Source organism: Heloderma suspectum, chromosome 15 (assembly GCF_057233095.1).
Source record: "Heloderma suspectum isolate Gila_16-S chromosome 15, 16-S_ref, whole genome shotgun sequence".
Taxonomy (NCBI): Eukaryota; Metazoa; Chordata; class Lepidosauria; order Squamata; family Helodermatidae; genus Heloderma; species Heloderma suspectum.
Window position 1 is genome coordinate 1,316,840 of NC_139472.1, and position 70,298 is coordinate 1,387,137.

The following is a 70,298-nucleotide window of genomic DNA, read 5'->3' on the forward strand; positions in this document are numbered from 1 at the left end:
GCCAGGACTTTCCAGGGGGAGGAGAGAAGGGCGGGGGGAGAGAGGGGGAAAGAAAGGAGGAGGGAGGAAGAAAGAGGAGAGGGGGAAAGGGAGAAAAGGGGAGGGCGAACGGGAGCCCACGCGCTCCTCGCCCGGGGCGGACGGCGCGTCTCCGGCTGCGGCGGGAGCGCGGCCTTCTCGGTGGTGGCCGGCAGAGGGCAGCGGCGTCCGTCCCGCCTGGCGAGGGAGCCCGCGGCCTCGACGCCGCTTTCCCGGCGGGGGGCTGCCCGCCGGCCGGGTCCCTCCTCCCCGCCTCCGCCTCCTTCTTTAAAAAGCCCCGCGGGCCGCTCCGGCCATGCCCGCTGTGGACCGATGGTGCGCAGGAGCGCGAGCGGGGGCGAGAGCCGGAGCGCGCCGGGGCAGCAACTCCGCGGCGGCGAAGGTGAGGCTCCGGCACGGCAAGCGGGGACCCCCCGGGGTCTCCCCCTCCTCCTTTTTCACTTCGGCAGCTGCTACAAAGGGGCTGCTGCCGCTCTTCCCGAGGGGGGCTTCTCCCCCCCTTGCAACTCCCCCCCTTCCTCTCTGCGAGCCAAGTCCGGCGCTTCTTGGTGCGGAGCCCTTCTCCCTCTCTCTCTCTCTCCCTCCCTCTCTCTCTCTCTCTCTTTCTATCTAATTTTCTTTCTTTTCCCTTCCATTCTGTCTTTTCTTTCTTCTGTCTTTCCTTTTCCTTCTTTCTTTCTTTCTTTCTTTCTCTCTTAACTTTCTTTCTTTCTTAGTTTCTTCCTTTCTTCTCTCTCTTCCTTTCTTTTTCTCTTTCTTTCTTCAATTCTTTCTTTCTTGCAGTGGAATCCTATACATGTATAGTCAGAAGGTAGGGGTGCATGGGACTGCAGCCTAAATTAATTCCTTAATTTATTTCTTTCGTTCTTTCTTTTCCTATACTTCCCCCCCCTTTTACTGCCACCCTGCAGGGACCTTCCTGGGGTAGCCCCCATTGCAAAGTGCTGAATCCTAAGCTGCCCCTCCTTGCCTCCCCTGCCACCCACAAAGCCCCTGACCACATGCAGAGTGGCTTTGCTTGAGTAGCCACGCATTCCGTGTGCCTGCTGGCCTCCCCTCAAAGTGGGTCACCCCCATTAAGCCCTGGCACCTCTCTTGGGGGGGGAGCCCAAGCACAGCCCCTAATGTTGTTGGAGAGAGTGGCGCTCGGCGGAGATTCTTGGCCACGGAGTTAAAGCCCCCCATCCTGGGAGGAGGGTCCCCTTCGTCATCCACCCTGCCCAAGAGACCCCCCCCCCGAGCTGTGTGGGGCTGTAACATCATTGATTGATTGATCAAAACGTTTATATTACTGCGTTTTGGCTATAAAAAGGGGGGGGGGAGCCCAGGGAAGTGTGCCTTTGGACATGTGCAAAGGGCTAACTATTAACAAGCCTTTAAAAGATGCTTCCTCCCTCCCCCCTCCCCCCGGTGTGGCATTTTTGCCCCCTCAGCTGGTTTTTGGACAGCTCTCCCACATAGGAGGTGCCTTGGGTGGAGTTGACTCAGCCCAGCCTCCCCAGACAGGCAGGGGGACTCGAACCCAGGTCTTGCTGTGAGGCAATGTGAGGAGGAGGATGCCATAGAAGGGGAAGGGTAAATGATGGGCCACGGAAAGGGAAGTGTGCCTCTAAGCATATGCAGAGGGCTACTTGCAGCCACACTCTGCCTGAGGCTTGGGCAGAAGGTGACTGACCACACTCCGCATGCCCGACTGCTGAGGATGCGGCTCCACGCCAGGATGGCGCCCGTGCAGAAAGGGCGCCTGCGTGCAACCATGGGGAGGCTTTACTTCTGAGTAAACAGGCTAGGGTTGCACTGCAAGGGCTGCTTCTCTGTCCAAGCGGTCTGGCTCAAGGGATAACGTCTGGCCCATTTTGAGATCCCAGCTGTCTGTGTCCCTTTGCAGGCAGATCGACTGATCTTGCCACGGGGAGGGGGGCATAATGATTGGGAGGTGCATTATGGGCACTCAATCGATGCCACATAATTAAAAAGTCCAAGCCAGTACAGGCTGGGCTTGGGTGCAGAATGACCCCGGCTGACTCCTGTCATTGCTTCTTCACCCTCTGACAACAACAGGTGCCCTGCCTGCCTACACAGGTCTCTTCCAGTGATTATGGTTTGCATGTGAGTGTGGTTGTGGGGCTGTCAGCACAGGGCTCATGGGTGATGATTAGGTTGGTGCGTACAAAGGGGCTTTTCTATAGCAGCCCTAACCCTCCAGAACAGGCTGGGGTGTGTGTGTCAGGTCTAGCTGTGCTGTGGCTGATAGAAGTTGTAGTCCAACACCGCTGGAGGTGACGGGGAGGTGAGGGCTGCCTTCTTTGATGCAGAACGAAGCGAGCAGGCTGGATACGGAACTGATGTTTATATGCCCTGGTCACTCCCGTGTTACCTCTGGTCAAAAGCACTGTTTTTTGTGCAACACTCTTTAGCGTGTGATTTTATTTTATTTATTTGATTTGATTTAATAGATGTATGTACCACTTGCCACATTTTTACAAAAATCTTTAAGTGGTTGACAAGAGAATTAAAATGCATAAAAATACATTGTAATATATGTTAAAATACCATGAAAATATATAATCATTGCCAAAACAATGAAGGAACTGGAGAGGGGATCACTCCCTAAAATAAGCTTTGCCCCCAACCCCAGTGAGAGACCCACAGCACTCAGAGACCCTCCCCTGTTGGACACTGTAAGGTCATGTCTGGCCCAAGGGAGGCATGTGGCTCAACGCTTATTTTGCAAGGGGGGGGTGTCACGTAAACTCCAGTTCCTTATTGAGCTGCTCGCATCCGGCAGAGTCAAAGTACAAACTGGTGGCTGTGAATCAACTCCAGCCTCCTAGTCAAGCAGAGAGAATTTGGTCTCTCCGTTTCCTCTGTCCCTGGTTCAGTGTCTCCTTGGCAAACAAGAGATCTCTTTTTTTGTCCTTCAGGAGACAAAAGGAGCTAGTCACTTGGGGGGATAAATACAGTAGGACCGGGACAAGCTGTCAGCCTGTGGAACCCCCCTTGCAAGCTTGGTGTGAAATAAAGGAAGGGGAACCAGGTGCACTGCCCTGGGCTCCTTGGAAGCAGGAAGGGAAGAGAAAACTGTCAGTGAGCAAAAAATCTAGAGGAAAAGCCAAACATCTTTCGACTGTGGCCTCATTTCCCTACATTCCTCTCACGGCCCTGAAGCGGGTGGCTTTCATGGTCCCTCCGCTCCCTCGAGGGGCGTAGTTGCCAGGTGAGCTCAGCACTGCTCCGGGTATCAGAGGGTGGAACAGACTCTGAGCCTGCGGAAGGTCTTTGCTGCGTTCCTGTTTCTCTGATGGACTCTGTGCTCTCTGGAGCAATCAGCTGAGATGCCCTCAGTGTGGGCCAAAGCCAGAGCAAGAGGCATGGGGGGGCGGGGGGGCCAATAGAGAAGGCGGCTTGCACCTTCCTTGGCTGACTGCATGGACTAAAGTAGCAGTTACAGGAATAGCTGCTGTTAAAGTAGCAGTTACAGGAACTCTGGGGGAAAGCGACCATGTTGTACTTGAGTTCTTGGTTCTAAGGGAAGCAAAAGCCGAGTGTAGTCAAACGCGTACCCTGGATTTTAGGAAAGCTGATTTTAATAAACTCAGAACAATGATCAGTAAGGTCCCATGGCAAGCGACGCTAATGAGAAAAGGAGTCCAAGGTTGGTGGGAGCATTTAAAAAAGGAAATTCTCAAGGCACAATCACAAACAATTCCAACAACAAGAAAAGGTGGAAGACAACAGAAGAAGCCAATGTGGCTTCACAAAAAACTTAGCGATGACCTGAAAACAAAAAAGGACACATATAGGAAGTGGAAAGAAGGCCAAGCAACAAAGAATACAGGCAGGTAGCACAGAATTGCGGGGATGACGTCAGGAAGGCTAAAGCTGAGAAGGAGCTGAGGCTAGCGAGGGATGCTAAAAACAACAAAAAGGCTTTCTTCAGCTACGTGCATAGTAAAAGGCAGAGGAAAGAAATGGTGGTTCAGCTATTAAATAAGGATGGCAAAACGATAACGGATGACAAAGAAAAGGCAGAGGTGCTCAATTCCTACTTTGGCTCAGTCTTCTCCCAAAAGAGGGTCTATGACCCCCCTGGCAAAGGCGAAGTACAGGCTGAAGGGGCAGGATTGCAGCTTGAGATCGACAGGCATATGGTCAAGGAACACCTCATTACTTTGAATGAGTTCAAATCTCCAGGGCCAGATGAGCTGCATCCTAGAGTCATAAAGGAACTGGCAGAAGAACTCTCAGAACCGCTGTCTATTCTCTTTGAGAAATCATGGAGGACGGGAGAAGTGCCAGATGACTGGAGGAGGGCTAATGTTGTCCCTATCTTCAAAAGGGGTAAAAAGGAGGAACCTGGGAACTACAGACCAGTCAGTCTGACATCAATCCCTGGGAAAATTCTGGAGCGGATGATAAAGCAATCCATCTGGAAGCACCTTGACAACAATGCCGTGATTAGTTGAAGCCAACATGGATTTGTCAAGAACAAGTCCTGCCAGACGAATCTGATCTCATTTTTTGATCAAGTAACCTCCCTTGTAGACCATGGGAATGCTGTAGACATCATATACCTCGACTTTAGCAAAGCTTTCGACAAAGCGCCCCATGATCTCCTGATGAGCAAACTAGCTCAAAGTGGGCTAGATGAAACAACGATCCAGTGGATCCACAGTTGGCTACAGAATTGGACTCCAAGAGTGCTTATCAATGGGACCTTTTCAAACTGGGGAGAGGTAATGAGTGGGGTACCACAGGGCTCAGTACTGGGCCCAGTGCTCTTCAACATTGTTATGAATGACTTGGAGGAGGAGGTGCAGGGGATGCTGATCAAATTTGCAGATGACACAAAATTGGGAGGGATAGCTAATACTTTGGAAGACAGAAACAAAATTCAAAGTGATTTGGGTAGACTGGAGCGCTGGGCAGAAAACAACAGAATGACATTTAATAGGGATAAATGCCAAGTTCAGCACCTAGGAAAAAGAAACCAAATGCACAGTTACAAGATGGGGGATACGTGGCTCAACAACACTACAAGCAAGAAGGATCTTGGAATTGTTGTCGATCACAAGCTGAATATGAGCCAACAATGTGATGTGGCTGCAAAAAAGGCCAATGCTCTTTTGGGCTGCATTCATAGAAGCATCGCTTCCAAATCCCGGGAAGTACTAGTTCCCCTCTACTCAGCACTGGTTAGGCCTCATCTGGAGTACTGTGTCCAGTTCTGGGCACCACACTTTAAGAAGGATGCAGACAAACTGGAGAGGGTTCAGAGGAAGGCAAATAAGATGATCAGGGGACTGGAAACAAAGCCCTGTGAGGAGAGACTGAAAGAACTGGGCATGTTTAGCCTTGAGAAGAGAAGACTGAGGGGAGATAGGATAGCGCTCTTCAAGTACTTGAAAGGTTGTCACAGAGAGGAAGGCCAGCATCTCTTCTCGATCCTCCCAGAGTGCAGGACACGGAATCATGGGCTCAAGTGACAGGAAGCCAGATTCCGGCTGAACATCAGGAAAAACTTCCTGACTGGTAGAGCAATAGGACAATGGAATCAATGACCTAGGGAGGCGGTGGGCTCTCCCACGCTGGAGGCCTTCAAGACGAGGCTGGACAGCCATCTGTCAGGGATGCTCTGACTTGGATTCCTGCATTGAGCAGGGGGTTGGACTCGATGGCCTTGTAGGCCCCTTCCAACCCTACTATCCTATGATTCTATGACTTCCCACCCCGGCTGGGCCAAGATGGCTTGCTGCCTGGGGCAAAGCACAAGCCACCGCCTCTCCCCGGCCTTGTGCAAAAGCCAGTGGCTACTGAAGTGTTCTTCAGTACTGGTGACGGGACAGCGTCCTTTGGCACACCGAAGGCAGCAGGCTGGCTTTGGGGGGCGCACAGAGATCTCTCCTCCACCTCCTGGCTGCCACCTCACTCCGCTTTATGGGAAGGCTGGCCCCTGCTCCCCATTGATGCTGCAGGGGGGGAACCCAGGGCAGCGGAGGTCTCCTCTCTCACCACCAAGGGACATCTGTGTTGTGCTTCCTTGTGGAGGGGCTGCATATGGCGCCTCCTTACTTGAGGAGGGGCTGCATATGGCCCCTGCTTTGCAGGCAGGAGGTCCCCAGTCTGATCCCCAGCAGCGTCTCCAGGTAGGGCTAAGAAAAAACCCTGCCTGAAGCCCTGGAGAACTGCTGCTGCCAGTCAGCGTTGACAATACTGGGTAGATGGACCAGGATCCAACATGATAAGAGACAGCTTCCTAGCTTCCTATTTAAGTCAGCTCTTTATTCAGAACCATGAGGACTAGAAGCTTAGGGAACGCTCAGTAGTAGAGCCCCTGCTTTGCAGGAAGAAAGTCCCAGGTCGATCCCAGACATCTTCAGGTAGAGAAAGGAAAGAGCCCTGCCTGAAATCCTGGAGGGCCACTGCTGCCAGTCAGTGTCAGCACTACTGCACTAGATGGACCCAGGGTCTGACTCCGTATAAATGCAGCCTCCTACACACGTCTGGTGCATCATCCATGGCTCAGTGGTTTGTGTCTTTAGTGCAAACATCCCAAAGGGGTTGGGAGATGAGGTGGACTCATAATTAGACCCACAAGGAAGGAGGAAGGAGAAAAGGGGAGCCCCCAGAACAGCCTCACTTCCTCATAGGTGGAACTGCTGCAGTGCCTCCTGCCAACGGAACATGGGAGGCAGGGCTGGACAGGTGAGCAGGCAGAAGATGGATGTCCATTTGGCTCTCTGAGAGCAGGTGGGAGACGTGCCTTTTTGAAGAAACCCCAGCCCCTGCTGCAGGCCAAGACACAGCCAGGACCTCACTCCAGGGCGTGGATGCTGTGAAAAAGGCAAATTCCGTGCTGGGCATAATTAGGAAAGGAACCAAAACTAAAGCTGCCAAGATCATGCTGCCCTTGTACAAATCTATGGTGCAACCACACTTGGAAAACTGTGTACAGTTCTGGTCACGACACCTAAAAAAAGATATTGTAGAGTTGGAAAAAGTGCAGAGTAGGACAACTAAAATGATCAAGGGTAATGATCAGACTAGAATCCAGGGTCATCCCATGAAGCTGATTGGTGGGAGATTCGGGACAGATCAAAGGAAGGAAGGGCTTCTTCACACAGCGCAGAGTTAAACTATGGAATTCGCTGCCACAGGATGGAGTGATGGCCACCAGTTTGGATGGCTTTACGAGGGGGCTGGACAAATTCCTGGAGGAAAAGGCTATCAGTGGCTGCTAGTCCTGATGGCGCTGTGCTCCCTCCAGTACCAGAGGCAGTGAGCCTCTGTGCACCAGTTGCTGGAGAACACGGGCAGGAGGGTGCTGTTGTGCTCATGCCCTGCTTGTGGGTTTCCCATGCACAGCTGGTCAGCCACTGTGTGAAGAGAATGCTAGGCTAGATGGACCCTGGGTCTGATCCGGCAAGGCTGCTCTTATGTTCTGATATTTTCTTATCTTCTCTACCACTACATGATTTTAAAATTGCATGTCTTTGGCATCAGCCAAGGCATTTGGGGAATGGTGTGATATAAGCAGATTTCTTATTATTTGTTTATTATTCACCTTGATATGCTGCCTTATCTGCTAAAAAGCCATCAAGGTGGTGTGCAACAATTTAAAACAATAACGCCTTAAAACAATAAAAACGAGAGCATTAAAACTGTAAAGACAGTAAAATGAGACATTTTGAAAGGCCAAATTGAAAAAAGGAGTCTTTACGCTATGGACCAAAGAAATGGCTGATAAGTATTTAGAAATACATGAGAAAGAAAATGTGGCAAAATGAACTTTCCATCTCAGTTCTCTCAGTCAAGAGGCAGGAGTTTAGCCAAAGGCCAAATGGAGAGCGGCTGACCCCACCTAAGGCATCTCCAACGAGAGAGCGCAAGAGTGGTGTTTAGATTATGGGACCTGGGGGTTACCTCTCTGCCCACTTTCCAGTTACCCACGCAGCTCCAAAGCCAATAAAAGCAGTTTTAGAAGGCCAGTCAAGCCAGGAGGAGCCAAGGTGGGACGGGCCCTGGGCAAGGATGGATGCGGAGAAGGTGCCGGAGGGAGAATGTAATCCTCCACAAAATGAGAATTTGTTGCTCTCAAATCATGGAATTGTACCCCCAAATAGTCTGCCTTTTGCAAGAGCCAGTTATGCGGGTGTGTGTGTTTTAAAGAAGGGTTTCCAGCTGTGCATTTTGAGGAAAAGCCTCAAAGGAAGTCAGTTTGTAATTGCCAGCTCATAATTGCACTGGTCATTTTCACACCAAAGTGTAAGATGAACGCCTGAAGATTTCCTCCTTGCGCACCCGGTGGCTTCCGAGGAGGTAATACAGGATGCAGCAAAGGGAAAGGAACTCAGATGTTGCACCGGATGGGGGCCCTCCAATAGTCCTTGTGTTCTTTAGGTCCTTACGAAATTTGCAGAGGTTGGCACACAGCCTTGCCACAGAAAGGCCCAGAACTCTACAAGCATACAGGAGAGCTGGATTAGTTAACCGGCAGACACATTAAAACATCCCTTTCCTCCCCCCTTTTATTCTCTCGCAGCCACAATAAAGCTGTTTGTCTCTAAGGTGCCACAAGGTTTTTTTGTTGGCTTGAGGTCGGCAAACGTGCCAGTCAAAAAGTAACTGTGATTCCTTGAGGTCAGCTGTCTCCAATCCAGATGTGTTGGATGGCAACTTCCCTCCTTCTCATATCTGATACGGCAAGCCACCCAGGCAACACAGTTTAGGCGATGCCCAAAGGAGGAGACCTGTGTGTCTCAAAAGCTTGCACTTTGCATTTTAGTTGATCCAAGCCCAGGCAGATCCTCTCTTTCTGGTTCTGCACCTTTTGTTCCATGGAACTAAAGTGGAGGCTAAGATTTAAAGTAAACAAACTAGAAAAAACCCTCAGTGTTGGGGCCAGAAGTGGTTGGTCCCTTTTTCCTAAATTGCCCAATACCTGAGCAGTGAGATCCTGTCCTGCCCAAGAACAATGCTGGGTATGGAAACTTCCAAAACAGGTTCTGGGCACAGGATAGCCAAGCTTTCAGGGGAGGGACAATGCTGCCGCCACGAAGGAGCCAACAGTTTGTGGCACGGTGATGGAGGAGGGGGAACCCCTTGCCACCACATGCTTCCTCGTCTCCTAGACTGGCAGCTGCTGCTCCTTTGCATGTGCCAATGGGCTGGCAGGCTTCCTAAAGCACCTCAAGATTTGATTCCCGCCAGTGAGATTTCCGCTGCGGATGTTTTACTTGTAAGCCGCTTTGAGGCATTGTCAAAGGACCAGCAGCTTATAGGAAGGACGTAACATATGAACGTTATTTGAGAGTGTGTACCCTCCCTTATTTATGTATTTTATTTTATTTTTACATTTATACCCTGCTTTTTCCTTTAGGCACTGTACATGATCCTCCTCCTCTCCATTTTTTATCCTTGCAACAACCCTGTGTGGTAGGGTAGGGTGAGAGTCAGTGGCCGAGTGGAGGACTAGAACCCTGATTTTATTTATTTATTTATCTACTTATTGCACTTATATCCTGCCTTTCTTCCTCTTGCAAGGAACCCAAGGCAGCTTACATTTTCCTCCTCCTCTCCATTTTATCCTCACAACAACTTGTGATTTCTTGAGTCCCAGTCCAACACTCTAACCACTACACCATACTGCCTCTCAACCAGGGATATTTTTTTAGAAAATATGGTAAGCTGTATATACATCTATTAAATAAAAATAAAATAAAACCCTAATCAGCCTGCCCGGTCACTGACTTCATTAGATGAAGGCATTCCTGGTTGCTCCTCATGGAGCTGTGGTCCATTTAGGGCACAGTCCTATGTGTATTTATTTGATTTATTAGCTGCCTATCTGGCTGGCAACCCAACCACTCTAGGTGGCGTACAATACTAATAACAACATAAATTACAACAAATTTACATATTCAACTGAACAAAACAACACTGCTCTAAAAACCCTAACCCAAATGCCCGCCTGAACAACCAGGTTTTCAGAGTTAGGCAGAAGCTCATCAGAGAGGGGGCATGGCGGAGCTCCCTAGGAAGGGAGTTCCACAGAGTGGAGGCCACCACAGAAAAAGCCCTCTCCCTAGTCCTCACCAGCCTTGCTGTCCTGGCTGATGGGACAGACAAAAGGCCTACCAAGGCCGATCTCGTTGAGTGGTGTCCCTGGTGTTTTTGGAGGCACACCTTAAGATAGACTGGGCCAGAACCATATAGGGTTTTAAAGGTCAATGCCAACACCTTGAATTGGGCCCGGAAAACAACCGGTAACCAGTGCAACTCCTTCAGCACTGGAGTGGTGTGATCTCGCCGGCGGCTGCCTTTAATCAGGCGGGCCGCTGTGTTCTGCACCAGCTGCAGCTTCCGAACCGTCTTCAAGGGCAACCCCTGGCAGAGCGCATTACAGTAGTCTAGGCGAGAGGAGACCAGGGCATGAGGTACTGCTGGGAGCAGATGGTCAGGGAGGTGGGGGCGCAGCCGCCGTGGCAGATGGAGTTGGCGCAGCGCTGCCTGGCTCGGGGCTGACGCCTGAGCCTCCGTGGGCAGCCGGGAGTCCAAAATGACCCCCCGGCTGCGGACCTGGTCCCTCAGGGTGGCCGCGCCCCGTTCGACACCGGGTCGGCCTCCCCAGCCTGCCCTCGTCTCCCACAAGAAGCGCTCCGGTTTCGCCGGGGCTCAGCTTCAGCTGCAGGCGCTCGGACGGGGCGTCTGCGGCCGGCTTTGGCGAGGAGCGGGACGCCGGGACGGCAGCGCGCGGCGCCCCCCGGCCCGCCCGGCCCGCGCAGCTGGGGCTCCTCTGCCGCGACGCGCCGGGGCTCGCAGCCCGGCGCCCGTCCCAGGAGAGCGGCGGGGCCCTGCCCGGGCTCCCCGGCTGCTGCGGCCCGGCCGGCGCGGCGCCCCTTCTTCCCCGGCCGCGCGGGGCGCGGGGCTCGAGGCGGGCCTCTCCCGAAGGTCCGGCGCCGGTTTCGCCGGCGCCGCCTGGTCTCAGAGCTCTCCGCTGGGCGCAGCGCGACCGTCCCTCCCGTGACCGCCCGCCGCCCGGGGCCGCCCGAGACACCGGGCGGCGTGGGCCTCTCGCCGGTCCCTGCGAACGCGGGGGGCGCCGCGCGGGGTCGCCCCGAGGCCGCGCCGCCCGGCAAGCCCCAGCCCGGGGGCGGGGCGCGGGCCCCGCGCGGCCCCAGCCTCGGGGGCGCCGGGCCGGGCGGCTGTCTCGGGCGCGGGGGCGCGGGGCCGAAGCGCGCGCGCGCGCGGCCCGGAGCCTCTGCCGCAGGCGCTTCTCCGCGGGCGGGGCGCGCGCGCCTCCCTGGCGCTGGGCCCGCCAGCCGGGGCGGCGCCCCCCCGGCTCTCCCTTCCCTGGCCGGCCTCCTGGCCGGCGGCCCGCCGCACTCCGGCTCCCGCCCCCGCTGGAGGGCCCGCGCGGCGTAATGGCTGGGTGTTGGGCTGGCGCCGGGAGACCCGGGTTCTAGTCCAGACTGGGCCGCGGAGCTCCCTGGGGGGCTTTGGGCCAGCCCTGACTCTCACCCCGGCCCACCTCAGGGGGGTGTTATGTGGATAGAAAATGGCGAGGAGCGGGAGGAGGATCGTGGACGCGCCTTGGGCCTCCTTGGAGGAAAGGCAAGATATAAACGTAAAGACAAAGGACGAGCCGCGCTGGATCAGACCGAGGTCCAGCGGTCTGTTCAAACAGTGGCCAGCCAGATGCCCCAACGGGGACCCCACAAGGAGGACAGGAGCACAATTATAGCACCCTCCCAGGCGTGCTCCCTAGCGTGCTGCCTCTAATTCTGGGGGTGGCCTGTAGCCAACAAATAAACAAATCTTTACCCTAGCCGCTGTTTGCCCAGCAATAGACCAGGCCATGCACTGCAATCTAGGCTGCACAATATGACAGAATCAGAGAGCAGGGGAGGCGCAGGCTGAGGAAGCAGCTGCCAACGACCCTTGCAAGTGAGCCAAGCTGCACACGCCGCACTTCCGGACCATTCTCAGGAGTACATTTGGAGCAGACCTCTCTGCTAAAGCAAAGATGGCTGGCTGAGGGGACCCTGCCCCTCTGCCCCCATCCCGAGGCCTGCCGTGTTTAACCAGATTAAAAATGCTTTTGGCAGACTGGCACAGTGTCCGAATTAGCTGGGCAGTGCTTCTTTTTGTGAAAACTATTTTTGATACAAGTGCTTATGAACAGTTCCCCTCTACCCAGCACTTAAGTACTAGTTCCCCTCTACGCAGCACTGATTAGGCCTCATCTGGAGTACTGTGTCCAGTTCTGGGCACCACACTTTAAGAAGGATGCAGACAAGCTGGAGGGGGTTCGGAGGAGGGCAACAAAGATGATCAGGGGACTGGAAACAAAGCCCTATGAGGAGAGACGGAAAGAACTGGGCATGTTTAGCCTGGAGAAGAGAAGACTGAGGGGAGATAGGATAGCGCTGTGCAAGGACTTGAAAGGCTGTCCCAGGGAGGAAGGCCAGGATTTCTTCTCGATCCTCCCAGAGTGCAGGACACGGAATCATGGGCTCAAGTGACAGGAAGCCAGATTCCGGCTGAACATCAGGAAAAACTTCTTGACTGTTAGAGCAATACGACAATGGAACCAGTTACCTGGGGAGGCGGTGGGCTCTCCCACACTGGAGGCGTTCAAGACGAGGCTGGACAGCCATCTGTCGGGGATGCTCTGACTTGGATTCCTGCATTGAGCAGGGGGTTGGACTCGATGGCCTTGTAGGCCCCTTCCAACCCTACTGTTCTATGATTCTAACACATTGGCATCTCTGTCCTGACACATCTTGCAGAAGGCTCTGCTCCAGCCTCCCCCTCCAGATGTGTTGGTCTACAACTCCCATCAACCACAGCCAGCAGGCCAGTCTGCTCTGCCTTTGGCACCTCCCCCAACAGCAGGGGATTATGGGATCCGCAATCCAACACATCTGGAGGGCACCGAGTTGGGGAAGGCTGTTTACCCAGCCATTCTAAATGCCTCCTATATATTTCTGGAGACGCCATGGTGGGAGATGAACCTGGTGCCATGAGAGTGGGTCACACAAGCAGCCTCCTCGCCATGTCCCTCGCTAAGCAGGGGCTGGCCCTGCTTAGGGGCCTCTGGGCCATGTGCCTCTCTTGTGCCATGCTGAGGCAAAAGGAAGCCAGAGCTCGCACAAACTGCAGCAGGGCACAAAACAAGACAAGGATTCTCAGCTGGGGGCGGTGCATGCGTGTCTTCTGAGTTCACACCATGCAGTCATGGGGATTTTGATGCCTGGGCCCCAGAATTGGAGCCCTGAAAATCCCAGCTTTCTTTTTGGTCAGATGTACGTTCTGGCTCTGTGTGGCTGTAACGGAACTTGGAAATGGGCCTGGCGATGATCTCTCCAAGGGCTGCAAGTGGCTGTGGCAAGGCATCTCCGGGACGCAGGGCACGGGGAATTCGCTGCCTTCGACGGTGCCATCTCCTTCTCCCCCACTGTGGCTTGAGGTGAATCGCATGAGCCAGTTCTGCTTTGGGGAGGATGAGCCGGCCATCAGGGACTTCCCAAACACCCGATATACATTGTGAAGCCCCAGACTCGCAGAAGGAGTTGCGGGCGTGTCGTGCTGACCATTGCTGAACCTGGAGAAACAGATTTCAGGACTTTCCAGATAGCTTCTTGACATTGTAAAGCCATAGCCAGCAGTGGGGTAGTGGCGACAGGGCACTCAGGGACTTTTTGATGAGCAGGGACGCTGCCATCATCTGTCCCCCCCTCCCCGCCCCGACTTCCCTGTTCCAGTCCTCATAGGAGCTGGGCAGAAGTGGATTTCCTCAGCATCGGTCTATTGTTCCCTGCAAGGTCTTTGGGGTGGCTTGCTCTTGAATGGGCAATTAAGCTTTAAGACCCATTCGCTTTAAAGAAGGCCGGCTGCCCGTGAGAACTGGTTTGCTGATATGGCTCCACACAGCCATCTGCCTTTGGGGCTCTCTTTAGGACCGTGGCTGTGTGGACTATCAGGATGAGCATAGGGATGCATGGATTTTGTAGAATCCCTCTGCATTTTGCGGATTGTCTGGGGCCTTTCTTTCCGTCGTCCACTCCTTGGTGGAATCGGATTTCCCCCCCAAATTTGCACAAATCCACATTTGCACAAATTCACACTTGCAAAAATGTGCAAATCCCCCCCAAATGTGCATATCCTCCCAAAATGTGCATTTTCATGCTTTAGCCTATGGGGGAAATGCACATTTTTGGCCAGTGTTTCTTTATTTTACATATTTTTCTACGACTAAATTCGCACAACGTTTTGGAAAGTGAAAAAAACAGTCTGCAGGTCTGTGGAATCCGAGCAACTTGGGAAAAGCCGGTCTGCTGCAGAATCCATGGGTCGGATTCATAGGGATCCGAACTCCTTTGATTCTGTTGCAGATTTTCCCAACATCCCTACCTTCACATCAAAGTTTAAAGGTTTTAATTCTGCAAATTACTGTTGTTGCTGTTGTTGTTATTTCCCTTTAATTGTTCACCACCTGGATATTTTATTGATGTGGAGTGGTGAAGAAACATGTTGTGTAAATAAGCAAACAAACAAAGTTTGCCACTGCAGCACCAGTGGCAACTCCAGGCCACCGACCTTCCCTCTTGCTCCTCCACAGCACCGAGAGCTTCCTCTGACGTGGCCTTTTCGTGCCCCAGCTCTGCTGGGCGTGAGCCCCGTGCCAAGAAAACCGCTCCCTGAAGACGTCACGATGAAAGCCCTGCTGTTTGCCTTCCTGATCGAAGTGTGTCTCTCCTCCTTGGTTCCAGGTAAGCGGTTTGGACCGAAGCCAGTGGGTGACCCAGCAAGCACTGGAAACTGAACTTGCTGAGGCCCAAAACACATGGGCATGGATCCGAGAGGGAACAGCATAGAGCATATGGCGCAACCCTCCCTTCCCGTTAGCAGTGGCAACCACCACATTTATCCAAGTGGTTTGGGGGTCAAAAGTGCATGTGTCAGTGCTTTGTGGATTAGAAAAGCATTCCTCTACGTGGTTTGGGGGTCAGAAGTGGCTCGAAAGTGCATGCTGCCAGCCTGCAGCCCCAGTCATTGGCTGAGCAGTGAGTGATGTCACGGAATGTTCACAAACAAGCCCTCACTGGCAAGTGGGCAGATCCACTGTGGATTTGTTCATGTGCCAGGGCAAGTATGGCATGGAGCGGAGGACGATGGTATCTGGGCCTCATTCACCGTTCTCCCTCCTCTGTCATTCCCATTGCAGAAAAGGAGAAGAACCCCCAGTACTGGAGACATCAGGCCCAGGAGACGCTGAGGAGGGCGCTGAGCTTGCAGGAGCTCAACACCAACGTGGCCAAGAACGTCATCCTCTTCCTTGGGGACGGTGAGTGTCGGGAGCAGGGCCGGGGCCCTTCCCAAATGCAGCGGAGGCGGCAGGCCCCTCGTGCAGTGCAGCCTCCCCAAGCGCGGTGCTCTCCAGATGTGGTGGACTGCAGCTCCCCTCGCTGGCCATGCTGTCTGGGAACGATGGGGGTTGCAGTCCAACAGTGGTGTTCTGGCTGGGAATGATGGGGATTGCAGTCCAGCACACCTGGAAGGCACCAGGTTGGGCTGACCTGAAGGAGCAATTGCTGCATTTGACCTGCCTGTGTGGATATTGCAAAGGCAGAGGCGAGCTTGCTCAGTCAGAGGAGCTGAGCCTGCCTGATCGGAGCAGAGCACTTTGCCACATGCCTGAGCGCCTTTGCAAGCTTTGTGGCTGGCCTGTGCCCCTGAAGGTAGCCCCTAGACAGCACAGGTCCAGCATCTTGCAAGCAGACCTTTCAGGACTGGATCAGAGATGCCCAGCTTTAGTTTAGTAAAAAGGCAGCCAAGGGAGGACATCACAGGGACTCATGACATAATGCGCGGTGTGGAGAAAGTGGGGGGGGGGGAGAGAAGGTTTTTCTTCTTTTCTCAGAATACTAGAATTGAGAGTTGCCCAATGAAACAAATGGGCAGGTCAATGGGATGATGGAGGTTATAGTAGCTCTGCTCTGTCTTTTGCACCCTTCCCCAATGGCTGGGGATGATGGGATTTGCAGGCCAACATCTCTGGAGGGCGCCAGGTTGGGGAAAGAGCATTTACCCCGCCATTGCTCCTGTCATGCTGAATGTGCGCTGGTCTCGGAGGGCAGCCAGGCTGGGGGCCCGGGCCTCCCATTTCTAGCTGGACCGGGAAACAGGATGGCCCTTTTGCCTCCTCCACGTGCCCAAGGGCAGAGCTCCTTTGCTGCGCCTGGCTGACACCTCTGCCAAGTGTGCTCCCTCCGCTCGCCCTGCTCCCACCCCCTTGCTCTGGGCCTGGAGGCTGTGCCCCACAGCTGTCGGGGAGACATGCCCACTGAGTCAGGGATTGATTCCCCAGCTGTTTCTCCTTCTCACTATTTCCTCCGATGGGCTGGATGCCCCCCCCCCCACAACTTTCCGTCCCAAAGGTGAGAGAGCAAGTTGCAGAGGGAGGGGGCCGGATCCAGAAGCCTGGAAAATGGCAGGGGAAGGGAGTGAATCTTCCCTCTTCCTTTGTTGCTGCTCCCAGATCTCTTCCCTGGGGGAGGAGAACAGGAAACGGCACCTCAGGAGGAAGCAGGAAGGATCCCATTTTTCCCCAGGGTGGAAAAGTAGCCTTTCCCCTTTGTTTTGAGCAGAGCTACCTGGCGAGAGGTGGGCAGGGCAGTGGCGTTGACCGGGGCGGGGGGCGGGGGGCAGTGCTGTGCAGCAGTGTGTGGCTGGGATTTGTGCGCCTGGCCAGAGCTGTGGCTAAGTGGCAGGCCGCACACTTTCTGTGCGGGAGGTCCGTGGTTCAATCCCCACTGCCACCACTTGGGAGGGTTCCATCCGCTGGGAAAGCCCTTCTCTGAAGGAGACCTGGAGGGCCACAGCCGGTCAGAGGAGAGAACGCTGGGAAAACTGGACCAGGGTTCTGGCTCGGTGCAGGGCAGCCTCCTGTGCTTCTCCATAGGCCGCTCTTTGGTGCCAGACTGCATGTCATCGCCTGGCACTGAGTCAGTGGGAGCGCACTGCTTTGTGCAGGTAGGGCAGGGCCAGTCTGGACTGGACCCACATGCTTAAGTAAGAAGGGGAGAGTAAGAGAGCGAGAGAGAGACAGACCATAAGAGAGTGTAAAATTGTGTGCGTGCGTGCGTGTGCAAACGAGAGGTCACCTCTTGCTTTGCACTGATCTTGAAGGTACCTGCCTTACTTTCTCTTCTCTGTGCAATGGGGGTTGTTGCTGGAACAGAAAAATGTGGGTCCAGAGGAGTCTTCTGGGTTGCCGTGTGTATCCCCCCCACCCAGTCCTTTGCTTTCAAGGCATGACCTCAAAGTGAACTGTCCTCCGTTTCCCTTTTCTGGTCAATGGGTTGCTGCTGTGGATAACTGGGACCCCTTGGCTCTGCCCACCATGGGTTCCCCTGAATAGTCCTGCCCCACCAGTCCCAAGGAACAGCGGCCGCCACTGCACTGAGTGGAACTCGGACTGCACTGCTTGGATGGGTCGCATCCTGGCCTAGCTGTTGCTAGATGTGGCTCACAGGTGGCTCTCTTGGCTGCAGGCATGGGTGTCTCCACGGTGACTGCTGCTCGCATCCTCAAAGGGCAGCTGCAGAACCAGACCGGGGAGGAGACCATTCTGGAAATGGACCGCTTTCCTTATGTGGCGCTGTCCAAGGTAAGGGTGCTTTCCCCTGCCCTTTTTCAGGTGTGTGCTGGGAAGGCCTTGGGACCCTTGCACCTCTTCCTGGCCAGAGGCCAAGAGGAAGACAGCCCTCTGACAGATTAGAGACAACAACAGCCACATCTGTTTATATAAAACATTTTGTACCTTGCCCTTCGGTTCAAGGGACGTCCACGCAGAGGTGCAACTAAAAGATTAACGCATGTTTTAAACTGTGCGTATTTACTCAGAAGAACATTCCATCGCTCCTTCCGCTTGTGATGCTGACGTGGCGAGTGCCATTGCTGACCCAGCCAAAGTGGCACCGCCCGTGCCCAAGAGGGCAGTATTGGCAGGTTTGGGGAAACCCCGAGGTGTGTGGAAGTGGAAAACCCCCCGTAGAAACAAAAAGCTAAAGGAGGGACCCCCCACCCCACCCCCAAAGCCCAGTGGGGACTGAATATGTTCAGTGGTCATGGAATGTGAACAGACTGTTGGGGAGATGGAAAAATGGGGCAGGGGATAGAATGGAGAGGTTGGAATCCTGAACAAGGATCGCCCTGTACTGCAACCGTTTGCAGCAGGGCCTGCTTGCTACCTCTAATGGGGTGTACTCCCAAGGAAGTGTGCTTTATGACTGTGGCCCCTAAATATCAAAAATCTGTCAATAAAAGCAGGCACACAACACCTGGAAATGGCAGGGCAGCAACCCAGCTAAACATTTCAGTAGCAGCATTGGAGTTGGAGCAGAGAGATGTCAAGAATGCAAAGTGCCCCTGGGCAAGGAAACTGGCCTTGAGGGCCCCCAGAAGACGTGAGGTGTGGTGCCAGGCAAGCTTCTGGGGGGGGGTGTTCTGGGGAAAGGGGGCATCCCCACGGGTCACCCCCATGCGTCACCCCCCATGCTTCCAAATGGGCAGCCAGAGGAAGGGCTCAGAAGGCACTTTGACCCAGCCTTCGCCAGGCTGGTGCCTTCCAGAATGGTTGGACTGCAACTCCCAGCATTCCCAGCTGCCAGTCCAAATGACAGGGGCAGATTTATGTGGGGGAAGGGAATCCGCATCTGCATCGCTCCTAGGAAAAGTGCAGATGGGTATTGCAAACAAAGGACGCAGAGCAAGCCGGGTGCAGCCCAAAGGCCTGGCGAAACCTGCACCCAGGGCAGCTCCATCATGTGCAGGGAAAGACAGCGCAGGGCAGGGCCCCTCATTGAGCAATCATGCAGAACGGGGACAAACAGGCAGCTCTCAAGACATCTGGACGCCGGCCATTCCCAGCCCAGGGAGCCGCAACTCTTGACATGCCGCCCTGCAAGAGAGCCAGCCTGGGAAATTCCTCCCGGCGCGAGCTTACAATCCGACAAGGGGACCCTCCCATCTCTGGCAGTCTGGCTGCATCTGGGCGGGGGGGGGGGGCACAGTGACATCATGCCTCTTTGGCACCCTGCTGGGGACAGATTCACACATGCAAGATAGATCCCCCCCTGCCCCTGTGACTCTGGGGGTAGCTGATCTGTCCCTGCTTGGAATGCCTTCCCCTTGTTTTGTTTTGTTTTGTTTTTTAAAGGTGCAGGGCATCTCAGGTGTGTGCAATAAAAACACAGGATATTTCAGTTATGTGAAATAAGAAATGCTCAGGGTTTTGCCTTTGGTGCAATAAGAAATGCACAGGATATAGATTGTGCAATAGAAAATGCGCAGGGTATTTCAGGTTGTCCAATACGCTATTTCAGATGTGTGCAGTCAGGTATTCCACGGGGTATTTTAGACGTGTGCAGCTCTCTGTCCATGTTTTGTGCAAGGCTTTCAGGAATCTTGTGGAAATAAATAAAAGTGGGGAGAAAGAACCCCATGATTGGAGGTGACTTTCAGGAACGTTGGGATAAATTTTAGGAAACTGGAACAAGGGGAGGGGGGTATCTGCACCCCTCTTTTTGTGCAGTGTGATGCCACGTGGAGACCCCGCTTCCTGCTGTGCGGGTGCGTGGCAGCCATTGGGAAGAGGACCCCGCCCCGCCCTCCTTCCGCCTCACAAATCGGCCCTGGCCCCGTGCTGCGGGGCTGTGGTCATGCTGGCTGCTGACAGAAGCTCCAGCCGGGAGGGGCGTGGGGCTCCAGTGCCCCACAGGGAGGGGCCCGTCTGGCTGCCGGTGGCCAGTCTGCTGCCAGGCACTGGGTGGCGCGAGCACCCCCGGCCTGCAGCCTCGGGCCTGGGACTCGTCCTTTGTGGCTGGGAGAAACGCCCTGCGCAAGGGTCCAGTTGATGTGTCCCCAGACCACTCTGGGCTGAGTTCACAAGAGCAGCGTTTCCCTCTGGCCGGGGATCGTGAAGGGCAATCCCACGGTCTGGATTCAACCCTTCATCTCCCCACGTCCCCTCTGCGCTGACTATTTCAGGTTCCTACGCACCGGCGTGGCAAAGCTAGGGCTTGCCCTGGGCTCCCAGCACCTCTTTTGGCGCCTGCCACACTCCCTCCTGATTTCTGTTCCATTTTGAAGAGGCTTTAAATGAACTGCGAGGTTGCCGTGCTGCAAAGCAAGGTGCTGTGCTCCAACGTCATCTTTAGCTGGGCTCCAAAGAGAAGGTTTTGTGGTCTGGAGCTCTGCCCTGTTCTTGGCCGAGTTCCTTTCCCTTTTGCCTCACGCCTTTGCCTTCTGGGAAATGAGCATTTTGTGATCGGCCATGCCCATAGCAGCCATTTTATGAATGAGCAAGCCCTACCCCCCATGGCAGCCATTTTGTGAGAGTGCCCATGACACTCAACATTCCAGATGTGCCTGCCGACCCAAAAAGGTTGGGGAGCCTGGGGTCCAAGCGCTGGCACTTTTTTTTATTAGCGGGGACCCTGATGTCATCTGTCCCTCCCCTCAGATTTCCTGGTTCCCTCTGAGCTTAATTGCAATCTTCACTGCAGCTGGGGTTAAATGAATTTTCCCAGCAATCATATATTGTTCCCTGGTGTTACACAAAGTGTTTTGTGGTGGCTTAGTCTTGAACAGGCAATTTTAGAGGCAGCAAGGCCATTTGTTGAGGCCCAGTTGCACAACATGGGTTGAATTCTCTCATGCCTTTGGTGTTCTCTCTTTGCAGACATACAACACCAATGCGCAGGTCCCCGACAGTGCGGGCACCGCCACAGCCTACCTGTGTGGAGTGAAGGCTAATGAAGGGACGGTGGGCGTTAGCGCTGCCGTGACGCGGTCCCAGTGCAACACCACAGTGGGCCATGAAGTCACCTCCATCCTCAAGTGGGCCAAGACAGCAGGTGAGCAAATGCGTTGGAGTTGGGGTATGCCATGAACCCCCAAACCCCATGCATTTAGGTTGGTGGTAGGGATGTTGGAGAAATCTGCAATGGGTTCAAATGAGTTCTGATTTCTGTGAACTGACCTGTGGATTCTGCAACGGACAGGCTTTTTCTAAGTCACATGGATTCTGTGGACTTGTGGCCCAGTTTTTTACTTGGGGGGGATTTGCACAAATACGCAGTTACGGAAATACACATTAATGCTCTGATGTGCATTAGCACTGATGCGCCATTCCGCAAGTGCACATTGCCACAAATGTGTATTAGTGCTAATGCGAATTAGTGCAAATGCACAGTGGCGCAAGTGGAATTAAATTCTCGTGCATCCCTAAAAAAAATCCAATTCTGCCAACAAGTGGACAGGGGCATGAAAGACGTCTGACAATCTGTGAAAAACTGATGGAACAGATTTAACAAAATCCACATATGCGTACTTGGGGACTACATAGGAACTGACCAAAAGAAGAAGAGGATACCACTTTTCATGAAATGTGCCTGTGCTACTTGATATGCAAATTTAGAAATAATTATTTGTATTTAAATAAAAATACAGCAGATCTCGCCGTAGTGCAGAAGATTGTCACCGGCTGACCTTGCGCTTGCTGCTCAGTCTGCTGTCCTGGTGCTAAGCTGATGGACAACTTCTGTGTCCCTCCTCTCCCTTCTTATGGTTCGTTACCTTTAAACTGGACCTGGGTTGGAGAGTTCTTTGAATACAGGATGCCTGCAAAGAGAGGGCAGTCCTCTGGCAGCCCTTAAAATAGAGGACTGTGCTCTGTAATTAAAAAAAGGACACTTGGCCACCCTACAATTCCTAGTTTAACCCGGGGTGAGGAACTCTTTGAGCCTGAGAGCCAAATTCCATTGTGGAGAAGCTCTCGGGGGCTGCATTTCAGTGGTGGGCGGGGCCAGAGGGGAAGGGGTGGAGCAAACATGCTAGCCTATTTCAGCTTAAGGCTCTCCCTGGCAGTAAGTACGCCTTCAGAGGGGCATTTCAACCTTGCAGAATGGGGGGAAGAACTGCATGAAACTCAGGAAACTGCGGAATGATGGGGGGGAGTGGGGGGGCAGGAGAAGTGGGCGTGGCCTTCTGGGAAGCCGCCAAGGGCCTTGGTCTGACAAATGGTCTTGTGGTCACTGAGATGAACACACGGTTCATGCATTTATATCTATTTGTAATACTTATATACTTTTATTACAATAAAATCTCTAAGAGATTTACGTGCAAAATACTCTAAAAAGCCACAGTTGAAGTACATATGTAATACAATACAACGTGAGAAGCAGTTCGCTTGCAGCAAGAAGTAAAACAGTGGCAGTTTTGGAGCAGGGTGTTATTTAAATTCCTCTCCAGAACAAGGGTATTTTGAGTGGCTGGCCTTTCGGGGGTTCGAAGGCTTTATGAAGCTTAAACGTTCAGAGGCTAGCTGGCTGGCTGATCTTTTGTTTTGCTATAATAATAGTTCCTTATTTTTTGACCGCGCCTCAAAAGCCGATGGTCACATGTTGGCTTTGGAAATATATCCAAGTCTCAATTGCCCGAAGGCAGGGCTGGGCTTGAAGCCCTGTAGGACGTGGGGGAATTTATAATGGGGTTTTGCTCCCTTGCTCCTCACTCACTTCCAGCCTTTATGGGTTAAGTTAAAAGACCTGGGGATGGGAGACAGACAGACAACAGCCTCCCCAAACCTGGCGCTCTCCAGACATATTGGGCTTCAAGTGTCACGCCCCTTCCCCCGGCCGCCCAGCGTCCAGCCTTTTCCTGGTTTTGTTTCGTTTTCCCCCCATTCTAGAAGGTTGAAATGCCTCTCCGAAGGCTGAGTGGACAGCAGGAAGAGCTCTCAGCACGATAGGCCGGCATTCCTGGTGGGTTGGCCCCACCAGCCATCTCTGGCAGGCACTTGGCCCTGGGGCTGAATGGGCTTCAGCAGCCCTGCTGCACGGGGACAAAGGTCGCCGCTGCCATTCTGGTTCCAGGAGAGCCAGCTCCACAATGTGGTTTTGCTCGCGTTGTGGTGTGCGAAAATAGGTGGGATTCTGACACCAAGTGATGTCTGGCTGGGTCAGGTGATGGGAGGGAGGGGATACAGGGAGGGTGTGTGCTGAGGGCAGCCAAGGGCCACGTCGCCACGCCCTCGTTGCTGTTTGCAAAGCTTCCTCTTAAACGTCCCCTTAGCAACAGATCATGGACACCCTCAGCCTGCGCACAGGAGGCTGGCAAACTTTAACCACGCTAACTGCCTCCTCAGTTGGGGCCAAGACACAGATGGACTTGGGACCAGATGGTGCCACGCGCACCGGAAACGGAACCCTACTGCTGCCGTGTACACGCCGAGGGTCTGTCCCTGTTTATCCCTGTGACCTTTCCTGCATCATCTGACTTGGCAATGGTAATCTATGCCTTGGTGATATCACATTTAGACTGCTACAAGGCGCTGTATGTGGGGCTGCCCTGGGAGAGTGTCCGGAAGCTTCAGAGGGTGCAAACTGTGGCAGCTAGGCTGCCAACTGGTGGACAGCATTGGGACCCTATTGCACCCGTCCTGAGAGACCTGCCCTGCTTCCCAGTTGCTTTCCGGGCTCAATTCAAGGTGTCGGTCTTCACCTTTAAAGCCCTCAATGGCTTAGGACCTGGTTATCTAACAGACTGCCTGTCTCCTGCTGAACCTACCTGAGTGTCAAGACCTGCAGGAGGTCCTCGAAAGGGCCTGTTTGTTGGGCACGTGTGACAGGGCTTTCTCCTGTGTCGTCCCCAAACTGTGGCATGCTCTCCTCAAGGACGATGACTCACCCCCTCTCTCCTGGCCTTTAGAAAAGGGTTTGAAGATACATCTTACCTTTTAAATCATGTAGTATCAATGTTCAAATGTTTTACTGTATTTAATGTTCTTGCTTTTATCCTTGCCATTGCCAGATTTTAAATAGTTGTACGCTGCCTTGGTGGCTTTTTAGCAGATAATAAATGTTGATAATAAATGAGTCCCCAGCAGCATCTCCAGGTGGGGCTGGAAATACTCCTGCCTGAAACCCCAGAGAGCCGCTGCTGCCAGTCAGTGTCAGCAATACTGGGCTGGATGGACCTGGGGTCTGGCTCACTCACTATTGGGAAACTTCCCTATGGTTTCTGTAATTCTGCATTATTCTCACTACTGATTATATCCTGAAATTGAATAAATGGACCAATAATCTGGAAAAAAACAGAGATCCACACAGATATTGTAAAATGAAAAGTGAGCGATTGGGTTGCTCAGAGGAGCCGTTCTCTTCGTCGCCCTTGCTGAAATGTTTGCAGGAGTCCAAAACACAGATTTCTCCTGTTTGGTTGGTTTTTTAAAACTAATAAACAGATGGAAAAGGCCAAGGCTGCTTTTTTTAAAAGCAAACACTGCATTTTAAAATGCATTCTGTTGATGCTAAAACCCCATCAAGCTGGGGAGATGAAGATGGGAGGTGAAGCATATACATCCCTCGTTAAATCCCCCATAGGAGCCTTTTAAAAATTGTTGTGCTTTCACAGGCCCAGCTGACTTCAGCTGGCATCTGTGGCCACTCTGTGCTTTTTTAGGGGGCTGGGTAAAATCAGATCAAAGCCTGACATTTCCAGGTGCCCACACTTGGAACATCGCTGCCCACCTTTTCTTTAAAAAAGCAGTGCCAAAGACAGTGTCCCTTTCTGTGGATCCGTTGAACCAGGAGTAAAAATAAACCTTTGGATTTCCCCATGAAGGAACATGCCCCCAGTTCCCATGACAAAGGGGGCTTGTGCTTTAGGCACTGTGCCCCCACTGGGATTCTGCAGACAGACAGGGGGGACAGGAAGGAAATGCGGAGCGGGCAGGGATGCTCAAAGGGGACAGAGCGCCGTTGTTCTCCACGGACGGATGGCGAAGCAAGGGGAAGGCTGCATGGGCCAAGACCCGCTCACAGAATGTTTAACTTCATCAGCTGGAACAATGTTTGACTGACCAGGTTGATAATGGTTTGGAAAGCAGAACGTGGTGTTTGCAGCCTCACCGCTTGACCCCGTGAGGTGTCCAAGGTGTCAGAGGGGACGTTGAGCTTGGAAGCTGGAGGGAGGGTGGAGGCATTGTCACGGGCTGAAGTATTTCACTTGGCTCTGTGGCAGCCCTAGCCCACCCCAGCTCGCCCCGTGACAACAAGGGCTTCCAGGCGAGGCTTTGATTGAGCCACCACCCTGCTTCATTCTCAGAATTTAATGCACAGGGGGTGGGGGGATCCATCCAGGTCTTGGCAACTTCCATTTTCCTGACCCTCCCATGTTTTCCAACAGCTTTGTCTGTCTTTTTTTCCTTTGTGGAAAAGCCGCTAAGGAGAAAAGACAGAATAGCTCTGCAAGGCTTTTGAACTGTTAATGCTAGGCAGAGCTGGCGTCATGGGTTGGCATGCTTGGGCCCCTGCTGAGGGCCTGCACCCTGGCAGGGGCCTATTGGCGAGAGCCCCCTGGAGTCCCTCCTCCTCTTCCCCACCACAACCTTCTTGCTCACCTGCCTCTCGCTCTGGCCCGACAGCGGTAAGGAGGAGGAGCGGGAGATGCTGCAGCCTGCGTGCTCCCTGGCTCCCTGCCTGTCATGCAAGCAGGGGGGAGCAATGCGGAGGCGGAGGAGGAAGAGCCACTGGTGACCATGGTGGCGAGAAGGTAGGCCCAGCGAGGCAGGGGCCCTGGAGGGTGTCTTGCCCAAGAGCCCGCCCACACCTGGCACTGGCACGAGGAACCCCTGTCTGGAAGCACCAATGCCGGAGGCCGCCTGTGCCCACTTAGCTGCACCCCGTCAGCCTTTCTGAGCTCTGCCTCCACACCTGTGGCAAATCCCTTCCAGTGACCTCCCCTTTCCGCTTTCAGGCAAGGCTGTGGGCATCGTCACCACCACACGCGTGAACCACGCCACCCCGAGCGCCGCCTACGCCCACTCTGCCGACCGCGACTGGTACTCGGACAATGAGATGCCCCCTGAAGCCCTCCAGCAGGGCTGCAAAGACATCGCCCACCAGCTGTTTGAAAACATCCCAGACATCGAGGTAAGAGTGCAGGGGAGCCCAGGGGCTTCTTTGCACGGAGCTTTTACCCTGCTATTGAGACTGCTCACTCACAGACGTTTGCGGGCCCTTTAGATGACGTTGTCAACCTCCAGGGCATCTCCCGTGCTAAATGACCTTTATTCCGTTTTTAAATTGATTGAAGATAATGAGCTATGAAATTACCCCACTTGTGTTCTGCTTGAGTTCCCTCCGTGAAAAGAGGAGAAGTGGCAAGAAGAGGAGCGAGAGCAATGAAAGATAATGGAAGACTCAGATAAGGGGGAGAAGGAGGGGGAAAGGGGAAGGGGGAAAGGAAGAGCATGTAAAGGGAGTCCATCGTGATCCTGCATTTAAAATGGAAGCAGAAAGCCCCATTTAAATGTAGGATTTTAGGCTGGTATAGAGATGCTCCAAAAGAGCTATTGGGCGACCTAGGATGGGAGGGAGAATCATGGAGGCCGGGCAGCCCGTAGACAGGAACATAAGAACTAAATTAAATTGTAGGCCACTGGGGGTCAGCGAGAGGCAGGGTGGGTACAGTGTACAGTGCTGCCTAACACTGGATCAGGTGCTTGGTCCATCTTACTTCCAGTGCTATCACGAGGGGCTCACCATCGGTTATGTTAAATGCGTAACATACAGCAGGGGTGTTGAGCCTTGGGTCTGCGGGCCAAATTTGCCCCACCTGGGGTCTCATTCTGGCTGCCTGGGGTTCCCCAGTTGGCCATACCCCCTTCCCCTGGCCCCTCCCCATTTACTGCCAATCATTTGGTGGTTTCCCAGCTTTTGTGCAAATTTCCCCCCATTTTAAAAGGTCGAGATGCCTCTCCTAAGGCTTTGTTACTGGCAGTACGAGCTTAGGCTGAAAGAGGCTGATATTTCTGCCCCTGCTCCTTTTGCCTCTGGTCCCACCCACCACCGGAGTGCGGCCCCCGAGAGCTTCTCCAGAATGGAATTTGGCACTCGGGCTGAAAGAGGTTCCTCACCCCATCTCTGCAAATCAGCACCATCTCTGATTTGTAAGAAAAGGAATACTGAGTGTGGGCACCCCAGTGTTCCTTGGGACCACAGCACATGGGTAGGCTTAATCGTTCCCTCACAGGCCGTGATGGTGAAAGGAGTCCCTCCCACCCTGCCCTTCTGTGGTCATGAGATTTAGAAAACAAGCTTCCATTGGTGCTGGTGGAACTCTTTTCGTTGAGCCTCATTGCCACGTTGGGCGTGGGGTGATTTCCGTGGCTCTCTAAGGTCAGGCTGGGAGGGGCCTTTCCTAGCCCTTCTACCTGGTGAGGCCGGAGTCTGAACTGGGGAAATCCTGCCTGCAAAAAATGCACTCTTCCCCAAGCTGATGGTAGCATTTATGCCAAGTGGGTTGGCTGTGCGACGTAATAGCCTTCTTCTGATGCCAGGAAGAGCTTGGCAATGTGAATGCGGAAAGTTATTTTGGAGAGCACGTGTTTGTGCACATGCAAGTGAGTGGCACATAAGGATCCAGGTGCATATTTATTTACTGCACCTTCTAAACCTGCCCTCCCTCTCCACCGCCCATGTTGACCTCACAATAAACCCATGAGGAACATTAAGCTTAGGCTGTCAGGTATGTGACTCGTTGGGTGGAGATTCGGACCCAGGTTTTCCCCCACGTAAGCCCAGCACTCTAGCCTCAACTTATTCATGTCTTTTCTTTTATTCATCGCTTGTACCCCAGACTCTTCCTCTGAGGAGCCGAGAGCAGCTTATTACACCTGAGCTCTGGGTGGTCTCCCATCCCGGGCATTTAGAGATTCAGTCCAACCTGCGGCAAAACCACGACATCTGTTTTCTGAGAAGAAGCTTCTTTCACAAAGAAAGCAGCCTCACGTTGACACTTTCCATGCAATGCGGAAGCTACTTGTTATTTACTTCACCTGGGCCCCATTTCCATGGCAATGGAAGGAGAAGGGAGGAGTGGCTCACCCGCATTTCGGTAGGAGCCACTTCTGCTCTGGGCAGGGCTCCACCGGGGTGTGCATGGCACCATTCTAAGTGGCTTCACATAACTTCCTTCCCTCCGGGTGGGGCGGGTGCATGTGCGTGTTGGAGTGAATGTCACCTGAGTGGCAGGGGCTGCTCAACCGGTAAGAGAGGCTTCCCCCCGCCAGGCTCCACAAGGAAGGTGTGAAGTAGCTACTTCCCCTTGTGTGCATTTGTAAGACAAGCCTCCCAACGAGCCCCAAGCCTCATTGAACACAATGTGAGTAGACACACATATGCTTGTTCTGGGAAAGCGGGGTGGGGGGACACAGGGATGGGAAACCAGCCCCCTTTCTGTAACGGAGCTGTGAATTAGTTATGTCCTAAGGCGATAAACCCCTTCATGGATCACTGCCTTGTTGTGGCGAAGGGGCTTGCGTAACTCAGTGAAGCCATAAGCTATGCCGTGCAGGGCCACCCAAGACGGACAGGTCATGGCAGAGAGTTCTGACAAAATGTGGTCCACTGCAGAAGGAAATGGCAACCCACTCCAGTATTCTTGCCAAGAAAACCCCATGGAACATATCGCAAGGCTAAAAGAGATGACGCCGGAAGATGAGCCCCTCAGGTCGGAAGGTGTCCAATATACTACTGGGGAAGAGCAGAGGGTATTTCCAAGTAGCGCCAGAAAGAAGAAGCGGTTGGGCCAATGCCGAAAGGACACTCAGCTGTGGATGTGTCTGGTGGTGAAAAGAAAATCCGATGCTGTAAAGAACAATATTGTTTAGGAACCTGGAATGTAAGATCAGTGAATCAAGGTAAGCTGGAGGTGGTCAAACGTGAGATGGCAAGATTGAACATCGACATTTTGGGAATCAGCAAACTAAAATGGACAAGCATGGGCGAATTTAATTCAGGTGACCATCATATCTACTACTGTGGGCAAGAATCCCTTAGAAGAAATGGAGTAGCACTCATAGTCAACAAAAGGGTGGGAAAAGCAGTACTGGGGTACAATCTTAAAAATGACCGAATGATCTCAGTACGAATTCAAGGCAAACCATTCAACATCACAGTAACTCAAGTCTACGCCCCAACCACTGAGGCCGAAGAAGCTGAGGTTGTTGGGTTCTATGAAGACCTACAACACCTTCTAGAACTAACACCAAAAAAAGATGTCCTCTTCATCATAGGGGATTGGAATGCTAAAGTAGGAAGTGATTACCGGGATAACAGGCAGGCATGGCCTTGGTGTACAAAATGAAGCAGGACAAAAGCTAATAGAGTTTTGCCAAGAGAACACGCTGATCATAGCAAACACTCTTTTCCAACAGCACAAGAGGCGACTCTACACATGGACGTCACCAGATGGTCAATATCGAAATCAGATTGATTATGTCCTTTGCAGTCAAAGATGGAGAAGCTCCATACAGTCAGTAAAAACAAGACCTGGAGCTGACTGTGGCTCAGATCATGAGCTTCTTGTTGCAAAATTTCAGCTTAAATTGAAGAACGTAGGGAAAACCACTAAACCATTCAGGTATGACCTCAATCATATCCCTTATGAATATACAGTGGAGGTGAGGAATAGATTTCAGGGATTAGACCTGATAGACAGAGTGCCTGAGGAACTATGGACGGAGGTCCGTAACATTGTTCAGGAGGCAGCAACGAAATCCATCCCAAAGAAAAAGAAATGCAAGAAAGCCAAGTGGCTGTCTGATGAGGCTTTACAAGTAGCTGAGGAAAGAAGGGAAGTGAAAAGCAAGGGAGAAAGGGGAAGATATATGCAACTGAATGCAGAGTTCCAGAAAATAGCAAGAGAGACAAGAAGGCCTTCTTAAATGAACAAGGCAAAGAAATCGAGGAAAACAACAGAATGGGAAAGACTAGAGATCTCTTCAAGAAAATTGGAGATCTCAAGGGAACGTTTTGTGCAAAGACGGGCATGATCAAGGACAAAGAAGGCAGGGACCTAACAGAAGCAGATGAGATTAAGAAGAGGTGGAAAGAATACACAGAAGAACTATACAGGAAAGATCTGAATGTCCCTGATAGCCATGACAGTGCGGTCACTGAACTTGAGCCGGAAATCCTCGAGAGTGAAGTCAAGTGGGCCTTAGGAGGCATTAGTAACAACAAAGCTAGCGTTGATGACGGTATTCCAGCTGAGCTATTTAAAATCCTAAAAGATGATGCTGTTAAAGTGCTGCATTCAATATGCCAACAAATTTGGAACACTCAACAATGGCCGCAAGACTGGAAAAGGTCAGTTTACATTCCAATTCCAAAGAAGGGCAACGCCAAAGAGTGTTCAAACTACCGCACAACTGCGCTCATTTCACATGCCAGCAAGGTGATGCTCAAAATCCTACAAGCTAGGCTTCAGCAGTATGCGAACCGAGAACTACCGGAAGTACAAGCTGGGTTTCGAAGAGGCAGAGGAACTAGAGATCAAATCGCCAATGTTCGCTGGATCATGGAGAAAGCAAGAGATTTCCAGAAAAACGTCTATTTCTGCTTCATTGACTACGCTAAAGCCTTTGATTGTGTGGATCACAACAAACTGTGGCAAATTCTTAAAGAGATGGGAGTACCAGACCACCTTATCTGTCTCCTGAGAAACCTGTACGAGGGTCAAGAAGCAACAGTAAGAACCAGACCTGGAACAACCGAGTGGTTCAAAATTGGGAAAGGAGTACGACAAGGCTGCATATTGTCACCCTGCTTATTTAACTTATATGCAGAGTACATCATGAGAAACGCCGGGTTGGATGAATCACAGGTCGGAATTAAGATTGCCGGGAGAATTATCAACAACCTCCGATATGCAGATGATACCACCCTAATGGCAGAAAGCGAAGCAGATCTAAAGAGCCTCTTGTTGAGGGTGAAAGAGGAGAGTGCAAAAGCTGGTTTGAAACTCAACATTAAAAAAACGAAGATCATGGCATCTGGCCCCATCACTTCCTGCCATATAGAAGGGGAAGAAATGGAAGCAGTGACAGATTTTACTTTCTTGGGCTCCAAGATCATCGCAGACGGTGACTGTAGCCATGACATTAAAAGACGCTTGCTCCTTGGGAGGAAAGCTATGGCCAACCTAGACAGCATAGTAAGAAGCAGAGACATCACCTTGCCGACAAAGGTCCATCTAATCAAAGCTATGGTTTTCCCAGTAGTAATGTATGGCTGTGAGAGCTGGACTATAAGGAAGGCTGAGCGCTGAAGAATTGATGCTTTCGAACTGTGGTGCTGGAGAAGACTCTTACGAGTCCCCTGGACTGCAAGGAGGTCAAATCAGTCCATCCTAAAGGAAATCAACCCTGACTGCTCATTGGAAGGACAGCTACTGAAGCTGAAGCTCAGATATTTTGGCCACCTAATGCGAAGAGAAAACTCTCTGGAAAAGACCCTGATGCTGGGAAAGACTGAAGGCAAAAGGAGAAGGGGACGGCAGAGGATGAGATGGCTAGATAGCATCACCGATGAACTTGAGCACACTCCGGGAGAGAGCGCAGGACAGGAAGGCCTGGCGTGCTATGGTCCATGGGGTCATGAAGAGTCGGACATGACTGAACGACTGAACAACAACAACAACAACAACAAGGCGATAAAGCAAACAACGGAAAATCAGAACTTCAAGATCACACATTATAGCCCTTAGGGAATTGGGCTTTAAACTGTGCCATTTCAGCTGAGGGGGATCTCTGTAAGTACTGATGTGGGCATTCAGATGGCAAGCCTCATTGACCACAAGGGGAGTTATTTCCGAGCAGACACTAATGGGTTTGTGCAGGGATGGGAAACACACAGGAAACACCCCTTGGTCCGGTCCTGGTGGAAGGCACACCCCTGGGCAGGGCTAGCATACCCGAGGTAAATTCGAGGGTTGGGGCACACAGCAACTATACTGGGAAGAACCCAACTTGAGGAAGATTCGGACTTTAAGCAGTCTCAGGAAATCCGGTTTTTCCCTGATAAGGTCCAGGGTGGCTGCTGGATGGCCACGATGCCATGTATCCCTAATGACCTCCACACACAGCCAATTCGGAGAAAATCGCTCGTGGAAACAGGCCCCTGGTGTGGCTCAAGAAATAATGACGTGTCACAGCCTGTCACTCAATGCAAGCTGGAAAATGTCCTTACGGTTACTGGTTTTGACGCAGGCTGCTTCCTTCTCACAAGATAGCTGTCCCAGCAGAGTGCTGAACGAACAAGACAGCAGCCATTTTGTGCTGAACTCCTGAACAACAGGGAGGGTGAGCTGAGCCGTGTCGATGAATCAAGACAATGCAGGAGACCCTTTGCGAAGGAACTCCACCAACCTTCCCAACCTGATGTCCTCCAGATGTGTTGGACCGCAACACCCATAATCTCTGACCATTGGCCATGCTGGCTGGGGCTATGGGGTTGTCCGAAACACCTGGAGGGCGCCTTGGGGACTACCCTGCCTGGATGCACAGGCATGCCCTTCTTTTAAGAAATGCTGCCCTTCCTTGGAGGAGCAGCAGCAATGGTGGGCAGAGGGGGAAGGTCACCTGGTCCTCTCTCCTCCCTCACAGACCAGCAGCGGTGTCCTGGCGCCAGGACTCGCAGGGCAGTCCCTTAAAGATCTCTCCCGTTCCCGCTCTCTGAACTGGAATCTCCTATCCCAAAGGGCCCAACAACGAGCACAGAAGAAACACTGGTTTCTTTGAAACTAGCCTGGCTCTTCTTTTGTCTTCTGACCGTCTTTGTCCTTGCATTGCAATTTTGTTTTCAGTCTTGGGAGTTGGTTTGAACCTCTGAAAGGTGGTTTATCTTCTTGTGCCTTAAGAGGTTTCCTAAGCCGTGTTTGAATCCCCCCTGAGTCATTCCGCTGTCCTTGATTCTGGCACTCCTTAAAACTGTGCGATTCCTTTTGTTGTATTCCTTTTGTTCCTTTGACTTAAAATAAACTCTCTAGCCTGGATGGTTGGGGAGGGAGAGAGAGAGAGAGAGAGAGAGAGAGAGAGAGAGAGGAAAGAATGTGATAGCTGAGGACTGAGGTTAATCAAAGCTGAGGAATTGGGATGCTGCCAGGACCCTTTTGAGGGCCAAAGGTGGCAGGCTAGAATGTTTTTGAAATGAAATAAAGACAGATTATATTTTTTAAAGCTTGTTATTTAATTCGGTCTTGTAATTTTGGAGAATGACCTTTGACTCAGGCTGCAGCTTTTATTCAAATGCAGCCCAATCCTAAGCGCATTTACCCAGAAGTAAGTCCTGCTGAATTAAATAGGACTGACTCTGTGTGTTTAGAAGTGCAGCTTTATTCAGCTAGATCAGCCTTCCCCAAATGCATGCCTTCGAGAAGTGTTGGATTACAACTTCCATCAACCCCATCCAGATGTAGAGGGCATGTGGCTGGGGAAGGCTAAGTTAGATGAACTGATTCAGGCTGCAGCCTTATGCTAACATCTGTGGGAATAAGCCCCAATGAATCCAGCAGGACTTAATTCCAAGTAGACATGCACAGGACTGTGCCTTTAAAAATACCCATTTGATTGACTACAAAGATGAGGTGCCTTGATGAACTGGGCAGAAGATGAAATGACTGATAAAAACTGCAGGTGGCCCCATCATCTTGAAAGAAGCATTCCCCCCCCCCCCCGCTTCAGAACTATTGTTTTTACTCATATGCAAATTTAGGCAAAAGCTTGATTAATTTAAGTGGGTTTTCACTGATGAACAGGCCAAAATTTCTTTAGAGCTTTTCTACACGAAGCTGTTCATCAGCTGTTAATCTGCTGCATCTACTTTCAATTTAGTCACAAAACTGAAGTCCGAGCACTACACGAAGAGCATTTCCTTTCCTGCTTTTCAGCTACATAACCTCTAGGTGGCACTGTGGTACAGTGGAATAGCACAAATACAGAAGAGGAATTTGCACTTTCTTTCACTTTCACAATTAAATGCTCCTGCTCTAAAAAACTTGCCAAAAGTGCTACTTAGACACAGAAGCAAAACTGGAGGGCCATGACATTGTCTCAAGAACCCATAAACAACCATGAGTAGGGAATGACAAGTGTATGAAAAGTGCCTTGTATAGAAAAGCCCTCAATCGGCTGGCAGCTATATCTTTTCCGGGTTTTGTGGATGTTAGCCTAGTTTCTAGACTCTAGAAAAAGGCTGGGCAAGTTGTACGACCTCCAGATGTTTGGGCCTACAACTCCCATCAACCCAAGGCAGTGTAGTCAATGGTGAAGGATCATGGGAGTCATAGGCCAAAACCTCTGGGGGCTCAAGTTCCACACCTCTCTCTGGTCTAGAATGAAACTCAAGCTCTTGGTTTGGCAAGACCGAGTAGGCAGTGGTTGGAGATGGCATGTCTTTTCTCCTTCTTTTTTGCAATTTCCAAGCATGCTAATTTAAATATGCGGATTAGCCATGGTGCTTTAGCTCACAGAAAGCTTGTGCGTGGCCTAGAGTTGGGCCAAACCTGGTGGCAAATGGTGAAGATGGTCACAGATGGTCTTCGCAGATGGTGAAGCGAAGGTGAAGATGGTCACAGCCAGCGCTACGCGTGGGCATGGTTGGGCATTCGCCAGGGGCCCGCACCCCAGCAGGGGCCCACTGCCAAGCGCCCCCTGGACTGGCTGCTGCTCCTCTCCCGCATCGCCCGCTGCTAGCTCACCCGCTCTCGCTCCGGCCCAGACCAAGCGAGCGAGCGAGCGGGGGCCGGGAGGGGCGGGGGCGGCGGGCGGCCGCGGGCTGAAGGCGGGACCCCTGGGGGGCCGTGGCCAGGGCCCTCCGGAGCTGGGGCCGGCCCCGGAGGCGGACCCTTTGCCCGGCCGAATCCCGGGCTCCCCGGAGCCGCAGCCTTCCCCGGGGCGGGCGGGGCACGCGAGCGCGGCCGGCGTCCCCGGCCCCGCGCGGCCCCGCAGCTTTCCGCGGCAGCCGCTTCGGTCGCCAGTCGCAGGGCCGCGCGGGGAGAGCGAGCGCGGCAGCCGCGGCCGGCAAGCGCCCGGCGCCTCGGCCCGCGTCGCTGCTCCGGCCGGCCGGCCTGCGGGCGCTCCGCACTGCGCGGCTGCTCCGGGCGCCGGGCGCGGCCTGGCAGGGGGCTTCCAGGCGGGCCCGGAGCTGCTCCGCGGGGTCTCCCGCGTCGCTGGCCGGCGGAGCCCAGGCTCCGGGTGCGGCGAGGCGGGGCAGCCGCGGCGAGGCGCGCTGCTCTTTCATGCGGGCTCCTGGCACGGCACGCCAGCTCCCTCGCCGCCCAGGGCCGCGGGTGCCAGCCGGGCCCAGAGGCGCAGGGCACTGCCCGGCGGCGGCGCGGCGCCTAGCCGCGATTGCGGGGAAAGGGCTCCCCCTGCTGCCGCCTCAGCCGCCTTCCCGATTTATGGGCGGAAAGGCGGGCTACAGATCCGTCCAGTCAATCCCATCAGTCAGTGGCTACTAACAGAGAACAGCAAGCAGAAGCAAGCCCTTATTTTATTTCTGTAGCCGTGATGATTTCAGTGAGCATAAAATGCAAAACTGCACAGGCTCAGCATTTTGTTTTTGATTTTTTAAATCAGGGCTGGCAAACGTTTTTGCTGTTGTTCTAACATATCGGGAATGTAGAAGTGGCTGCAAAGCATGGGGTGGCGGTGGCAGAGGGGGAGGAATAGAGATGTGAGTTGTGTGCTTCACAGATCCATGAGGACAAGGCTCTCAATGGCGACTGGCTCTGATGGCTATACGCTAGTCCCAGTATCAGAGGCAGTATGCTGGGGAACGTGAGTGGGAAGGCGCTGTTGCACCCATATCCTAATTGTGGGCTTCCCCCAGGCAGCTAGTCAGCCGCTGTAGGAACAGAATGCGGGACTAGAGAGGTCTTTGGTCTGATCCAGCAGGGCTCTTCTTACATTCTGAAGTAATACACAGGGCTCTTTAAAAGGCCCTCCCATAAGACCATGAAGTCCAAGGCCTGAAATCCCCTAGCCGTTCAGCTGACTGGTGCAGCCCTGTCAGCATCCTCCGGATAAATTCTGCAAATAGGCACCATTGTTTAGACCAGGGGTGGGCAGAAGGGGGATCGCCGCCTGTGTTGGACTTCAATTCCCACCATTCCTGACCAATGGCCCTGCTGGCATGGGGGTTCTGGGAGTCGAAGTCCCAAACACCTGGAGGTCAACCTGCTGCCCACCCCTGGTTTAGACCTCACATGATGCTTTCGTGGTTGCGCAGACCTGCAGGAAATCCTCTCTCTGCACCCGCCGTTACTGCGGATGTTTTAATTTTGTTTTCAACGGGCTCTTAGCACTCACAGTCCAAAGGTACTCTGCATCAGTTGCGTCTTTCTCACCTTAATGGATTTATCCTTGGTAAGAAAAAGGTGGAAGGAATGGTGGGAAAATACAGGAGGCTGTGAGTGGAAGACGATGTCTGGACTCCCTGTAAAAGTCTGTTAATGAGGCAGGGCAACGGCACCATAAAAGCATCGTCTGGACACTTCCCAGAAGTGAAGGAATCTGTTGTCTGGATGAGCTTTAAGTGACTCTGGGGAAGGGGAGGAACATAGCTCAGAGTGCCTCTTACATTTCAAGATATACCAGTGTGGTGTAGTGGTGAGAGTGTTGGACTGGGATTGGGGAAATCCGGGTTCAGGTCCCCACTTGATCCATAAAGCTCACTGGGTGACTTTGGGCCACTCACTGAATGCTCAGCCTCACCAACCTTGCAGAGTTGTTGTGGGGATAAAATGGAGAGGTGAGGAGGACCACATGGGCTGCCTTGCGTTCCTTGCAAGAGGGCAAAAAGCAGGATATAATAATAAAATAAAAACGTAAAATCCAAAGAGCAACTCAGGGAGGTGATTTTTGTCCAGACCATGGCAGGGAGAGAAAGAGCTACTTTCCCTCTCTGCCTCAGAGGTTGCAGAGCTATTTGCATAACAGAAAAGCTATTCATACCCTGCATTTTTTGGACTCCTTTGTCTTTAAAGGCGTTTCCTTACACACAAGTAAAGGCCCAAACCACTGTGACGTAGGAAGCACTTGGCCATGGATCTGGTGGCATTTTTCAGATGGAGGAACATGCCTTTTTCACGCTCCTCAGGGGACATTAACATAATGAATATGGAATGAAATGCACCCCAGGGTGAAGAATTTTCAGCCAGAAGAAGAGACATGGGCCTCCATCTCCCTTTGACGCTGGTTGTTTGGTGTGCCATTCATTTCCCTGCGTGAAGAGGCGTTTTGGAGTGAGCACACCCACGTGAGACCAATATGTGCAAGGCCAGCAAGAAAAGACTTCTGGAATGTTCCAGTCACAGGAAGGCCGACCCAAAGTCCAGGGTCCCGGTTGGGTCCCATTCCCAGATCTTGTGGCCTTGCCATGGAATTAAGACTTCTCATCCGAAGAAACCGCACTCTCTCTTTCCTGACAGGTTATGAAAGCGCTGGGTTCTTGGGAGGCCAGGAGATGGAGGCAGGGAGAAAAGGAGCAAGGCATTATGAGCGAACGATACATTCCACAATGGAGTTGGGGGGAACTGGGCCAGTGACGGAGCTGAAAATAAAGGGGCCCAGTGCCAGAAGCAGCCAACCACGGGTCCCACAGAATGCACCCCTTTTGCCACAGAGGTCTGGCTAAGCCGTGCATGACTTCAGAATCCAGCGGCTGACGGATGCCGACAGGGCGACTGAGTGTCCTCCAAGCTTGGCACAGTACTTCCTGACGGCGCCAAGGGAGACGTTTGGTTGGTTGCGGTAGCCATGACAGTTCACACAGCTGCCACAGTGCCCCAGCCATGCGGTGGTTTGGGAGACGGAGGTCAGTCTCCGTGCTCCTTTCACGGCTAGCATCAGCCCATGGAATCAGGCACCACATTTTCCCTGCTGTAAATAAACAGGGTGTGCCCCTCTGTTTGAAAATAAACCTGAAGAAGAAGAAAAACCACCCCAGCTGAATCCGTTATTTAAGCAGCTTAATAAGCCCCATTTCTTATAATTCTATCTTTATTCCTGGGCTGGAAATAATTACATGTTGGGCGAGCCAATTCTGTTTAACAGAGAAGGGCCGGTGTGTAATTATGATGATGATCATTATTTTTTTTGCTGGTTGTGCTGCTTTATGATTCACCTTCTAAGACCTTAAATCCGGCGAGGTGGCTGCAGATGGAGCGCCAGCAGAAAAGTAATTGTGGTCAAATAAATACGTTTTCAATTACAGGGCATCTCAAGATGCAGGACCAACTGAGTTTTGAGATGCTCTTTGCTGGGAGAAGGCCTGCACAGAACAGGAGATCTTTTCAGCAGCAAAGCGCACGCTCCCAAGGTTGGCCAAAGTCGTTTTGCATGGCTGGAGCGGCCTTTCCAACCAGTCTCCTCCACCACATCCATGCTCATAGGGACTGCTGCTTCAGACCAGAATCAGGTTTCCCCAGAATGGCCCAACCAGATGGCTCCTGGACAGGCCCAAGGGCCTCTTGTCAGCGGGCCCCTGCTGAGGTGTGGCCCCTCAGCATGTGCCCAACCAGGCCGTCCCTTGACGCCGGCTCAGGGAGTCAGCACCCTTCTGGTTTTGCCCCCTAGCCGCTGAATGTAGAGGCACCATACCCCCACCATGACTAATGGATAGTGACAGGCTGACGTAAACCTGCTTTATAAACCTGACCAGAGCCTCTGAATGCCAGACGGTGGGGGCTGCAAGCTGGAATTGCGCTCCTGCCCTCTGTGTGGGCTTCCCATTGGGGCACCCAGTTGGGCACTGTGGGAGCAGAAGCCTGGGCTAGACTGGCCTTTGGCTTGATCCAGCACCAGGACGCTTCTCATGGTCTCATGACCTGCAACAAAAAGTCTCAGAATGGATTGCTGCTGTGCAGCCACTGCCTTCCACCGCCCTCCGTGGTTTTCTGTTTTACCTCCCAAAGTCGCCCTTTGTGCCACTTCCTCCCTGAGGAGGAAGTAGCCACAGAGCACACTTCCTCCCACCCTTAGTTTTATTTCACACACACACACACACACACACACACACACACGGCATTCCCCTGAGCCTTTTGGTGTGAGCGAGGAGCCATTTTGGCTACCTTAGGGACGGCACTCCCAGCCTAAACATCAGAAACAGAGGGAATGATGAGAGACGTGCGTCTCTTAGAAATGTGGCCGGGGTCCTCTTGACACTCTCCCAGGCCAGCTTTTATGTTCATATAGCTGCTTTCCGTCTCTCTCTCTGCGTTGGTAGAAAGAGGAAGCTGAGCAGAATGAGTTTTCCCCAGTATCACGTCTCATGGAGCCCATTGTCGGTTACAGCCATCTGCGCCGCATCCCACACCAGTCCTGCGTTTGAGGCCAGGGCGGCATTCATATGCCAGTGTGCAGAAGACGGAAGGGTTACAGTTGCTACTCAGGGAGCTTTTGGTTCACATGAGAACAGTCTGTTCTGGGTGTTTCCTGCCTTATCAGAGCCAGTGTGGTGTGTTTTTATTTTTTATTTAGTAGATTTAATGCCACTTACCACATATATATATTTTAAAAATATCTCTCTCTAAGGGTGCAACCCTATACATGTTTAGACGGGAAAAAGTCCCCAAACATCCAGCACACCCCAGCCAGTCATGCTTAACTCTGCGCTGTGTGAAGAAGCCCTTTCTTTGACCTGTCCTGAACCTCCCACCATTCAGCTCCATGGGACGTGACCCCACTGGGTTCTTGCATGATGAGTGAGGGTGAAGAAACTGCCTCCACACCAGGCGTCACCTTGCACACCTCTCTCATGTCTCTTTCCTCTGGACAGACTAGGCCAGGAGTCAAACTGAGTGACCTTGGCCCAGTCACCAGTCTCTGCATCTTTTTGGATGCGTGTATCTTTTCTTGAGTTAAAAGCCAGCATGCGAAGCGTGCGCGTGCATGCGCCGGGAGAACATCTGCAAAGGGAAAGGACTAAGGAACCACTCCCCCATCACAAACGTCATTCCAGTCTTCCCCTTCAAAGTGCAGCCTTAATCAGCCAGTCCGAAAGTCTTTTTTGACTGAGAAAGTGGGGTGCAAAATATGTTAATGGAAAAGTATCTGAAAAAGTTCCACAGAACTACATGTGCTGTGTAGTTCCACTCTCAGCTGAACATATTTTGCAGGATCATTGTGAGGCGAAAATATGTGTGTGGAGAGTGAGAGAGAGTGCGGGGGTGGAGAGAAAAGGTTAGGATAAAAAACTGATTGAGTGTGTGTGTGTGTGTGTGTGTATGTATGTATGTATAATTTCAGGAGGTGTTATAATTAGGACTATGTAACGTTTGTGCTAAAAATAATAATAATAATTGTGGGGAACTGAAAAAAACTGAGCGGAGCTTGTCTCTGAGAGCTGACATGGCCTTCACTGACGTCTGTAACGTGCCTAAATTATGCAAACCAAGATCATTTGCATTTAATTACTTAATTTTCGTGACCTGTTCTTCCACTGTTTGAGGGAGGGAGGAGGCAAATGGGCTCGCTCAGCCACCGCTGGAAAAGCACTACTCCCCAGCGCTCTGTCTTCTAAGCATTATCTGCAGTGCTGGCTCCAGGCTTTGGGGGGCCCTTCGGCAAGACCCCCCCATGACCCCCCTCCCTCAGGGAGTCCACTTTCTCACTGCCATGGTCACCAGCTTCTGTTGCTTCTCGTCCTCTTCCTCCTCCTTGCTCACTTGGCAGGCAGAGAGCCGCGGCATCTCCCGCTCCTCCTCCTCTCCACCACCGTTGCCTGGGCCAGAGTGAGAGGCAGGGGAAGAAGCAGGTTGCAAGGGGGAAAAGGAGGAGCCAGTCCAGGGGGCTCTGGTCAGTAGCCCCTGCTGTGGGGTGGGCCCTTGGCAGGTGCCCCACCATGCCTACCCTTAGCGCCGGCCCTGATTATCTGCGCATTGGTGAGCCTTCATTGCCTGCCATAACAGTGCTGTTGCCCTCCAGAATGCCTCTTTCATTCCCGCAGCAGTTGATTGTGCACGGAGTGGCTTGAGCTGAGTATGTGGGAGGTGGTCTGCCTTGAGCCGCTCTCCATATTCTCCTGTCTACGGCTTTCCTGAGTGTCAGCAGCCCCTGGTTTTCCGAAACGCACAAACGGCTAAGCGGGCACCGGCTGTGTGCTGAGCCTTTCCCGCTGTCTCCCCACTAGGTAATTCGGGCCTCTTTTCCCTTTGTATCCCAACTCAGGTGATCATGGGTGGAGGCCGGAAGTACATGTTCCCCAAGAACACCAGTGATGTGGAATACCCAAATGAGGAAAAATACCGAGGAACTCGGCTGGACGGCAGGAACCTTATTGACGAGTGGAAGAAGCAGAAGCCGAACGATAAGGTGAGGTGAGGTGGCCCACACCGGAAGGCGGAAGAAGCAAATATGCAGATGTTTTGCCCATGTGGCGTAGTGGTGAGTGTGTCGGACTAGGGCTTGGGAGACCCGGGTTCCAGCCCCCCCTCGGCCATGAAGCTCACTGGGTGGCTTTGGGCCAGTCACCGACTCTCAGCCTCACCTGCCTCACAGCCTCACCTACCTTATCAATGTAATAATAAATCTTTCTTTCTTTTGTATCCTGCCTTTCTGTCAAAAGTTGGAACTCAAGGCAGCTAACGATAAAAAGTTGGAACTCGAGGCAGCTAACGAGGTGAAAAAGAAAAATCTTAATTAAAACACAACATAGGAGTAAATACATTAAAAACGCATTAAAAACACAACGATAAAAGCAATATATTGCACCCAACCCAACAGAAACCCCTTCAGCAACAGGCCAGCTTGTACGCCGAAGGCCTGCTTGAATGAAAAGGTATTTGCCCGCCAGTCAAAGGACAGCAGAAACGGGGGCCAAACCTGGCCTCTCTCGTCAGGGAGTTCCAGAGTTCTAGAGCTGAGGAGCAGCCACCAAAAAGGCCCTCTCTCACTTCACCACCAATCATGGCTCTGATGGTGGCAGGACCGAGAGAAGAGCCTCCCCCGCGGATCTGAAAACTGAGGCAAGCTCTGATGGGAGAAGGCCATTTATGTATATATGTGGATCATTGTCCTCCTTTTCTGTGGACTCTTTGCTCTTCAGATCCCCCTGAAATAGCAAAAATGAAATCCACTTGCCTTAACAGGAGGTCGCCCAAGACTCCTTTTGCATAAATGTGCTGACACCGTCACTTTCATTCAAAAATTTTATTTTGAAATGAAGTTAAAAAAAATAAAGGCAACAAAAAGAAGTACAGACATAATAACATAACAAGAGAACTAAAGAAACAAACTGGCTAATTATAGTTCTTGGTCTGTCTCATGTGTGCCCATCAGACTGGGCCGTAGCTGCAGTTGTATCTTGCAGGCTTTGTTTTATGCTGGTGTCTGTTTTTTTAGGACATTTGCCGCTGCTGTTGCTTTTACTGTTTTTATTACCACGTCATTTTCTCTTCTGTGTGTTTTGCTGTTGTATGCTGCCTTGGGAGGGCTCCTGGCCTGAAAGGCAGCCAAGAAATATTTTAAATAAAAGTAGATCAATCAAGGCACAATCCTACGCATGTTTAGATGGAAAAAAGTCCTACAACTCCCAGCATTGCCCAGCCAGCCATGCTGGCTGGGGAATGCTGGGAGTTGTAGGACTTTTTCTGCCTAAACATGCATGTTGTTGTTGTTCAGTCGTTCAGTCGTGTCCGACTCTTCGTGACCCCATGGACCATAGCACGCCAGGCCTTCCCGTCCTCCGCTCTCTCCCAGAGTGTGCTGAAGTCCATATTCATTGCATCGGTGATGCTATCTAGCCATCTCATCCTCTGCCGTCCCCTTCTCCTTTTGCCTTCAGTCTTTCCCAGCATCAGGGTCTTTTCCAGAGAGTTTTCTCTTCGCATTAGGTGGCCAAAATATTTGAGCTTCAGCTTCAGCATCTGTCCTTCCAATGAGCAGTCAGGGTTGATTTCCTTTAGGATGGACTGATCTGACCTCCTTGCAGTCCAGGGGACTCGTAAGAGTCTTCTCCAGCACCACAATTCGAAAGCATCAATTCTTCGGCGGTCAGCCTTCCTTATAGTCCAGCTCTCACAGCCATACATTACTACCGGGGAAACCATAGCTTTGATTAGACCGACCTTTGTCGGCAAGGTGATGTCTCTGCTTCTTACTATGCTGTCTAGGTTGGCCATAGCTTTCCTCCCAAGGAGCAAGCGTCTTTTAATGTCATGGCTACAGTCACCGTCTGCGGTGATCTTGGAGCCCAAGAAAATAAAATCCATCACTGCTTCCATTTCTTCCCCTTCTATATGCCAGGAAGCGATGGGGCCAGATGCCAGGATCTCGTAAAATGCTTGTATAACAGGTACAGTAAAACAGCTGAACTAGGTGCTCAAGATCTCATGAAATAATGAAAATTCAAGTTATACAGCTTAGAAAAGGCATGTGTACGAGTGTGTGTTATTTCGTGCATATATGTGTGTATTAGTCAGAAAAAATAAGAGGCAACTGTACTTGGTTGGGATCCAAACACACGTTGGAAGGACTTCAACAGAGGAAAGAAAGGGAATCCACAGTGCCACAATATTGTTCTTAAAATTCGGGTTCTTTGCTCGCTGCAATTGCAGCCACTTTGGTGCTCCACCATGGGGTTGAGATATATTTATTCTTGATTAATTAATAATACTTGTATAACACTTGATATAATCTCTAAGAGGTTTACATGCCAAAGGGGCAAATCATTATTAAAAATACTTAGGGCACAATCCTATGCATGTGGTTGGCTGGGGAATGCTGGGAGTTGTAGGACTTTTTCCATCTACACATGCATAGGGTGGCACCCTTAATAAAAAAAATTGCAGGTACAGCAAAATAAATAAATAACAGAAACAATTAAAAATGACAGTAGAAACACAATTGAATGGAGCAGCACCATTACAAGCCAAGGAAAGTTTGTGTTGAAAAAATCTATTTTTAAAAAAAGTATTTGTAACATTTTTAATGTGATTTAAAAAAAAAGTATTTTAACATTTTTTAAAAATATATTTTTGGTATTTTTGTGTTGTATTATCTTAGTCGCTGCATGTTGTTTATTATCCTAATCCCTGAAACGTGATATGCTGTGTTGGCATGTTAGTTTGTATTGTTGATTTTATTGTGATTTTATTTGTATTTTTTATCATTATAGTAAAACGCCTAGAGACATTTATTTTATGAGGCATTTAATACATTTAATAAATAGAATTAAACAGGTATGTTTTCAGGAGACGTTTCAAACTCGTCCCATTTTCTGCCTCCTGAATCACACGGGGGGCAGGGTGCCACGTCCAGGAAGGCCGTGCACCAAAGCAACTCCTGCATAGTGAGGCGTTCTCTCCTTCTTTCTGCAGAACGCCTATTATGTGTGGAACCAGACGGAACTGATGAAGCTGGACCTGAACAAGGTGGACTACTTGTTGGGTGAGTCTCAAGAGTCCAGCTGCTGGGGAGGCTCGGAAGCTAGGACCCCATCTGTGTGTTTTCAGGGCGAGCCGGGCACTGAGGTGCTATAGAGCCTCTTGGAAATTCCACCTCAGGCTGCCCCCCAGGGGTTCTGAGCCTGTTTGGAACTCGTCTTTGTGTAGGAATATGTGGTAGCCCAGGAATTAAAATCTTGCTAATGAGCTACTCCACGGGGGCTCCCGGGAAGATGGGGGCCGAAGCAGGGGTGTTAATAGGCGCTTAAAAGATTCAGGCTCAGAGCACACAAATCAGCAAATGCTCCTTGATGTCTAGATATGCAAATTTAGAAACAACTGTGTTGACTGATTTAAATTATACCGGAGGCAAAGCCAGCCAATGGGTAAAGTGAAGGCGTTTCAGGTGGGTAGAACGAAGAGCGCTGACGCCACAGGGAGGCATGGCTGGGCACCTGCCCAGGGCCCACACCCCAGCAGGGGCCCGCCGCCAAGAGCCCCCTGGACCGGCGCCTCCTCCTCTCCCCCATTGCAGCCTGCTTGTTCCCCGGCCTCTCGCTCTGCCCCAGGCGACGGTGGTGGGGGAGGAAGGAGGGGCGGGAGACGCCATGGCTTCCTCGCTCCCTGGCGCTCTGCTTGCCAAGCCAGCGAGTGGCAGCGAGGAGGAGGGGGAGCTGCTGGGGATGAGAAGGTGGGCTCCCTGAGGGAGGGGGACATGGAGGGGGTCTTGCCCAAGGCCCCCCCAAAACCCGGAGCTGGCACTGAGAAGGGATATTAAAAAGAAGGGCAGGGAAGGGAGCCAACGCTCTTTATGTATTGCTAACCAATTTCAAAATGGGCACAGAAAGCTCAGTGCTAGCTGGCCTCTTCCCACTGAGTCCGGCTGGGACGGGGGCAGGGAGCTCCGGAGTGCTACGGAGAAGGGCACACGTGTAAAAGTCCTCCAGTGGGGCTTGGGACTCGAGCGGGCCATGGCTGCTTGCTCAGATGTCGCTCGGATTTCTGGTTTTCCTCCCTAGGCCTCTTTGAGCCAATCGATATGATGTACGAACTGAACAGAAACAACAAAACGGATCCTTCCCTGACGGAAATGGTGCTGGTGGCCCTCAAAATACTCCAGAGGAATCCCCTTGGTTTCTTCCTACTAGTAGAAGGTAAGAGATGGAGGAGGAGGAGGAGGAGGAGGAGGAGAGGGAGGAGGAGGGCGTGCAGAAGACAAGGTGGAAGGGCAGGAGGCGCCACTGTGTCTGTGTGCCGATTCTGGGACCGGCTGCTGCTGGCTGTGGACAAACATGCTGAAGCCATTCAAGAGCTAGGCAGAATGATGGCAGACGCTGGATCTGGTCCAGTCCAGAACTGCAGCAAGTGAGAGAGAGCTGAGCTGAGGACCAGGTGGTGTGGTCCTCCTGTGCTTGCTGCCTGTACATTTCCAGGGCCCATTCAAGGTGCTGGTTTTGGCCTTACATGGCTGGGGCAGCATTGCCTGATGGAGCGCCTCTCCTGGCCTGAACCTACCCGCACCCTGTAATCGACATCTGAGACCCTCCTCCGAGGGAGGATTGGGGATGGCAACAGGGGAGAGGGCCTTCTTGGAGGTGGCCCCCTGAGGCTGAACCACTTTTCCCAGCGAGGCCCAGATGGCACCAACATTGTCATCCTTTCTGCGCCAGGTTAAGACTTTCCTCTATTCCCAGACATTTGATGCGTCAGTTGAATTGTTTGCGGTTGTTACTGATGTTTTAGTTGTTTTTCGGGATGGTGGAATTTTAGCGGATACTTGGTTTTAGTGGTTTTAAATGTTATATGTTTTAGTTTTGTTGAGATATGCCTTGAGTCTTCTTTGAGAAACGCATCTAAGAAATCTGAATAATAACAGCAGCAGCAGCAGTCACATCGACTGGCCTTTAGCCTGCGGAGTGAGTGCCATTATCCCTGTTACAGGTGGTAGGATTGACCACGGACACCACGAAGGAAAAGCAAAGCAGGCACTGCATGAGGCAGTCGAGATGGACCGAGCCATTGGCCTGGCTGATCACATGACCTCCTCAACGGACACCCTGACCGTGGTCACTGCTGACCACTCCCACGTCTTCACGTTTGGAGGCTACACGCCCCGTGGCAATTCCATTTTTGGTATGTTGAAACTCACGCAAGCCAACGCCTGCAGCAAGGTTAGATGTCATGGCTGATAGGTTGCCAGCTGGGATGATGACATGGGGACAGCTTCTGAAGAGGATGGGGGAAAGGCCATGCTGCTTTGCAGGCAGCAGGTCCCAGGTTCGATCCCCAGCATCTCTAGGTAGGGCTGGGAAAAATTCTGCCTGAAACTTTGGAGGGCCATTGCTGCTGGTCAGTGTTGACAATAGCGGGCCAGATGGATCAGTCAGTGAGACTCTTGTGTAAGGCTGCTTCCCCGGTTCCTACCATAAGAACAGCCATGCCGGATCAGGCCAAAGTCCAGCATTCTCTTTCCATAGTGGCTATCTAGCTACCATCTTGAGCCATCTTTTACCCTTAAAAATGGCATACTTTTAGGTAGGAAGACAGACAGATAGGTAAGGATGGGCTGTTAAATATTTTGGGCCTGTCAAACATCTTCCCGTTTTACGAGTTACGTCCCCTTGTTGTCAGCTGTGCTCCTTCTTGCACGACATGGACTGAGGGTGTGCAGGTGGTTATCTGTGGGCTTGTTCGCATATTCATGCTGTGTCAAGATAATTGTAGCGACGTCCCTGTGGGTTCTCCGTAGCATCCTCCTTCTCATTTTCAAAGTAATGCTTGTGGCTAACCGTGATAACATCTTGGAATTCTTCCCAGAGCAGAGTTACGAGCCTCCAGCGCTCAGGCCAAGGCATTATTGTTGTTCTTGGGTAACTTCAGCTTCCTTCCTCTCTCCTGCACTGGAGCGCTGCTTTTGTCATCACGGTCAGCAGTTAATTACGTAAAAAGGTTTAAATGGACAAGGCTGTGGTTTTTATAATCATTACCTTGGGAATCCCTTCATCTTGTTTACTTGGACTTCCAAAAGGCTTTTGACAATGTCCCTCACCAAAGACTCCTGAGAAAATTTAGCAGTCATGGAATAAGAGGAGAGGTCCTCTTGTGGGTCAGTAACTGGGTAAAGAAAAGAAAGCAGAGAAGAGGAATAAATGGTAAATTCTCCCAATGGAGGGATGTAAACAGTGGGGTCCTACATAGATCTCTATTGGGACCAGTACTTTTCCAATTATTTATAACTGATCTGCAGTTAGGAGTGAGCAGCAAAGTGGCCAAGTTTGTGGATGGCACCAAATTATTTCAGGGTGGTTAAAACAAAAAGGGATTGTGAGGAGCCCCAAAAAGGATCTGTCCAAACTGGGAGAATGGGCATCCAAATGGCAAATGCAGTTCAATGTAAGCAAATGTAAAGTGATGCCTGGTGGGGCAAAGAATCCCAACTTGAAGTAGAACCTGATGGGATCTGAGCTGGCAGTGACTGACCAAGAAAGAGATCTGGGGGTTGTGGTGGACAGCTCAGTGAAGATGTCAACCCAGTGTGCAGCTGCTGTGAAAAAGGCAAACTCCATGTTAGGCATAATTAGAAAATTAATTGAGAATAAAACTGCCAATATCATATTGCCTTTATACAAATCTATGGTGCGGCCACACTTGGAAAACTGTGTACAGTTCTGGTCACCACAACTAAAAAAAGATATTGTAGGGCTGGAAAAAGTGCAGAAAAGGGCAACTAAAATGATCGAGGGGCTGGAGCATCTCCCCTATGGGAGAAGGATACAACAGCTGGGATTGTTTAGCTTGGAAAAAAGGAGGGTAAGGGGAGACATGAGAGAGATGCACAAAGTGATGCATGGTGTGGAGAAAGTGGAGATGGAGACATTTTTCTCCCTTTCTCATACTAGAACCCAAATGGGTCATCCCTTGAAACTAATTGGGGGAAGATTCAGGACAGATCAAAGGAAGGACTTCTTCGCACAGTGTATAAACTGTGGAATTCCCTACCACAGGATGTAGTGATGGCCACCAATTTGGATGGCTTTAAAAGGGGGTTGGACAAATTCCTGAAGGAGAAGGCTATCAATGGCTACTAGTCCTGGTGGCTGTGTGCTCCCTCCAGTATCAGAGGCAGCGTGCCTAGGCACGCCAGTTGCTGAGGAACATAGGCGGAAGGGTGCTGTTGCACTTGTATCCTGCTTGTGGGTTTCCTGTGGGCATCTGGTTGGCCACTGTGTGAACAGAATGTTGGACTAGATGGACCCTTGGTCTGATCCTAGAACATAAGAATATAGTTCTAGTTTCCTCAGACCTGATCCTGCTCAGACTTTATATCCTAGACCACATTGTTTACATCGGAGTGAGCCCTTCTGGTAGAGTTGTTACAGCTACCGTTAAAAAAGACTAATGCTTGTGGGTATGTTGACTCTGAGCTCTTGCAGCTAATTTGTTCTTTTTCCTTGGCCTAGGACTGGCCCCAATGCAGAGTGACATGGATAAGAAGCCGTTCACCTCTGTCCTCTATGGAAACGGACCTGGGTACAGAATAATCGCTGGAGAGAGAGAGAATGTGTCCACGGTGAATTTCAGTGAGTCCCGGGCTCAAGCCCCCTGTTCACTTCATTACATTTATTTCATTTCTGTACCCCCCAATAGCCAAAGCTCTCTGGGCGATTCACAGAAATGACAAGACAAAATACATAATATAAAACCTTTAACAGTTAAAAAGCTAAAAAAAACCCACTTAAGATAAGTGGTAAAACATTAAAAAAAACTGATAAAACATTAAAAAGACATTAAAAGCTTCATTGTATGCCATCAAATGACTGGGAACAGAGGAAAGTCATAACCTGGCGCCGAAAAGAGGACAGTGTCAGTGCCAGACAGACCTCTGTGGGGCTTCAGATGATGATCGTAGGTTTTTACTCCCACCTCCATTTCCCTTCCTTTGTTTTCTCCCTTGTGTCCATTTTAGGGCCAGACTAGAGAGGACATTGAACGGGCTTTTGCATTTAATATGCATGGTTTTTAAAAATGCAAGTAGCAGTCATGGGGGGCAGGGATTGTCAGGATTGCAGCAAGTGGGCAGATGGAAATTAACCTTTTGCTCGCCCGCTGTGGCACTGACACACATCGCGCCTTAGGAGATGCTGTTTGGGAAGAAAGGTTCCCAGAGACACTGATTGGGATGACCGCTAACACATTGCCTAAAAGGCAGAATTGCATCACCCCAAAAGGGGGACAGAAGAGGACACCAGTTTCCTACATGTGCAAGCCTATATGCATAGGTGCAAAGGTAGAAAGAAGAACTGTAATTTAGATGGAAATACAATTCATCTCACCATAGTGGAAAAAAATGGCCAGGTGACCTGTGCAGTCTGCTGTCCAGGAGGGAACTGCGGTCGGGCAACTTCATGGCCCCTTCAGCTCTCCTTCCTGATGGGTCTTTGACTTTAAACCAGTCTTGAACTGGACAGACCATCAAATCGAGGACGCCTTCCGTGCAACGACTGCCCTCTGCCTGCCCTCCCCATCTTCTGTAAGGTCAGCCACCAGACCACCCTCGGACCCATTGGTGGCCAATAGCACTAAATGAGTAACTGATATAATTATACTAACAATATTAACAATGACGACAGCAGCCCTGTGTGTGGCCCTAGATGGCTTGATGTAAAATTAAGGATTGTCTGCTTCTTTACTCCTTTACCTGGCTCCATGTTGTGCAAAATAGAAAACTGTGACCTTCATTTGCTTCCGCTCCAGCATCACCATGTGCTGCCCACGCACTAGGCCAGGGGCGCAGAGCGCCAGTCAGCCTGGGGGCCGGATCCCATCTTGGAGAGGCTCTTGGGGGCTACGCTGCAGTGGTGGGCAGGGCCAAGGAGATGGGGTCAGAGTGCCCCGGGTGCCGGTCTTGAGGCCTAGAGCTCTCGCTGGCAGCCACTGAGCCTTCGGACAGGCATCTCACGTTTTTAGGATGAGGGCAAGAAGTGTGCAAAAGCTGGGAAGCCCCCAAAGGATCGGTGGCTGGGGGAGAGGGGGTGGGCTTCTGGAGACCCTGAGGGCCACGTTTGGCCCCTGAGGCTGAGGTTCCTCACCCTTGTCCGACTCATCCGCTTCCGATGCTCCAACTCACTGCTGTGCTGCACCACGAGAGAGTTTGCTTCATTTGCTGTGCACCCCCCCTCTCTCTGCAGCTGACGCCAACTACCAGGCCCAATCTGCCGTTCCGTTGCGCATGGAAACCCACGGAGGCGAAGATGTGGCCGTCTTCGCCAAGGGCCCGATGGCTCACCTCCTCCATGGCGTCCATGAGCAGAACTACATCCCACATGTGATGGCCTACGCCGCCTGCATCGGTGAAAACAAGAACCACTGCAGCTCCAGCGCCCCTCGCAGCCTGTCGGGCCCCCTCCCTGTGACCTCCACGCTCTTCTCCTTGCTTCTGCTTGGACTTGTATTCTAAAGACTGGCCCTCAAACACTCCCGCTCCCCTTTCTCTTGAATCAAGTGCCCTGACTCTACAGACGGAGGATTCCTCCCCACGCTGAGGCTTCCTGCGTCACACCTGCCTCCGTGGGATTTCAGGCTTCAATGACATTGGACAACGCAGGGGAGCCTTGTTCAGTACCCCAAGGCACCTATTTGCTCCAGAAAGGGGCAACCGAGCGGCAGCTGGGGATGTCTGTTCTAGGCCGGAAGGCCTGGGAGGCTGGGTCATGGACAGCATGTCTCTGGACGCCCCGTTTTGGATGTTCCAGGATCCATGCCAAACGACACAGCTGGAAATGCTGGGGCTGTTTTCTCCTAGATGAAGATAAGGATGTTTCCTTGGGTTCGGCTAGAGAGGAGGGGAGTGCTGCCTTCATATTTTGCTCTCCTCTGCTGAACATTTTTCTGCTTGTTGTCTTAAAGACTTGTCACCTTACCTGGACAGTCCAGCAGTTCGAAAGATAAATGCGTTGGCTGCTGACTGTTCACTTGTTTGTCTGCCCATCCCCTTCTCCTTCCCTGATCCATATTTGCTGATTTATATGATAAATATCAGACACACATTCCCCCCGCCCCGACATCCCATCAGTCAGCTTAAAACCTGCATCTTAATTTTGGCCCAAAGCAGTGGAGGAATGTTCAACATACCTCCGCATCATTCCAGAACCCAGTGAGGTCATCCCATGGAGCTGATGGGTGGGAGATTCAGGACAGATCAAAGGAAGGACTTCTTCACAAAGGGCAGAGTTCAGCTGTGGAATTCGCTGCCACAGGATGTAGTGATGGCCACCCATTTGGATGGCTTTAAGAGGGGGTTGGACAAATTCCTGGAGGAGAAGGGTCTCAAAGGCTACTAGTCCTGATGGCTGTACATTATGCCCAGTATCAGAAGCAGCATGCCTGTGTACACCAGTTGCTGGGGAACATGGGCGGGAAGGTGCTGCTGCACTTATGACTTCCTAGTGGGCTTCCTGGAGGCAGCTGGCTGGCCCCTGTGTGAATAGAACACGGGACGGGACGGGCCTTGGTCTGATTCAGCAGGGCTCTTCTGATGCGCTGAAGTTTTGTCTCCCTGGGCTGGTGTTTCCAGAGGGTGCTCTCATGGGGAGCCTGTCATGCAGGACACCACAAATCTTGAGGGCGTATCCAGCCATACGGGAAAGGAGGGGCTGGTGCCCTTTGGAGGTGTGCTGTCCGCATTCTTGTCCTGTGTACCTCACCCTCTGCAAGGCTGAGCTTGGGTAAAACCAGTTCTGTAGAAACTGTTGGTTGTGGCATCATGAACCCCACGCCCTCCATAGAGAGCCATGCTGCAGCGTTCCACGTTTTTATGCTTTGGGAAAAAAACCCCAAAGGTCCGTAATTGAATGTCTGCTTGTATGTTTGAAGATACGAAAAGAAAAGGCTGGAAGGATAAGGAGAGAGGCAAAGATCATGTGGGCATCTGCCAGTTGTGCGGTAAAGGTGAGGCGGGGGTGGAGAGCTGGTCTCGCGCCATGAGAGAGAGAGAGAAAAGCTCTGTCAGAGCGTCTCCTCAGTGTGCAGCTGCTGTGAAAAGGGCAATTTCCACATTGGGGATCATTAAAGAAGGAACTGAAAATAAAAACTGCCAATATCATAATGAGTGTTGAACTCAGGCCTGTGGGCCAAATCCAGCCTGCCTGTGGGAGCAGTCTAGCCCTCTGGGGTTGGCCAGAGGCCCCACCCATGTCCCCCGATGGCCAGTCGCTGGGCAGCGCCCTGGCTTTTGTGCAGTTTTCTCCCCATGCTGGAATGCCTGTCCTGAGGCTGAGTTTCTGGCCGGAAGAGCCTTAAGCCACATTATGCCGAATGTTGGACTACGTGGACCTTTGGTCTGATCCGGCAGGGTTGCTCGTCTTATGTGCTTAGAAGAGCGCATAAGGTGTATTAGCAGGGACGCTGATGTCATCCACCATGCCCCTCAGACTTCCGTGTTCCCTCTGAGCTTAGCTGCAATCCCCAGGGGAGCTGCAGGGGTCCCCTGTTGTAATGCAAGGAATTTTGGGGTGACCTTGTCTTGAATGGGCAATTATGACCTGTTCGCTGTACCAAAGACCTGCTCCCGGTGGAGATGAAACCTGCTTGTATTGGTTTGTCGATAGGGATCAACCCATCCGCCTGGATGTTTGGACTGTCCTTTGGGGGGGGGGTCTATGATGAGCCCCTGCACTTCAAAACGTAGCACTCCACTACTGCTTGTGTCTGTTCCAGCTCAGCCTTTTCCATCGCCAGTTGGACAGCAAAAAAAGAAAAGTCAAAGATGGCAGGTGGGATCCAGATGTATGCTGGATCAACTGCACTAGTGGAAGAGGACTTCCACACCCCCTTTCCCACAGCAGCCCCTCCAGCAAACCGAGCATGCTATGCAGAGAAGAAAGGCGCCCTGCTGAATGAGCTGACCTGTGGTGTGTGTGTGGGAAGGAGAAATCCCCCCAAGTCAGGCAGAGAGCTGGATCCGGCCCCATAGCCGGAGGAGGTGAGTCCACATAGCCTTGTGCTAGACTAGGGGTGACACCCCCCTATGTCTCGACGCGCCAGCTGCTTCTGCAGGGGGCAAATCTTTGAGAGCAGATCGATTGTCAGAGCATGTCCGTCCTCACAATCTCTTGGCCCACTTTTGCCCGCAGGCCGAAGAAGAAAAACCCAGGCTTGGTCCGCATCTACTTGTGGATGAAGTGTGTCTCGCCAAGCAAAGAATGTGTTGATTGATTTGCAAAGAGGCTGGCATCAAGCAGTATTGCTGAAAGAGAGAGATTTGTTGTTTGGAAAAAAAAACCAGAATCCCTAAATCGATTGATTGTCCTTGTTTGTTCCCATAATTTTTTAAATTGAAAAGGGGGAGAGTTTAAAAATAAAATTATTTTGGAACAGCTGGAGAACTGACTGTTTTGAGGATAACAGGAACATCCTAAGGTTTGCTGGGTTCCAGAACCACAGGCCTGACTTCGGGAATTGCCGCTCAGAAAGAGACGCAGCAGAGAGAGCCGGTTGTTACCCTTTGGCTGTGAAGCCAGGCCTGTGCTTCCGCAGAAGAGGACCCTCATGCCGAAATGTTGCGTCCAGAATATACAAAGTGGATTCTCTTGAAAGAGCACGTCTCTGTTCTAGGTCACTCCATCCAGTTACTGATCTTGGACCGGAGCTCATCCTCCGGGCTGAAAGCTCTTTGGTTTTTTAATTAGGAGAGGGGGAAGAAATGTACCGGCAAATCGCTGAAGGGTATTCCAATGTCCCCGTCTGCCTTTTCCACCACCCCTCCCCAAGATTTGTGGCTTCAGACATTTTGCCTGCTCACTGTGTGAGTCTATTAATTTCCTGGTGGCCAATAAAATCAAACTGGCGGCCCATCCGCTGAAGGCTTCAGGGAAAAGCGGGCGTGCTGGTCGGCAGATCCCGGTGTCTGCTGTTCAAATCAATGTCCTCACGGGCTGAAGAAGGTTTCATTCTTTGGGATGAGGCCTTTGTGGAGCTCTGATCAAATGCTCTGTGTGCGTCCATGCCAGCATGAGTGTACTGTAGCAATTCCCACAGAGCATTTGATAGGTATACTCAAAGCTCACAGTGAGAGTTTGGTAGTATATAGGGTTAAAAACCCTGATTATCTCAGGGGTCTCCACAGATTGGGTCCTTGGGTACATTTGGAATGTTGAATGTCATGGGCAGTCTCACAAAATGGCTGCCTTGAGGGCGGGGGCTTTGCCCATTCATAAAATGGCTGCCATGGCGGGCATGGCCAGTCACAAAGCACTTATTTCCCAGAAGGCAAGCTGGTGAGACTAAAGGAAAAGTCACTTGCCCAAGACCCTAAGCAGAGTGCAGATGTGGGGTCTGAGCTCCAAAACACAAAACCAGCCACCCCTTGGAACCCAAACAAGGATGGCGCTGGAGGGAGGGACAGCACTTTGCAGCAAGCCTGCGTCCTGTTAAAAAAGACAATGCTTCAAAAAATCTGAGGAAAAAATGATGATCAGGAGAGGCAGGGGGCCTGGCGAGCGCCAAGGGAGGCGTCCGAGGGCATGTTGCTGCAAAGAGGTGACACGTTGGAGACCTCAGATTTAGGTTGTGGCTTCAAGAGCTGTGGTGAGCTCAGATCTGGGGTGCCCCAGTGGTCTGTGGGGAGCGAGCGGGCCATAGCTCCATGAGAACAGCACATGCTTGGTGTCCAGGTGGCCTCCGGTTTGATTCCTGGGGTGGGCACCTTTAAAAGGATCTTGGTGACGGCTCAGGATCGACAATACTGGGCTGGATGGACACAGGGCCTCTCCGCACCTTTTCAGAACGCATCCCTTTCCTTATGACTGTGATTAGTCGCCTTCCTCTCAAGCTACCCAAAAAGACATGCAGACCGCGAATGCAATGACACGTTCCAACAATGGATGAGGCACAGCAAGGTTTTCAAGCAACGATAAAGCAGAAACACCCTTCGAGCAAGGAGGACACGGCAGGACACGGCAGCCGGCGAGGGCAGTCTGTGGCCTTGCGGACAGAGGAGGGCTCCAGCCCGGCTCCTGCACAGCAGCAACCCATCAAGGGAGCAGCAGAGGCTGGTGGCTGCAATTGCGGTGGGGCTGTGCCTCCACTCTGGGTTTCAGCCAGAACCAGCCGGAACGCCAAAGGAGCTCTCCCAGGTGCTGAGCCTATTTGGGGGATAGGGTTCATCACCTTGGATAGCTCCTTGGGCGTTCTGGCTGGTTCTGGCTGAAACTCAGAGTGGAGGCACAGCCCCACTGCAATCAGGGCCACCAGCCCCCACTGTCCTCATCATGCCAACTTCAGGGCTGGGAGGGCCCTGGGGCAGAACACCCTCACCACCATGGTCCCTGCCTGCTCGCGCTGCTCGCCTCGGCCTCCCCATCGCTGTCGCTTGCTTGAGAGGCGGGGAGCCGGGAGGCGCGGAGCGAAAGGCGGGTGCGCAAGCCAGTCCAGGGGCTCTTCCCAAGGGCCCTGCTGGGGATGGGCCCTCGGCAGGTGCCCAACGCTGCTGACGCTCGGAACCCGCCCCGATTGCTCCCACTTGCTCCCTTGGCAGGCAGAGAGCTGGGACCGGGAGGAGCAACTCCAGGGGCTCCTGTCAGTGGCCCTGCGGGGCGTGGGCCCTCGGTGGGTGCCCAGCCAGGCCAGCGCTTGATGCCGGCCCTGCCTGGGGGAGGCCAGATGCCGGACTCAACAGGCCTTTAGGCTGACCCAGCAGGGCTCCGGCTTTTGTTCGTGCTTTTTCAGCGCTGAGGCTTGTGTGAACTCAGGGCAAAATGACACCTAGTTTCCTCGGCATGTCTAGTGGGAGGGCCCCATGCTGGGGTTTAGGCCCTCGGCAGGTGCCCAGCAATTCCGCCCTTGGCGCTGGCCCTGGTCTCCCCCATGCACAGTGAGGAAAGCTGTCACCAAGGACCCACAAATGGGCTGGCTATGATTTGTGCAGGGCCCTGCTGCAAACGCAGGCCATCACTGGCCTGAGGACCAGGTGCCACGTGCTCCCAAATATCGTGGCCCTCTTCTCCAGAGCCACAACGCAAGGGAACGCCAACGGCAGGCCTGGCCCCCCCATGGAGGCTCCTGCAGCCCTTTGGAACAACGGGAAGGGTGCCAGGCAGGCAAAACGGGGACACCTCCCAGCGGGGCACACATCCTCTCTCCTTGTGCCGTGGTTTGTTTAGGCTTCCAGCCACGGGGAAGATCTGGGCAGCTGTTGCTGGCCGTCTGGCCCGGTGGAAACTGGAGCAGCTCAGGAACAAGGCCTGAGCTGACTCAGCAGCCTGCCGCTCCACACAGCATCCTGAACAAGGGCTACCTTGGGAAGACGCCCCAGCTGAAGAGATCCATGCTGCGGCCAACCACACATCTCCCCGGTCGCTCCTTTGGTAAAGGTCACGCTGAAGAGGAACCCAAATATAATAAATCTCACACCGAAGCGGCGTAAGCACCACCATTCACAGCCATTGCACGAGCCACAACCAGCCAGTGAACTGATTGTAAACAAAGGGTTTAGAACAAAAAGCGCACCTGCCCTTTGGGGTGCTTCCAGGCAGAAGGCTCCCGGTCGGGGCAGCGCCAAGGGTGGGCATGGCTGGGCAGCTGACGAAGGCCCACCCCCCCGCAGGGGCCCACTGAGCAGAGCCCCCCGGACTGGCTCCTCCGCCTCTCCCCCATTGCAACCGGCTTGCTCACCTGCCTCTCGCTCTGGCCCAGGCGACGGTGGTGGGGAGGAGGAGGAGGAGTGGGAGATGCTGCGGCCTCCTGGCTCCCTGGCTGCCAAGCAAGCAAGCGGGAGCGAGGAGGAGGAGGGGCAGGAGCAGCAGGGCCCTGAAGACAAGTCGGCAGGGTCAGTGAGGGAGGGGCCCTTGGGGGTTTCTTGCCCAAGGCCCCTCTGACAACTGGAGCCAGCACTCTGTGCACGCAGCCAGCACCAGGGGCATAAATTTGTGATGGACAAAGCTGTCCATTTCACGTTCTCCCACATTTGCATTCTTTTAAATCTCCTGCTTTCCGTCCTGAATATGAGGGAATTTTCATATTTTGTCAAATTCTTATTTAAGCACCCCAAATGAACTGAAGTGGAATTATATAAGGGGGAAGGACGCTCTGGCCCCATCCTTCAGCCAAAGGAACAAGAGTCTCCAGTCGCTACCCAATCCTCTTCAAGCAAGGAGCAAGGGAACAGGAAGCTCAGCTGGGCCCAAAGCGGAGTTAAGAGCTCAAGAAGAGTCCTGTGGGATCAGGGTCCATCCGGTCCAGCATTCTGTTCACACAGTGGCCGGCCAGCTGCTCACAGGCAGCCACAAGCAGGACCTGAGTGAAACAGTATAACCCTCCTGCCCATGTTCCCCAGCAATCCGTGTTCATAGGCATCCTGCCTCTGATCCTGGAGGGAGCATAGAGCCATCAGGACTAGTAGCTATCAGTAGCCTTCTCCAGGAATTTGTCTAACCCTTTTTTAAAGCCGTCCAATTTGGTGGCCATCAGGACATCTTGTGGTACTGAATTCCATCATTTAACTATGCACAGTAAATGCACTTTAGATGCCCTCTTCATGTTCCACACCATGGCCTGGCCTTGAAAGGCTGAGCTCTTTCCTCTTCCTTTTCCCTCCACTCTCCTTCACTCGGGGGTCTTGTCTTTTGGCAGAGCCTGTCTCTCTCTTTTTAATTGGCGTGATGCACTTTGGGAGACAAGAATTGCCTGTGAAGCAGGGGAAAGACAGCCTGGAGTGCCATTTTTCTTGCTAGAAAGATGCGGTACAAATCAAATGCATCAGATCAACTCATTAATTGAATATCATTGACAGCAGAGATGGGCTGAAGGTGGGTTGGGATGTACTGATAGATTTCTGGGTGACTTGCACCGGATTGGCAAGGATTCCCGGCTCCCGGGGGTCTGACAACAGCAGCAGCAACAATGGCGCCGCCCTCCCCCTAAATCATAACGCTGGAGTGAAATGAAAGAAGTGGGGGCTTGGTGCGGAAGGACTGCACGCTCCTCTCAGTTCTGGCACTCAAAGCAAATTCCCAGGCCCGGAATCCGCTCATTCCAAGCAGATGTCTTTTACACCCAGCTCCATTCGGCGGACCTTGTGGCTCTGCTCAAAAACAAGCCAGAATCAGTGGTGACCCCGCAAGGCTGCGGTCTGCCCACCCCTGAGCCACATCAAGGCACAAGAGCCAGCCATGCTCTGCTTGGGAACAGTCAGCAAACTCATAACAGATGGGAGGAGCGAGCAGAGCGCTGCCATGCAGGGGGGAGCAGCTCAGCGGGAGAGCAAGGCAGAACGTCCCGGACTCAGCCCCGGCGCCTCCCGTCCAGAGGGTCTGAGTTCTGGAGAGCAGCCGGCACGCAGAGTGGTGAGAGGCAGCTGGATCGGCAACCAGAGTTGGTGGGAGGCGACTGCTCGCAGAGAAGGCCTTTGCTGGTTAAGGCTGCACCTGCATGGTGAACTTCCTGCGCTCGGTCTCTCGGGGACAGGGCCTCAGGTAGGGCAGAGGGGGAAAGTCCGCCTTAGGTTGGAGCACGCTGCCGGCCAGAGGACACCAGCGGTGTTGAGCCTCCAGCCCGCAGAGAAATCTGGCCCACTTGGGGTCCCCAGAAAGCCACGCCCTTTCTGCTAGCCCCCCCTCCAGCCGCCAATTGGTGGTTTCCCAGAGTTTGTGCAGTTTTTCCGCGTTCTAAAAGGCTGAAAGGCCTCCCTCTCTGAAGGCTCCGTTCCTGGCAGGAAGAGCTGTGAGCTACAATTTGCCTGTATTTTTGGCCCACCCCCTTTTGCCTTTGGCTCCGCCCACCACTGGAATGAGGCCGGGGAGAGCTTCTCTGAAATGGAACATGGCCCTTGGGCCGAAACCGGCTCAACACCTCTGGGCTAGACAGTACAAGGCAGGATGGACCAATGGCCTGACTGGGTAAATGACACCCTCATGTCTTCATGCTCCGGGTACCCTGTTGACAATTTTGCTCGATGTGTGTGATGCAGGCCACATGCATGTGTGTGTACTGTTTTGAAGTCCTTCAGCTTCCACCAAAGGTGACAGGTGGGCCCACAGAGACAGCTGCAGCGCAGATACTGAAAGCAGGATTTTTAAGCAATATCCCGTACAATAATGAGAAGCGTAGAAAGGTACACTTCTCTTCATTCCGTTGTCACATCACTGCGCTGCTTTGCTAGCAATTCCCTTTAGGAGGAGGAGGATGTGGAGAGGGAGACATTTTTCTCCCTCCCTCATCATACCAGAACCCAAAGGGGCCATCCCAGGAAGCGGATTGGTGGGAGATTCAGGACAGGTCAAAGGCAGGACCTCTTCACACAGCGCAGAGTCAAACTATGGAATTCGCTGCCACAGGATGTAGCAATGGCCACCCATTTGGATGGCTTTAAAAGGGGGTTGGACAAATTCATGGAGGAAAAGACTATCAGCAGCTACTAGTCATGATGGCCATATGCCACCCACAGTACAAGAACATCAGAAGAGCCCTGCTGGAGCAGACCCAGGGTCTATCTAGTCCAGCATTCTGTTCACACAGTGGCCAACCAGCCGCCCACGGGAGACCCACAAGCAGGACATGAGCACAACCGCACCCTCCTGCCCATGTGCCCCAGCAACTGGTGCACCTAAGCATATTGCCTTGGATACTGGAGGTAGCACATAGCCATCAGGGCTAGTAGCCATTGATAGCCTTCTCCTCCTCCAGGAATTTGTCCAGCCCCCTCTTAAAGCCATCCAAACTGGTGGCCATCGCTACATCCTATGGTAGCAAATTCCATAGTTCGACTCTGCGCTGTGTGAAGAAGTCCTGCCTTTGACCTGTCCTGAATCTCCCACCCATCAGCTTCATGGGACGGCCCACGAAGTATCGGAGGCAGTATACCTATGTGCACCAGTTGCTGGGGAACATGGGCAGGAGGGGGCTGTTGCACTCATGTCCTCTTATGGGCTTCCACTTGCGGCCGGGTTGGCCACTGTGGGGACAGAATGCTGGACTAGACAGGCCCATGGCCTGATCGAGCATCAGGGCTCCCCTTAGGCTCCTTTGTTCCTTCACTCCTTCACACATCTGGGGGTACGAAATCAGGGCCGGGGGAACGAGGCCAAGTTGTTCAGGTCAATCCCTTTCTGCTGCCTCAGTTTCGGAAATCACTTCCACACTCTCATGAGGCAGTCCCCCCGCCGCTCGGGCTCTGGAGACCTTTTGGGGCCTTGGCGGCGCCCTTGGGAGCCCTGCGCCCCTTCCCCCACGCCCGGAGCAGGAGGCCACCCGGGCGCCGGGTCTTCCCAGCGGCAGAGCTATCTTTGAACGTGCCCGGCCTTCGGAATGCCTTGTGGTCTTGCGGCTTCTCCACGAGGGCTCCAGGCCCGCCTTGGAGGCTGCAGCGCATGAAGTAGCTTTCTGTTATGGGGGAGCATGGGGGGGGGGGCTCTGATACTGGAATACACGAAGAACAAACAGGGAAGCCGCAGAGGGAGAAGCCAAGCGCCGAGGGAGCCAGCGGTGGCTGGCGGCCAGGGAGTGCTTCCAGCGCCTTTCGTTATGCCCTCCCAGTTTTTAAAAATATCACACTCACTGAGACGAACCTGCTTGAAATATCCTTTCAGCAAACATTCGACCCCTGGCATCTTTTGCCGCATCCCGAACTCGGAGTGACTCTCTGCCTCGGTTTCTTTGAGGTTTCTTCACCCGTGCAAAAAGCGTCACCTTGGGGTCCAGGTCAGGAGGGTTAAATTTCCAGATGGCGTCGAGAGGGACACTGGAGGAACCCGTTGCCTAGGGAGATTAGCCATGCTCGGCTGGGCCGTGTTCATTGGGGGAAGCCTGCTGGGCCGACGAAAGAGATGTTTTCTCACTCACTCGTTATCCGGTCCGTCACAACACCTCTTGGGTCGTTGTGACTTGCCTGAGTATTGTACTTTGCAAGGTGTGTGTGTGTGTGTGGGGGGATGCAGTCTAGTACGCGGGGGATATTTCTGAATTCCTTTAAGTGGGGTGGGGGCAACAAAGAAAAGTACTATCCAGATGTAAGGGACTTCCAGGCAGAGGGGTACCAGCGGAAACAGTCAGAGGCCCTTGTGCAGCAATGGCATGGGTTTTCTGCTGGAAGAAAACAAAGTAACACTGAAAAAGTGGTGAGAAAACACAGGACAGTTGCGACAGGGAGACAGTGATGTTTGGATCTCCTGAACAAGGCATGATAAAACCCTTGTCTGGAAGGAACGGTGGTGTCACTTTGCCATTTGACTGCCAGCTCATGGCCCATATCATGACATGTGCCTTTCTGTGGCCAGTATAGGTCAGAGACTTATCGGGATGCTCTCAAGGTCCTGCTTCCCTCAGGGGACTCCAAGGTGCATGAAACATGTGAGAAGAGTGTCTGATCTCCCTTCTGGCTCCCTTTATATTAGTGCTGTGCCGAAAATTTCTCCCACATTTTTTCCGACCATTCTCGTTCCATCTGATAGAAGAGAAATTGCTTTCGAAAAGAAATCCAGTGGTGAAGAAATGTTGGAGAAATCCTCATGGCTGGGTTTGGGTTTCTTGGGCTTACCTTAGGAGGTGGCCAAGGAGTGAGTGCAAATGTCCTGTTCTTCATTGTACAGTCACATCCCCTGCCATCTGTGGCCTCCTCAGTTTCCTTCGCTTCTATTAACCAGTTAAGGCACCATGAGATAATTCCTCCGTAGGGCTTTTTCAGGTCAGGACATGCAGGCAGCCTGCGAGGCTCGCTGTGAGCTCAAAACACCAGAAAAATACATGATAAAACATCCTGAATGAGGCAGAACAATGGAAGCCTCTCTCATGGGGAGGGAAGAGAAAAATTCAGGAAACTGGAGGGCAGATTCGGGCAGAGCACTAACTCCACCTCATCCCTGGAGCGGGATACACCCCTGCCTCGCCTGCATTGCAAGCTGGGGGCCAGCCTGCCAAGACGGCCGATGCTGTTGCGGCACAAAAGCGCCCAAAACACTGACCAAAAAAGAAAGAAGCTGTGCGACAAGCCCTGCCAATGGGAGCCCTACCTGGGAGAAACGGTTGAGAATTTCTCCTCCCCTGGAGAAATCCGGTGAAATTGTCTCCCAAATTTCTCTGCCCACAAGTAAGGTAGAGAATTTCAGGAGGCCGTTTGCACACAGCTCTACTTTATATGGCTCTCTCCTCATTCCTTTCGCCCACCTCTGCACAGCAAGCTCATCATAAAAGTGGCAACCCTGTACACCAGGGGCCCCAATCCTGCCCTACGGCATTCCCAGCAGGGGCACACCACCTTCTCCTGGCCCCAAGCCCTTTCCCCCGACTGCCAACACATTTGGCGGTTTCCTGGCATTATTTTTGGCATGTTGGCCCTGCCCCTTTTGCCTCTGGCCATGCCCACTACCAGAATGTGGCCCCTGAGCGCTTCCCTGAAATGGAATGCAGCCCTTGGGCTGCAAAGGGTTCAACACCCCCGATGTATACACAGTCCGCTATTCCAGAACAGAGGCAGGATCCCATCCAGCCATCTCTTTGCCCGTCTGTGCTGGCCCCCAACATGGATCCTCTGGGCGCTGCACTCCCTGGGTCTCCAGAGCTCTGCAGGGCCTTCCTGGGAGTTGCAGAGCGACAGGAGCAGACAGGGTCAATACAGTACTGGCAGAGAAGGCGTTAGTTGCGCAGTGTGGCCAGGACAGCGGCCAGCGTGGTCCAGATCCAGCCGCTTAGCAGTTGCTAGGAAAGCAGAGAGCTGCCCCACTTTCCTTCCAGATGGTACCAGAGCTAAGGAGGTGTGAGTCGGGCCAGCACCAAGGGTAGGTGTGGTGTGGTGGGGCAGTGCCAAGGCCCCACGCCCCAGCCGGGGCCCACTGCCAAGAGCCCCCTGGGGTTGCTCCCCCTCTTCCCTATTGCAACCTGCTTGCTCCACTCCGCCTGCCTCCACTCCGGCCCAGGCGACGGTGGTGGTGAGACAGAGGAGCAGCGGCAGATGCCGGGCCTCTGGGCTCTCTCTGCCTGTCAAGCCAGCACGTGGCAGCTAGGAGGAAGAGGAGGAGGAGGCGCAAGAGCTGCCAGCGACCCTGGTAGCGCGAAGGCGGACTCGGCAAGGGGGGGCCCATGCAGGGGGCCTCGCCTTCTGCGTCACACTTCCGACTGACTGCATGGAAGCAACATCTCAGCGGTGGACATAAACAGAGGCGAGTGCCAATGGCGAAATCCACATGTTAACACCTGGGCATCCCTCAGTTGATGCCGGGAAAAATCTGCAACGGGGCCAGCTCAGTGAGGGACAGAGCATGTTGCCACCCTGACCCTCTCTTGCACTGTGCCAACAGACTCCGGGGAGGCCCCACCGTTCTGGCACCGGCTGTCTTCTTCAGACTCGCCTCCTCCCACAGCTTTGCCTGCAGTGAGGCCTGGCCGGCTGCGGTTTGCAGCACCCAGCAGAGCATGTGGTTTTATTGCCGGCAACTTTGCATCGTGTTGTTTTATTGTTATATTTATGGTTGTTTTTACGCCATCGTATGTTATGTTCACCACTTTGATGCCTTTCTAGAAAGCGGTATTTAAATTTGAAAAATAAATAAAATAATAGATATAGTGGTGGTGGGTTCCTTCCTAAATCTGAGGTTCATGTATGTTTTCTTATCGCGCGGGAGCCAATTACTTAGTACTTTACCTTGCAGGCTAATGGGATATCTTGGGAATAGACCTGTGGTGTCAAGCAGTACAGTGACGTGCTCTCCATGATTTTTCAAACACTTGTTAAAGGACAGCTTTGGTCATCTAGATTTTAAATTAACCATCCTGCATATACTGTTTATTTGGGCATGGGGGACTGGGCTGGCCCTGCCATTAGGCAAAATGAGGCAGTTGCCTCAGGCGGCAAATGTTGGGAGGCGGCAGATGATTGATATCCAGGAGTCCTGGATGATTGATGTCTTAAAGAGAGTTCTGAGCCTTCATCGGATGACATAGAATTATAGGAAGCTTCTTTATAACAAGTCAGACCCTTGGTCCACCTAGCCCAGACTCTGACTGGCAGCAGCCGCTCTCCAGGACTTCAGGCAGGAGTTTTCCCAGCCCTACCTGGAGCTGCTGCTGGGGATCGAACCGGGGACCATCTGCCTGCAAAGCAGGGGTTCTACCACTGAGCTATGGCTCCTCCTTTTGCAGAACTTTGGGATGCCTGAACCAAGATTCTTTTCTCGAAACAAAAATGCCGAGGTAGGTTTCCTATTACTGGCAGGGGGTGCGACGATAACCAGGCAGCCCCTTCCAAGTCTAAGAGGAGATGCCTGGGTTGCTGCACCAAGCACACCAAACCCTACCCATTGCTGGACCCATTGCCTGTATTTCCAGCCTCTGTACTGGACAGGGCTCCTGTTTAGCCGTCCTCAGATTCTAAAGGAAAACCTCTACAGTGGAGATTCTCAAAGGATGTTTTATTTACTCGCTGCAACTACTCAGGGTTGGCTCAAACTAGGGCACACTTACCGGTGTTGGCAACCCCCCGACTCAAGTGGAGAAGAACCGTCTGTGTTCCTCCCACTGGGCGATCCGTCCAGATTCAACAACTCCCAAGCTTGTCAGCCAAGGTTGGCTGCAAACACCCAGGCCTCTTAGTGGAAAGCCCGCCCGACCCTAGCTCTTCCTTCAGGTGTGATGCCACCTTTGTTAGAGGAACATGGCTGAAAAGGGGCGGGAAGAGAGGGGATTCCTTGTTTACTGGTTTCAGGGGACGATCTGGTGGAAGAAAACGGTGGGGTCCTTGGTACAATCTTGCTTTTGCCCTGAGTCTGTGTACTTAGAATCTCTCTTGCCCTTCTTGAAAAAAAGTTAAGCCTGCCTATCATCTACCTACCTACCTACCTACCTACCTAATCTACCTATCTTATCTACCTATCTTTCATCTATTTGTATCTATCGTCTTTTATTTAATGGGAAACGTCCAACTTAGTGTGGCCATGGGTAAACTCCAACATAAGTCCTACTTAGAGTAGACCCATTGAAATAAATGGGGCTTAAGTTAGTCATTACTAACTTAAGCCCCATTCATTTCAATGGGTCTACTCTAAGTAGGACTTATGTTGGAGTTTACCTCTTGTTTCCTCTTTTTCAGAGTGGAGCCCTCTACCTGAAGGGGCTTCCAGGGGACTGTCCCCTGTTCTGAGGGCTGTGCCAGCTCCAAGTTTTGGAGGCTCTGGGGCAAGACACCCCCATGGGCCCCTTCCTCAGTGACCCACCTTCTCACCGCCACTGTCACCAGCTGCAATTGCTCCTCCTCCTCCCCTTCCTCGCTCCCACTTGCTTGCTTGGCAGGCAGAATGCTGGGCCTGTAGCAAGGGGAGGGGGGGCTGGGGGGCAGGCCCTTCTAAAAATTTTCTGCCCCCTTTTTTTTGCAAACAAATCATTAAATGTATTACAGACGTTTTAGGAAACCAACAGCAAAGCCTTTGTTTTTCCTCTTAAAGGTACAGATGCTATTGTTTGGGGGTGGTCCCGTGGTGGGATCTGGCCACATATTCCTAGTAGTACATGCAATGGAGGGTATGCCTGAGATGAAGGAATATTTTGACTTATGCGAACAGTTTTACGTACTTTTTAAAGAAATGGCGTGTTGTTCAGATTTATAAAGGCAGTTATTTAAAACGCCTGATGGTTCAGCGATAAGACTGGAAGCTTGGATTCAATTATGGTTATACATTCAGACGAAGAATTCAATTTTTCCACACTCAGATTAATCAATGCATCTTCCCCTTGTGAAAAATGTTGCCATCTAAAAACTGAAGCTATTGGATGGCTCAATCAGATTAGTCATCTTTCTTTTCTTACTGACATTATGCTAAAAGTACTGGGCATATCTGAAACCTGTAACATCGCCGCTGTAGCAGAAGAATCTGGATATATCGAGGCAGCATTGAAACGGATTGACTGGAGGCAGTTGCAAGAAATACAAAACGAGTCTGTTTTCAACAACACTTCCGAAGCAGCCAAGGAAGCTTGTGAATCTGCTGACCATGACGCACCATCAAAACATCCTCATAAACTCCCTCAGACTTCAGGAAAGCTGATTTTAATAAACGCAGAGCACTGATAAGTAGTATCCCACGGCAGGAAAACCCAGCAGGAAGAGGAGTTCAAGAGGTGGGGGGAATGCTGATCAAATTTGCAGATGTCACAACATTGTGTGGGATAGCTCATACCTTAGAAGACAGAAGCAACCTTCAAAGTGATCTTGAGAGGTTAGAAGACTGGGCAGAAAATAACATAATGAAATTTATCAGAGACAAAGGCAAAGCTCTTCATTTAGGAATATGTAATCAAATGCAAGGTATAAGATGGGTGATACCTGCCTTGGCAATAGGATGTGAGAAAAGGATCTTGGAGTTGTGGTCAATCACAAGCTGAATATGCCAGTAGCATGATCTCATTGCAAAAAAAGGCAAAGGCAATTTTAGGTTGCATCAATAAAAGCATAGTTTCAAAATCATGGGAAATAATAGTTCCACTCTACTCTGCACCGGTCAGACTTCACCTCGAATACTGTGTCCAGTTCTGGATGCCACACTTAAGAAGGATTCAGATAAACTGGAACGAGTTCAGAGAAGGGCAACAAAGATGATCAGAGGACTAGAAGCAAAGTCCTACGAGGAAAGATGGAATGAACTGGGTATGTTTAGCCTTGAGAAGACTAAGGGGGGGAGATGAGAGCACTTTTCAAGTACCAAAGGGTTGTCCCACAGAAGAGGATCGCAGCCTGTTCTTTCTCATCCAAGGCTGTAGAACATGAAGGCCATTTCTACATGAGGGGTTTACTGTGCACTTCTGATTGGCCACTCACGTTTTTTGTGGGTCCTTTATATGATGTCGTCAACCTCCAGGACCCCTCCCATGCTTTCTTGCCATTATAGCAGCGTGATTCTTAATGGGGATAACGCGATAAGAGATTTTATCACACTTTGAAGCGCAATGAATTTCCAGTAAATTACTGGAATCCTGCTTTATCGCAGTGCCATCTAGTGGCTGTATAATGAAACATATAGAACATGCCCAGAAAGAAAAAACCTGGAAACTACACGCGTATCATAGAATCATGGGGTTGGAAGGGGCCTCCAAGGCCATCGAGTCCAACCCCCTGCTCCATGCAGGAAGCCTGACTCCCAGGCAGTCTCCCATCCAAGTACTGACCAGGGCTGACCCTGCTCAGCTTCCGAGATCAGATGAGATCGGGCTCATCCGGCCCTTTAAAGGAGGCAATCTTAATCCTGCAAGGAATCCGGAAGCAGAAGCCCCAGTAAAGGTGCGGGATTTTAACCTCATGTGGAGAAGCTCGAAATAATGGGCTTAAGTAGCAGGAAGGCAGATTTTGGGTGAACATCAGGAAAAAATGTCCTAACGGTCCAAGCAGTTGGACAATGGAACCATCTGCCTCAGGAGGTGGTGAGTTCTCTGTCCCTGGAGGGGTTCAAGCAGAGACTGGACAGACATCTGTCAGGGATGCTTTCAACTCAATTCCTGCACTGAGCAGGGGGGTGGACTTCATGACCTAAATGGCTCCTATGATCCTATGATAAGATTATTCCTGATGTAGCTTATTCTTGACTTTCTACTAGTAGGTTATTCTTGATTGTTTACTTTTTTTGTTAAGTGATGGCAAGAACCGTAACAATTGCTGAAGTTGCTTAGTGAAAATTTTTGAATGAACATCAATTGCGGTATGGCTGCAAAAATAAGCATTAAATAAAAACAGTTTACAAATTTGCCTTCAAAAGGCTTACAGACCAGATAAAGTGCCCCCCCCTTCAGGCGCCTCCTACTCCCAGAATTTTAGACTGGCGATGGGCCTGTAGAGAGCCAGGGAGCAAGCAGACTGTGGTGTCTCCTGCTCCGCCTTCTCAGCACCACTGTTGTCTGGGCCAGAGCGAGAGGCAGGTGGACAAGGTGGTTGCAATGGGGAAAAGGAGGAGCAAGTCCAGGGGGCTCTTCAGTGGGCCCTGCTGCGGTGTGGGCCCTTGGCAGCTGCCCAGCCATGCTGACCCTGGGCGCTAGTCCTGTCCAGAGCACTCCTTTTTGCCACAGCAGACGCGAGACTGCCCGAAGCCGTCCCTGGGACATGTGGTTTACAGGGTTGCGAATAAACAAGGCATCTTCCATTCTGCTTACAATGCGGATGTTATCCAATCCTCCTTTCCCATCCCAGGGCTGTTATTATAAGATAAAGGCAAGCAGAAGAAAGGATGTGAGAGGAGAGAGGGACGAGGCTAAGGAAGAGGGAGAACAAAAGGAGTTTGCAGCGGTAGCTGCATGTCTCCTGGTAAATTATACGTCCATATGCTACGATAATCTCCAGCCAAGTTACCCATTAGTTTCAAACGTGATCCTTTCAAAGACAGTGAAAATTGATCCCAGGCAGGGGAGAAGGGGGCGCGGCACTGCAAACACAGGGCTTTCCTATGCCACTGTGAGAAGACCCATAGGGTGGGAAATGATGGAGGGTTGTGCTTTACTTACCCACAGAACAGAGAGACGTCTCTAGCCCTCCAAGAGAGGAACAAATCCTTCTTGTGGCTCCTTCTGTTAACATCCTCCTCCTCCTCCTCCTCTTCTTCTTCCTCATCATCATTTTGCTGACGTGTGTTTTATGATCATTTGTGGTCAGTGACATCAGGAGAGGCCACCCTCTGCTCTTGCCTCCCTGCCAGCCACCCCCGCAACATTGGAATTTTCAGATTTTCTGATCCAGTGATGAGCATCCCATAATATTATCACTCTGCCCTGGTCCCAGTCCATATGGGCTGTGACACTTAATCCGCATGTTTTTGAGTTAATCCCGATTTGTGCGCGTGGTCACTGTAATACATGGGCCACCCACTGGACGTGCCACGTGAACCAGAAGGTTTCGTTTTGCCCGGAGTTCACAGAAGCCCCAGTGCTGCCTCCCCAACGGGGGGAGCAGGAGCAGGAGGCAGAGCCCTGCGGGGCCGGATCAAAGGCCTGCCTAGTCTGGCATCTGGTTTCCAGGGACAGGGCCGGCGCCGAGGATCGGCATGGCGGGGCACCGGCCAAGAGCTCGCCCCCAGCAGAGGCCCACGGGCGTGATCTGCTGGGCCCGGCTCCCCTCCTCTTCCCCCTGCAGCCTGCTTGTCTGCCTGCCTCTTGGCTGGCCCAGGTGCTGCTGGGCGAGGAAGAGGAGCGGGAGAGGCCTTGGCTGCCTGGCTCACTGCCTCTCTGTCTGCCAAGCCAGCAGGGGGGCGCAGCCGTGTAGAGCAGGAGCAGCAGCTGGTGATGGCAGGGACGCGAAGGTGGACTCCTGGAGGGAAGGGGCCATCGAGGGCGCCCTGCCCAAGGGCCTCCACAAACCTGTAGCCAGATGCCTCTTGGAAGCCCCACAGCAGGACGCGAGCGCAGCGGCACCCTCTTCTCCGTGTGCCGCAGCAGCTGCTATTCACAGGCATGATGCCCCTGCCCCGGGAGGCAGCAAACAGCCATCCCGACTAGCAGACCTTGGCAGACCTCCCCTGCTCCCGTGCTGTCCTGTCCGACCACTAAGACCTTCAGTGGCGGCCCCTCTCTTCACGCCATCTGCCAGAGACGTACAGCAGGCATCGACAGAAGAGCAGGCTTCTCTGTGGTGGCTCCTCCGCTGGCCTTGGAGGGCCTTCCCGAAGGAGAGGCGACTGGCGCAGCCTTTGCTTTCTTTTTCCCAGCAAAGTAGAACCTTGCTTTTGTCCAAGCCTTTTAACAGTTTAATGTTTTTTAACAGAACGGTCATGCTTTTGCTGGGCTTGCTGGCTGAAGAGTTGTTTTAATTTGTCTTTTAATGTGAAATATAATTGGATTTGTTTGTTTCGTTTTAGTGTTGTGTGCGCCGCGCTGGGAGGTTATCAGCAGACTGGCTTATAAAGTTTTAGAAATGACTACGCCAGATTTTAGTTTTATCTCACCCACTTTGAAAGCCATCCAAATCAGGGCCCATCGCCAGGGCTGGAGGGAGCACATCCCGCAGA

The 70,298-nt window shown here is 52.2% G+C and overlaps 1 protein-coding gene across 2 annotated transcripts; it reads left to right on the top strand.

Annotated features, from left to right (window-relative positions):
• Positions 1-334: 334 nt before the first annotated feature.
• ALPL (alkaline phosphatase, biomineralization associated) lies at positions 335-53,719 on the top strand. Of its 2 annotated transcripts, none has more exons than XM_084822273.1 (12): positions 335-421; positions 14,663-14,813; positions 15,269-15,388; positions 17,598-17,713; positions 20,789-20,963; positions 25,867-26,042; positions 41,126-41,269; positions 44,275-44,344; positions 45,360-45,494; positions 46,282-46,473; positions 48,801-48,920; positions 50,529-53,719. In XM_084822273.1, exons 1-12 carry the CDS (start codon positions 335-337, stop codon positions 50,795-50,797), a joined length of 1,755 nt encoding a protein of 584 aa, XP_084678399.1. In that variant the 3' UTR covers positions 50,798-53,719. The 2 variants fall into 2 exon arrangements, with proteins under 2 accessions (XP_084678399.1, XP_084678400.1); XM_084822274.1 differs by lacking the exon at positions 335-421 and adding an exon at positions 11,268-13,510.
• Positions 53,720-70,298: the final 16,579 nt, after the last annotated feature.

What these genes read in the sequence shown, in the direction of transcription:
- ALPL (XM_084822273.1), top strand. Translation starts at nt 335, where the DNA reads ATGCCCGCTGTGGACCGATGGTGCGCAGGAGCGCGAGCGGGGGCGAGA. An exon ending in CATCCTCTTCCTTGGGGACG is followed by an intron (nt 15,389 to 17,597) that starts GTGAGTGTCGGG and finishes TCTTGGCTGCAG; the next exon opens with GCATGGGTGTCTCCACGGTG. An exon ending in TTTCTTCCTACTAGTAGAAG is followed by an intron (nt 45,495 to 46,281) that starts GTAAGAGATGGA and finishes TCCCTGTTACAG; the next exon opens with GTGGTAGGATTGACCACGGA.